Genomic DNA, 72,089 nt, shown 5'->3' with positions numbered 1-72,089 from the left:
GCTGCCAAGGCTATTTCTGGGTCAGGCCTGCTCCCTGCACATGTCCTGTGGGCTCTGACAGGATAAGAGCATGACAACGGCTGGGCCACAGTTTATTGCTACACAAGCCCCAAACACCTGGGTGTCCCCGACTCTCCCTAGCAGCCAAATAACCCCTGGAAGACCTGGTGCAACTGTTACTCTGATTGAGGGGGCAGATGAGCAAATTGAAACCTCAGAAGCAGCACCTGTTCCCAAGGAAATACCCCTCCCCCACCGTTGGCGCTCCTGCTGGCCAAGATTTCATTTTCAGTGTGGGCAGGCTGCTCAGTGCCACGTTTTCCTCCTTCCTCCCCAGGGATGGTGGTAAAAATGCATGATTTCCAGGCTCCCACGTGGCTGCAATGACTCCTTGTGTTTTTTCACTGCATACCCTCATTGTCACAGTTTTGGTGTCCTATAACCTGCACATACTGCCAAAATCCATTCTTGCCTTCCAAAGCTTTTTCAAATTTTGATCAATCAGGTCAAAATTATTAGTGTCACAATCAAAAGAGTATCTGAAAATTTAAAGCTGAAAAAATTTGAAAAGCACAAAACTTGAATTCTATCCTTTTTTTTTGAGACAGAATCTCTAGCTCTGTCACCCAGGCTGGGAGTGCAGTAGCACAATCTCCCTGCTCACTGCAAACTCTGCCTCCCAGGTTTAAGCCATTCTCCTGCCTCATCCTCCTGAGTAGCTGTGATTTCAGGTGTGTACCACTACACCTAGCTAATTTGTGTGTTTTTAATAGAGACAGGGTTTCGCTGTGTTGGCCAGGCTAATCTCAAACTCCTGGCCTCAAGTGATCTGCCTGCCTCAGCCTCCCAAAGTGCTGGGATTACAGGTGTGAGCCAACACGCCCAGCCTCTATCCTTGTTTTTAAAGCTATACTACAACTTTCTGGTCTTTTTATTTCTTGCCGTTTTTGTTGACTTTTTTTTTTTTTTTTTTTTTTTTGAGACGGAGTCTAGCTCTGTTGCCCAGGCTGGAGTGCAATGGCCGGATCTCAGCTCACTGCAAGCCCCACCTCCCGGGTTCACACCATTCTCCTGCCTCAGCCTCCGGAGTAGCTGGGACTACAGGCGCCCGCCACCTCGCCCGGCTAATTTTTTTTTTTTGTATTTTAGTAGAGACGGGGTTTCACCGTGTTAGCCAGGATGGTCTCGATCTCCTGAACTCGTGATCCGCCCGTCTCGGCCTCCCAAAGTGCTGGGATTACAGGCTTGAGCCACCGCGCCCGGCCTGACTTTTTTTTTTTTAAACAAAACAGGATCTCACCCTGTCGTCCAGGCTGGAGTACAGTGGCACAATCATGGCTCACGGCAGCCTCAACCTCTGAGCTCAGGTAGTCCTCCCACCTCAGCCTCCCGAGTAGCTGGAACTATAGGTGTGCACCACCATGGCCCACTACGTTTTTAAAAATTTTTTGTAGAGATGGGGTCTCACTATGTTACCCAGGCTGCTCTTGAACTCCTGGGCTCCCATCTCAGCCTCCCGAAGTGCTGGGATTATTAGGCATGAGCCACTGCACCCAGCCTAAAGCTGTACTCCAACTTTCTATAGTGTGTACTCGAGTTTGAGGCTGAACAGTTCTGAGTTGATATGGTTTGGATCTGTGTCCTCACCAAATCTCATGTCAAATTGTGGTCCCCAGTGTTGAAGGTGAGACCTAGTAGGAGGTGGTCGGATTATAGGAGTGAGTTTCTCATGAATGGGTTGGCACCATCCCCTTGGTGCTGTTCTCCTGACAGTAGGTGAGTTCTCACAAGATCTGGTTGGTTAAAAGTGTGCAGCACCTCTCCTCTCCCTGCCCCCGCACTCCCGCTCTCCCACACCTTGCTCCTGCTCCTGCCATGTTAAGATGTCTGCTCCCTCTTTGCCTTCCACCATGATTGAAGGGCTCCTGAGGCCTCCCCAGAAGCAGAGGCTGCTATGCTTCCTGTACAGCCTGCAGAACTGTGAGTCAATTAAACCTCTTTTCTTTATACATTACTCAGTCTCAGGATTTCTTTCTTTCTTTCTTTCTTTTTTTTTTTTTGTGACAGAGTCTCACTCTGTCACCAGGCTGGAATGCAGTGGCGCAATCTTGGCTCACTGCAACTTCTGCCTCCTAGGTTCACGCGATTCTCCTGCCTCAGCCTCCTGAGATACTGGGACAACAGACGTGCACCACCACGCCCAGCTAATTTTTGTATTTTTAGTAGAGACAGGGTTTCACCATGTTGGCCAGGATGGTATTGATCTCTTGACCTCATGATCTGCCTTCCTCGGCCTCCCAAAGTGCTGGGATTACAGGCGTGAGCCACCGCACCCGGCCCCCAGTCTCAGGTATTTCTTTTTTTTTTTTTTTTTTTTTTGAGACCGAGTCTCGCTCTGTCACCCAGGCTGGAGTGCAGTGGCCGGATCTCAGCTCACTGCAAGCTCCACCTCCCGGGTTTATGCCATTCTCCTGCCTCAGCCTCCCGAGTAGCTGGGACTACAGGCGCCCGCCACCTCGCCTGTCTAGTTTTTTGTATTTTTTAGTAGAGACGGTGTTTCACCGTGTTAGCCAGGATGGTCTCAATCTCCTGACCTCGTGATCCGCCCGTCTCGGCCTCCCAAAGTGCTGGGATTACAGGCTTGAGCCACCGTGCCCGGCCAGGTATTTCTTTATAGCAATGCGAAAATGGACTAATATATATGAGGTTACACATTTATATTGATGGGGGTGTAGGAAATACTACCCCAAAATATGGCACTTTGGCGTACTGAGTATTTGAAGCTGAAAGAAATTGAGAAAATCTCAGAAGCAGAAGTCTTTCTGACCTTTTCTCTCTCTCTCTTTTTTGTTTTTTGAGACAGGGTCTTGCCCTGTCACCCAGGCTGGAGTGCAGTGGCGCTATCTCGGCTCACTGCAAGCTCTGCCTCCCGGGTTCACCTCATTCTCCTGCCTCAGCCTCCACAATACTTGGGACTACAGGCACCTGCCACCGTGCCTGGCTAATTCTTTGTATTTTTAGTAGAGATGAGGTTTCACCTTGTTAGCCAGGATGGTCTCCATCTCCTGACCTCATGATCTGCCCGCCTTGGCCTCCCAGAGTGCTGGGATTACAGGCGTGAGCCACCACACCCGGCCTCTGACCTTTTCTCTTGAAGAGCCTTATTTGACAAGTGTTCTGCCCTACACCTGGAAGAAAGGACTATTACACAGACAGGCCAAGAGAAATCTGAACAAACAGGCCAGTTTGTTACCTTTAGATCATACCCTTTTGACCTCCAATCATATTTCTGCACAACTGTCCATAAAAATACAGTTTTCAACCAGGTGCAGTGGCTCACACCTGTAATCCCAGCACTTTGGGAGGCCAAGATGGGTGTGTCAATTGAAGTCAGGAGTTTGAGACCAGCCTGGTCTCAAAGTGAAACCCCATTTCTACAAAAAATACAAAACTTAGCTGGGTGTGGTGGTGCACACCTGTGGTCCCAGCTACTCGGGAGGCTGAGGCAGGAGAATGGCTTCAACCCTGGAGGTGGAGGTTGCAGTGAGCCAAGATCACGCCACTGCACTCCAGACCGGGCAACAGAGAAACTCCATCTCAAAAATAAAATAAAAAATAATAAAATAAAATAAAAATACAGTTTTCCCTGGGTCTTTGGGTCTTCATTTCTTTCTTTCTTTTTTTTTTTTTTCCTTTTTTTTTTTTTGAGATGGAGTTTCACTCTTGTTGCCCAGGCTGGAGTACAATGGTGCAATCTTGGCTCACTGCAACCTCTACCTCCCAGGTTCAAGTGATTCTCCTGCCTCAGCCTCCTGAGTAGCTGGGACTACAGGCACCCGCCACCACGCCCGGCTAATTTTGTATTTTTAGTAGATACGGGGTTTCTCCATGTTGGTCAGGCTGGTCTCAAACTCCCGACCTCAGGTGATCTGACCACCTCAGCCTCCCGACATGCTGGGATTACAGGCATGAGCCACTGTTCCTGGCCAGGTCTTCATATTTGAATGCTCCTGTGTCACGTAAAACTTGGGTTAAACACATTCGTTGTTTTTCTATTGTTAATCTGTCTTTTGTTATAGGGGTGTTGGCCATAAACCTTGAGATAGGTGAGGAATATATATCTCTTTTCTTTCCTTATTCCTTTTCTTTCCTACAATATTCATTCAAGATACTCAAAATAAGAAAGTCAATTCAAAATAATAAACTTTTTTTTTTTTTTTTTTTTTTTTTTTTTTTTTTTTTTGAGACGGAGTCTCGCTCTGTTACCCAGGCTGGACTGCAGTGGCCGGATCTCAGCTCACTGCAACCTCCGCCTCCCGGGTTTACACCATTCTCCTGCCTCAGTCTCCCAAGTAGCTGGGACTACAGGCGCTCGCCACCTCGCCCAGCTAGATTTTTTTTTGTATTTTTTAGTAGAGATGGGGTTTCACCATGTTAGCCAGGATGGTCTCGATCTCCTGACCTCGTGATCCGCCCGTCTCGGCCTCCCAAAGTGCTGGGATTACAGGCTTGAGCCACCGCGCCCGGCCAATAATAAACTTTTGAAGTTGTGTCTTACCCCAAGATACAAACAGTTAATGTACCCTATTAGTTCTATTTTTTATTGTATGAATTCATACAAAACTATTCTGACAATGATCAAGGATGCTTCCAGGACCTGCTCTCACATGTTCCCTCACCCCCACCAGCTTTTGGCAAAGATAGTTGTCTAAATAACACTAAATAGTGGCTTTTTTTTTTTTTTTTTTACGACGACCTTATTTTATCTTTTAACTTTATCTGAGTCTTATATACAGACCTGCACAACTGGAAAGCTTTTACACATGCTTCAGAATGCGGCAGTATTGCACAATGGTTTGGAGCAGGTTCTGTGGTTAAACATGGGATGGAATCCCAGCTCCACCTGGCTCAGTTGTACGGCCCTGAGCAAGTGACTCAACATTCCTGCACATGGGGATCCCCACTGGAAAATGGAGATGGGAACAGGTACCAGCCTCATACCTGGGAGGCACTCACTTCTTGCTCACTGCTAGGTTTCTTCTGTTTGTCCTGACTTTGCAGCTTTCCCTAATTGCAATTCCCTGCTACAAACATCACAGATGGAGAACACATGGAGGGAACAAATGTTAGGTAGCCTGCTGAAACCTAGGGCCAAGTTCACCAGTAATCCTGCTAGATTTTAGCCTCATAACCCCTCTATCTGGCATGGCCCCACCATCAAGGCCCAGATGACCAAAGACACCCAGGAAGGGAATGAAGACTTCTGTTCTTTAAAGCTGTCCTTCTGTCTGTACTTCACTGCCCTCAGCAAACTGCCACTCCACAGCCATATAATCCTGACCCACTTCCTCTGCTTCCACAGTCAACATCTTCTGAGCACCACAGAGGAACCGAATTTGCCCTTACTCCTGGGGTGCTTTCCATGTTGTCCTCGAGGTGCCTCAGGCATGGGCCACCAGTAAGGATTCACCCAGTGAGGATTCAGCTGTCACATGGAAACTCAAAGTCTTCTCCCCATTGAAATCTGTTGAGCTCACCTGAGCGGGATCAAGCCAGCTGACATCTGCCCTTTCAGCTAAAAACCAGCTTGCTGTAATAATCAAGATATTTCCACAACATAACTTAATGGGGGGAGGGGACATTAATCACAGATCATTAAATTATGGTACAGTCATGTGATGGAATATGACTCAGCCACTTGAAATGATGTGACTAGAGATTATGAAAAAAGATGTTCAAGACAAGTGGAGTCAAACAAAAAGCAGAGTCAAAAGAGTTTGCACAGGTGCTCTGGACTGAATTGTATACCCCCAAATTCATGTGTTGAAGCCCAGGCCCCCTCAACGTGACTGTAATTGGAGACAGGGCCTGTGAGAAGGTGATAAAGGTTAAACAAGCTGGGATCCTAATCCCATAGGGTTAGTGGCCTTATAAGGAGAGGAAGACACATTGGAGCTCTCTCTCTGCCATGTGAGAAGGCCACCATCTGCAAGCCAGGAAGAGAGGCCTCACCAGGAGCCAAATCAGCTGGCCCCTTGATCTTGGACTTCACAACCTACAGAACAGTGAGAAAAGAACTTTCTGTTGCTTAAGGCACCCAGTCTTGGTATTTTGTTACGGCAGCCCAAATTGACTAATGAAACAGTGAAATGCAACTTAAAAGTTAAAAAAAAAAAATGTCCCCTGCATGTGTGTTTATCTGTTTTCTACCTGTATATATATGCAGGCGCTGAAAACAGACTAGAAGTAGATACACCAAAATGTTCACGGGGTAATCAGCGCATGGTGGAGTTAGGGATAATTATTTTATTCTTCATTTTGCCTATCAGTATTTTCAATAATGGCTACACATTACTTTTAGAGATGGGGGAAATTAACTCTAGAAGAACGTTAAGCCTTGCCTCACCCCCCGCATCCTCTTTGGCTTGAGTCACATCTCACAGAGAGAAAGACCAAGGCACGCTGCACCAATGAGCTCCCCCAAGTCATACTTCCCCTCCCATGTTGTGCTGGCATTCTTTCTCCGAGGAAGAGAATGAGTTTCTAGACAGCAGAGCCGGCCCTTCTCAGGGCCAGGATGGTCCTGGCAGGAGTCTTTCTCTAACACGTCACAACATGTGTTTCCAGTAACTCTGTTTGTGGCTGCTTTCTTCTCTTATCACTCCTCCTCCTGTGACCTTTGCTGGTTGCAGACTTACCGACTGGAGCCAGGTGGATTTGTTTGATTTTTGTTGATGGTTATTAGGAAGAGGAAGTGCCAGAAGGGATTACCTCAAGTTTAAACCTATTTCCAGCAGAGTCCCAGGGCCTTTAATTACACATCTTGGGTCTGTTTGGTAAAGAAGTGGTCAAAGATGTGCTTTTTATCTCCCTAGGAATCTCCTGCGACTGGCAGCATTCCATTTGTGCCTGATGTTCCTGTAAACTCCAGCCACAACTCCTGCGGGGAGGAGGGGCTGTTGTGGAGAATGGGATATGAAGTTGAAGCTGGCGAGAGACCTTTTTTTTTTTTTTTTTTTTTTTGAGACGGAGTTTCTCTCTTGTCACTCAGGCTGGAGTGCGTGGCGCAATCTTGGCTCACTGCAACCTCTGCCTCCCGGGTTCAAGCAATTCTCCTGCCTCAGCCTCCCGAGTAGCTGGGATTATAGGCGTGAGCCATCACACCTGACTAATTTTGTATTTTTAGTGGAGATGGGTTTTATCCATGTTGGTCAGGCTGGTCTTGAACTCCCGACCTCAGGTGATCCGCCTGCCTCGGCCTCTCAAAGTGCTGGGATTACAGGCGTGAGCCACCGTGCCTGGCCACATATCTGGGAGTTAAAAGCACCATATCTGGGAGTTCTTGGCCAGGCCATGTCATTTTGGGTACTGACAATAGAGGAAGATTAGAGCTGCACCAGAGAGAGTTGGAATTTTGTTTTCTGGACCACACTATTGCAGTCCCCAGAAGAGTGTCACGGGTCAGACACTGCTGAACACAAGGATGAGGACAGTTGGAATGCTAAATGCCCAGCCCAGCCCACCCAGCCCAGTCCAAAAGCAGACTGTTTTTCCTTTTCCTTTTTTCCATTTTTTTCTTAGTGAAATAGTAACAGACTATAGGGAGGCAATAGCTGTGTCTGGGACTAGCAAGTCACCAGCTCAGCTGTGCAGCAGACAAATGTCACTTTTCTGATACAGGTGGCCCTAATCAGAGAGATCCTACTACAGCTGGTGCTCAAAATAACCTTTTCCACACTCTGATTTACCCAGGCAGGTGAAAGAAGACGGACTCCAGCATTCTGTTCCCCAGAGCCTCATTATGTTGCTCTTCTTTATCTAACTTGCTGGTTAGAGGGATTGCCAAATTATAAAGTTGGTTAAGGTCCAAAATTAAAAAGTTTAACATGTAAAATGCAATTTTATTGGGGAGGATAATGAGGATGCTTTGTTACTGAGGGTCTTAGCCTATTTTGGAATAACAGTGAGGTTAAGAAATTAGGAACGATTCCTCAGCTGCTTTTATTAAAGACATAGCAAGGTAGGTCAAATGCACATACAATTTCAGACAATCAGACTCGAAATTTTCCTTCAGCTTATGCCCCAGAGGGTATGGAATTTAGAGAGGAACACTGAGTTAAAATGGAAATATGAATAAGTGGGCTTTTCGTTAGAGACCTTTTTTATCCTAGGCTGAGGGACCTTACTGCACAATTCTGCCCCTGGAAGGTTATTTCTTCCATAACCCTCAATATCCCAGCAATATCCTTTCAGCAAAAGCACACAGAGCAGATTCTTGCCCCAGTGCCTGGAATCCTTCAACCCCCTCCAGGAGAGCTAAGCAACATTCTTTTTCTTGGCATCATTGCCTCATTAGAGCAACTAAAACAGGTCCTGAAAGATACAGGGCGTGGCCTCCACTGTAAGAGTGCCTTCCCTGGAGTCAAACCCAGCCTCCTCTCCGATGCTCTTAGCACCACTCTTCACGACCCTAGCCCATCCCTGTGCCAGAAGGGCTGCCTGGGGTGGGTGGCATGAGGGGGTATTTTAGTTTACCCACAGGTCTGCTGCAATATAGATATGTAGTCTTTAAATCATACATTAGGGTTTTTTAAAGCATGGCACCAATACACTGATGACACTCTACATGATATGAAGCAGTATTAATACATAGTATTTTTTTTTTTGAGATGGAGTCTCCCTCTGTTGCCCAGCCTGGAGTACAGCAGTGCACTCTTGGCTCACTACAACCTCCACCTTCCGTGTTCAAGCGATTCTTCTCCACAGGCACCCACCACCACACCTGGCTAATGCATTTTTCATTTTAATGGTTACGTAGTTGGTTTAGTGTGGACTTGAGAAAAAAAATAGCACATCAATGGTTATTCCATAGCCATTATTTAGGAATGAGGGTAAGAAATAACATTTAATTAAAAATTTTAAATGGTAGGTAACTTAATAGCATAGGTGATACATAAATAGGGCAAAATTCATGAAGGCTACACTTTGGGGAAAAGATGTGTCCAGTTTGGGAAAAAGAGCCACCCATCCCACTCTGTGCCAGTTAAAGAAATTAACCAATGTATATGAAACACTTGAATAAGTATATTAAAATGCCAAAGGCAGCCTTCCATGGTGCTAACAGATATGGAATCAGAAAGTTGAAGTTCTGATCATAGCTCTATCATTTACTTAGCTCTGTGATCATGGGCAAATTATAACTTTTTTAGAAATAAAAATTCCTATCTTCATAAGATTTTCTGAGAATTAAGTGTGATAATATTTATAAAGTATTTAGCACAGCACCTGGCATATAGAAAGTGATTAGAAAGTAGGAGTGATTATAATTGCAAAGGCCTCATTTCTAAGGTAGGTTACCCATGTATCTGCCCTGAAGATTACCCTCAAAGAAGATGCAGCCCAAATAGTACAAGAATATTTAGTCCTTTGATTCATAGGCCAGCTCCCAGAGAAATAGGAATGTAGAGACATTTGCAAACCTCAAAATTGCATACAATTTTAACACATTAACAGGCCCCCAATTGACACCTCCTTTAACCATAACTATAGACCTGGTAAACTAAGTTGGAGAACCAGGGTAACAAGAGGTATCTCCAACTACTTCCACCATAGGGAGGCCTGGACTCATCCTACCTTCTGGGTGCACTCCTAAGCCGGACTGGTTCTCTCTGGGTGCCTCTTAGTACACAGGCTATCACAGCTTTATTCTCTATGTGGGGCAGAATGCAAATAAGGTCTCGAGGGCCCCTGACACCCTCATCCCCAGTAACTGGCTTGTTCTCCCTGCCCTGGCTCAATGTAGTACAGCCCAGCCTTGCAATTTAACTCAGTGCTGATGGAGTTGGGTAAACTCGAGTGCCTAGCAAATGTACCTGGAAAACCATGGTCCTTGATAAGCTGCTGATATGGTGTGCTTGTGCTTCCGCCAGTTCTATTTAAACACTGATAGACCCTTGGGCAAACAAGACGCCTTTTGTGCTCTGAGCATCCACAGCTGCCATCCTGAGCCCAATCTGGACATGAGCAAGGCTCACAGTGGGTGGAAGTGAAGGTGGGGAAGAGACAAACTTTTCCTGCATTTTATCAAATATATGCACACAGGCAAAACCAAGCTGATCTTCAACCCTGGGGGTCCGAATCTTTCCCCACACTCCCTACCCTACCTCACAGTGATCTCTCAACAATGGAGATTTAGAAAACATTTTCTAGAAAATGCACTGTAGATCAAGATCATTCAAGCAGGACATGTGGGCTAACCAAAGCCATGATCCACCTGTCACACTAGTAGGAGACAGAAGACTCAACTCACAAAGGAAGGGAAAGCTAATGTGTTTTCCTGCATGCACTGATGCCATCAGAAAGGAAGTTAAGATCAAGCCCAAAGAACCTCCAAGAAAATAAGACTGCTTTGGAGCCTGAGGACAAGGTTTTTTTATTTTTATTTTTACATGACAATTTGAGTTTTGGCTTACTCTGTAAGTAGCATTTGTAAAGTTATACTTTTTTTTTTTTGAGATGGAGTCTCACTTTGGAGTGCAGTGGTGTGATCTCTACTCACTGCAACCTCCACCTCCTGGGTTCAAGTTTCTCCTGCCAAAGCCTCCCGAGTAGCTGGGACTACAGGCATGTGCCACCATGCCCAGCTAATTTTTGTATTTTTAGTAGAGATGGGGTTTCACCATGTTGGCCGGGCTGGTTTCAAACTCCTGACCTCAGGTGATCAGCCCACCTCGGCCTCCCAAAGTGCTGGGATTACAGATGTGAGCCATCAGGCCCAGCCTGTAAAGTTGCACTTTTGAATTTAATTTTTTTCTTGAATATTAATGTGGATTAGAGACTTGCTCATGACAATTTAGTTCTGGCCAAGCAGTTTGGTCATCACCTGGGAGGTTGTTACAAACGCAGAATCACAAGCCCCAGCCTAGACCTCCTAAACTAGAACCTGAATTTTATCAAGCTTCCCAGGTAGTTTGTATGCATACTAAAGTGTGAGAAGGACTAGATTCGAGCATTTATCTATAAAGCTACTAGAAAGGTATATTGAATAACAGTAAATGATTATAGCTTCCTTTCAGATTTGCAACAGATTTTGATCTAAATATTGAGTATAAAAAATAAAAGTTCAATTTAAAGGATGAGACTAATAACAATCATGACTTCTCAAATCTAAATGAATATTTCCTACAGATAACTCAATATATATGACCTCAACTGGGTAGCTTTAGTCACTCTTTGCTAACATAAACACATGCTCTTCCCATGAAGGTTCACATCTTTATACATTATAATTGCTGGCATTTTAAGAGGCTAATGAAACGCTCTATTTTGCGCTATTGACAGAAGGCAGATTTCTAAAAATCAGAGTTAAGATGTTCCATAATAAACATGGGTTAACTTTGTAAAATAAAAAGAGGAGGGGGCAGGGGTGATGGTAGGGGGAGAAGTATTGGTTAGTGGTCAAGAGTGCCTTGATTTGTATTCTTGCTCTATCCACCGTGTGACCTGACCCATTACTGCACCTCTCTGGGAGCCAGCTCCTTTAGTGTAAAATAGGGATAATAGCGCTGTTGCTGTTCAATTCTGGAGGGTTAAGAGATTCTGCATGAAAAGGACTGTAGCAGCACTTGAACACAATAAATATTGAATACATGTAAGCTATTAATATGAAATTAGAATTGAAATCCTGTCTCGAGATACATTTTGCTTGAGAGAACTTGCCCTGTCTCTGTCCAGCACTTGATCTGACTCTTAGCTAGAAAGATGAATACTATCAGCTGTGCCTATCTCACTGGCTTAGAGAAAGGATAAAAAAAAACCCTGCAGTACAAGCTGGGAGTGGCGGTGGGGGCACTGAAGCCATGCTCCAGGTGAGGTGGGGAGGCACACTGACGGAGGGGTATGAGCCCACTTCATGGGGAACATGCACAAAGAAGAAAACAACTCAGGCTGCTGTGGGAAGCCAGACGTCCTGTGCCTGCAGTCCAGAATCCCCCCCAATTCCCACCCTCAATAAAGGGAACCCTGTGGGAAGAGAAAGGAATGTGTTAAAGTGTAGATCAAGAAGGGACAGGAGAATAAAAAGAAATGGAAGCAGGTGCACACACAGGAAAGATGATGAGTGTTCTATTGTTAAGAATTCATGCTCTAACAACACAAACCAAATTAATCCCAGCCTCCCCACTTAAGAACGGTAAGGGGCAAGTCAGTTAACATGAGTCTCCATTTTTTTAAAGTATAAAACAAGGATCATAGTTTTATATCCTACCTCAAAGGATTGGGGAGATGATTAAATGTACCTGTGAAGAATAAAGCAGAGTACTTCGCACATGATAAATGCTCAATAAATGGTATTCATTACTGTCCATCTATGATATGCATCTGCAACACAAAAAAATACATGTTTACTGTAGGTTTAATCCCAGGATCAAGGAATTTGATATGAACTTCCAATCAACAGAGAAACCAGGTCTCTTTTGGATGCCCTATGGATGAAAGAAGACCAAGGGTATAGGAAGCCTTTGTCATAATTGTTGCAAAAGTCTAATTAGTCCTCTTAGCAATGAAGCAATGGAAAAAAGAGGTATTAGAAGTTGGCTTTAAAAACACCATCATCGAGACCGGTTGTGGTGGCTCACACCTGTAATCCCAGCATTTTGGGAGGCTGGTGGGGGGGGCGGGGCGGATCACTTGAGGTCAGGAGTTCGAGACCAACCTGGTCAAAATGGTGAAGCTCCATCTCTACTAAAAATACAAAAATTAGCCGAGTGTGGTGACGGGCGCCTATAATCCCATCTACATGGGAGACTGAGGCAGAAGAATCACTTGAACCCAGGAAGTGGAGGTTGCAGTGAGCTGAGAAGGCAGCATAGCATTCCAGCCTGGGTGACAAGAGGGAAACTCTGTCTCAAAAAAAACAAAAACAAAAACATCATGCGGCATTTGTCAGAACGAGCTGAAAAGCAGAAAAAGACAAGATAATCTACAGTGCAACAAAAGACTATTTACAAAATTTAACATCTGACATAAACAGAATGGCTTAAGAGACCTCATCTCACTGGGCTGTGCCAGTATGCTAGTACTACCTATGCAAAAAAAAATTCACAAAAACACGTCTGAAAAAGAACAAACAGTTGATTTTCGGAGATAGTAGGCTTAGAAAGTGACTTTTTAGATGTGCTCGTTACTTTTGCAAAATCAGGGCATTTTGAAACCCCTGTAAGATTGAAGGAGGAAAAAAAATGTATAATGGTCTAACAGTTTTAGGCAAAGTAAGAGATGAGCTGAGTGTTTACCTAGGGCAGTGGTTTTCAAGCCATTTTTTTCAGCTGCAGAACGCTTTTTATAAAACAAAACCTGAGATCCCATATAAAGTACTGTGAGTAAATTCATTTATATATTGTTTTAGTATTTGTTCATGTCTGTAAATGAGAGCACAAATAACCACACAATTGAACACACATTTGAAAATATATTTTATTACATGGTTAAGGCTGTTTTTTAAAGATAAAATTCCAAATAAAAGCTTACAGAATCCTAGTGTTTTGTGGAAGGTAATTCAGAAGCATCAAAAGGATTATGAAATTTGGGACTAGCCAGGTGCTTCTCCATGGAGGCCCGAGGGTTGTCACAGATTCATGCAGATGCCATTGGAAGTGATGTGTGTAGTAAGAGAGAGCAAAGAGCAGAGGATACCCCAATGCTTTCTGTTTAATGGCCAAGCCAAACTAGTACTGAAGGGGCATGAAGTGGTGAGCCTGTGAACACTGTGACAAATGCCACAACTATGAAAAGCTCCCCAGACCCCCCAATAAAGGGGAAAACACGCAGGCCCTATCTGGACAGGCTTGGATTGGCAGGGCTGGGGTGGGGGGCACAGACACAGGCTGGAACCATCTATCCAGGGGCATTCAGGAGCATTCCCTGGAGAGCTTCAGGAAGAGAAAGCAGGTATGTGGTTTTCTTGTTGGATGTGGCTAGATGGGATGCGAAGATAGAAAGTAACTAGGGTTAGGCTGGACGCAGTAGCTCACGCCCGTAATCCTAGCACTTTGGGAGGCAGAGGCGGGCAGATCACCTGAGGTCAGGAGTTAGAGACCAGCCTGACCAACATGGTAAAACCCCGTCTCTACTAAAAATACAAAAGTTAGCCAGGCGTGGTGGCGGGTGCCTGTAATCCCAGCAACTTGGGAGGCTGAGGCAGGAGAATCACTTGAACCCAGGAGGTGGAGGTTGCAGTGAGCCAAGATCGCGCCATTGTACTCCAGCCTGGGTGACAAGAGTGAGATTTCGTCTCAAAACAAACAAAAAAACTAAAACAAAACAAAACAAAAGAAGTAACTAAGGATCAAATGGCCCATGGCAAGATTTGGAGATGAGAAAGGGAAAGTGGCCACTGAGAAAATGACCCTATCTACAGCTGTGTAGGAATTTATGATGGAGAAGTAACAAGAGTGATCTAAGCAGCACTGGAAACAGGGGGATGGGGAGGTGTGGAGAGGCCAGCAAAGAAGACATGGAAAGGGCAAGGAAAGTAGCAGAGAATGTAAGGCCAGTGCAGAAAGAAACAAAGCAAAGGATAAGAAGTTCAAAGGCTGCTTTGAAGACCTAAATCCATACAAAGATAGTATATGGCAAGTCTTGTAATGTAATACAAATGGACTAAGCAAAAAAGAGGCCAGAGTTTCAGCCTATAGAACTCAGGAAAGGAAATGAGAATCAAAGTTTATTGAATCTATAGAGTGTTTTGATGTTGCTGAGTGTTGAAAAATTATTTGCCAGGGGAGGGAGGCTTTGGTTGCTTGGTGGTAAAGAACGCAAAATAATCCCTTTTATAGTAATCTGTGAAGACGAAATGAACATGTATGTAAGTTCCTACATAAACATATGATAGTATTACCAGAAAAGCAAGAGTAAACTGCATTCTCATCTGGGCTGCAGGAATTTAGGAGGATAAAGAACGGTCTGATTTATCAGAGATGGCCTAATGACATTTAGGAAAGAAGGAATGAGGAAAGGCAGGGTTTATGACAGCTATATGGTCCTGAGAAGGAAATGAATTCCCTTGATTTGAATTATAGGTTTGGGCTTTTCATGTCCTGCCCTTAGACCCAATACTCTAGCTGATCAGCTGTGAAGAGCTGTTAGCTAGATGCTGGGCACTTTACCTCCCTAAAAATGGCCCTGTGAGAAAATATTCCAGCACATGGATTAGAAAATCAAAGCTTGGATGCGGCATGCAAATGACCCAAGATTACACAGCCAGTAAATGGGGAGCGAGGGCTCAAGCCCTAGGCTAACAGTCGCAAGTCCCCTTGGCAGCTGGTTTTCTAGGTCCTGGCCGCATAGAACCCTGAGATGTTCCCCCTCCATCCTTTTGGCCCTTTTGGGGGTGGCCTCTTCAAGTGGTAGTAGTCTCTCCTTTGAGGGCATTTGGTCTTGCAAACATCTTCAAAAGTGCCCTTCTGGTGAAAATTAAGTTAGCAGCAAGCTTGAAAAGTGTAAAAAGCTTCTTCCATCACTATGCAAACAAAGCAGAAAAACATTACATATTAAGATTTCTTGGACAGGAAAGAACTTTGTCTCCTACCAGTCTCCTCCCAGACTAGAACCTCCTTGTGTTCAGGGGTTGTCTTGTACAAACCTTTGTATATACTACATCCAGCATAAGGTCATGTATGTCATAACTGGCTAATAAGATAGTTTTTATCAAACAAAGGCCCAAAACAACTATATGCAAGAAGGCAGAGCACAATTATTTATAATATATAGAAACTATATTTTTCAAAGTAGAGCATCACTTCTAACACAGGTGATTATACAAATTCTAACTGCAATTCTTTCTGAGGGGAATAAATACTATGGATGGAGGCAAAGCCAAGGATACATAGAATTTGAAGATGTAGGGAACGTTTCTTGGCTTCTCTTCAGCTGTCTGATGTCACCAAAGAAGTGGGCTGGCTTGGATAAACTAATGACCTCTGTTTGGCCCTGTGTTCCTAAAAATTTTATGGGAAGGTCACTAATAAACTAAGTGTGTAAATGCTCCACCATCTAGTTAAAAAATAACTGCTACTGGAGCTTATACTACACATTTTCTGCAAAACACATTTACTTACCTTTCCTTCTAATAAAATACACCCAGCAATAAATAAAAGGCAGTAAAAAGTATCCATGGCTTGCTATTAAACTTGAAATATTTTTAATGACAGGTTTTAGTATACTGTTTTTGGAAGGATCAGGTATTTGAAAATAAGCACCCAATGAGGACATGATTAAGATTGGCACCAAGGTACAAATATAATAATTTGTCCCAAGTACAGTGTCTGTACTCAGAGAATTTAAATGTCTACCCATGAGAGATCAGATTGCACTTTAAAATGGTCAATACACTTCTAGCAATGAGTCACTTGTATAAAAATGCCACTATAAAGCATATTATAGTCTTTTTGGGTTTTTTGGTTTTTGTTTTTTCAAGTTTAAACTACAGTCTAGGCCGGGCGCTGGCTCAAGCCTGTAATCCCAGCACTTTGGGAGGCCGAGACGGGCGGATCACGAGGTCAGGAGATCGAGACCATCCTGGCTAACACGATGAAACCCCGTCTCTACTAAAAAAATACAAAAAACTAGCCGGGTGAGGTGGCGGGCGCCTGTAGTCCCAGCTACTCGGGAGGCTGAGGCAGGAGAATGGCATAAACCCGGGAGGTGGAGCTTGCAGTGAGCTGAGATCCGGCCACTGCACTCCAGCCTGGGCGACAGAGCGAGACTCCGTCTCAAAAATTAAATAAATAAATAAATAAATAAATAAATAAACAAACTACAGTCTAGTGGATTTAGTTCTTCATGTTTTTGCCTAAGTGCTACAATGGCAGGGAAAGGGGCTTTGGAATTTCAGAATTTTTTTTTTCTTTTTTGTAAAGAAAACCTCTCAAGAGGGTATCCAACCACTTTCTGGAGACATAAACATAGGTAAAGCAAAGTGACCCAAATAAAGGAAGAATGAATATATATATATAGGCCTATATATATATATAGGCCAATTCTCTTTTACGGGCTCCTTGCAATTAGCTGGCAATCTTATCCTGTGGGTCTGAAGGATTAAAGCAGGAGCAAAGAACAAAAGGAACTGATCTGCTCCACTCCTCCATCGGTCCTTTCTGAACAAATCAGACTTCATCTCCTCCAGCGCCTCCTTACCACCTCATCTTCTTTCCCCTACCCATAGTCCCTTAGGGGAAGGACTGTTAACATGAGAAAATGCTACATAAATGAAATTCCTTCAGAATCAACATAGGTTTGAAAATGGTTCCAGAAACTAGAGGTGTTTTTTTTTTTTTTTTTTGAGACGGAGTCTCGCTCTGTCACCCAGGCTGGAGTGCAGTGGCCGGATCTCAGCTCACTGCAAGCTCCACCTTCCGGGTTTACGCCATTCTCCTGCCTCAGCCTCCCGAGTACCTGGGACTACAGGCACCCGCCACCTCTCCCGGCTAGTTTTTTGTATTTTTTAGTAGAGACGGGGTTTCACCGTGTTAGCCAGGATGGTCTCGATCTCCTGACCTCGTGATCCGCCCATCTCAGCCTCCCAAAATGCTGGGATTACAGGCTTGAGCCACCGCACCCAGCCCTAGAGGTGGTTTTTATGGTTTTCTCATTTTGGAATTCTGGGCAAAGCACAGCTTTTTTGGATCACTGAATCTTTAAAAAAATATGTAGCAGTAGGTAATAAGCCACCCAAATTAAGTTTACAAGAAGTTTAGATGTACTCCTTTCCCTCTTGCAGACAATTGAGGACAATGCTCCCAGTAGGTCACTACATTAAAGGAAGCATAGCCTGGGAATGGCACACATGACATCTATTGAACTTACTGTTCCATCTGTCACTGACATGGGCCACATACAAATCTCCAGAGCTCTTGGGGTCTTTAAGGGGCCTGGTAATCCATTGCTTTTCCTTTACCCTTAAGTCATTCCAAATAGGAGGATCTATTCTGTGTTTAAAGACTTCCGAGGAAGAGTCCACAATCACTTAACCAAATACTTAGAAATTAATTTCCCTGTGGCCTTTCCCTATTGCTCTGAATGCACATTCCTTCCTATAGTCCTGCCGTTCTAAAGAGGAACATATTGTGGCCATGAGCTTTGAGACCTATATAAGGACAAAATAATTCTCAATCTCACCCAACCATCAATTCCATGATTTTTTTTTTTTTTTTAAGATGGAGTCTCACTCTGTTGCCCAGGCTGGAGTGCAGAGGCACAATCTTGGCTCACTGCAACCTCCGCCTCTGGGTTCAAGCGATTCTTCTGTCTCAGCCTCCCAAGTAGCTGGGGACTATAGGTGGGCACCACCACATCCGGCTAATTTCTGTATTTTTAGCAGAGACAAGGTTTTGCCATGTTGGCCAGGTCTCAAACTCCTGACTTCAGGTGATCCTCTCGCCTTGGCCTCCTAAAGTATTGGGATTACAGGCGAGAGCCACCGCACTCAGCATTCATCAAATTTTTTTTTTTGAGACGGAGTCTCACTCTGTCGCCGAGGCTGGAGTGCCGTGGCACGATCTTGGCTCACTGCAAGCTCCGCCTCCTGGGTTCACGCCATTCTCCTGCCTCAGCCTCCCGAGTAGCTGGGACTACAGGTGCCCGCCACCATGCCTGGCTAATTTTTTTTGTATCTTTAGTAGAGACAGGGTTTCACCATGTTAGCCAGGATGGTCTCAATCTCCTGATCTTGTGATCCACCAGCCTCGGCCTCCCAAAGTGCTGGGATTACAGGCATGAGCCACCGTGCCCGGCAAAATTTTTTAATGAAAAATTACTTCATAATTTATAAAGTGTAGATACAAATGTACTGCACTCAACCTTCTATGGAAGTGAAGATGAGAGATAAGTACTTACTTACCCATTATCCTTGCCCTCATTTGGAAGCTCTGTGGAACTGCTATAGAAATTAAGTCTATCTATAATTCAATAAGGTGGACATTGGAGAAGAAGAAAAAAAAAAAAAAAATATATATATATATATGTAATTCCAATACCTAAATCTAGAGAACTGCTAAATCAGAGAAGAGCTTACAGACAAAAACAGGTTATACAGATTCAACTCACTTCACACACAGTCTCAGGGACAAAATATATAATTAACCAAAAAGAGGAAAAAAAGATGATTTTTGTCCTACAGACAACCATGCGTATACAGATCTAGGGCTTGAGAGTCACTGAGTCAAACCTAGAAAAATATGTACTACTAATTTTGCTTCTTCAGGTCACCAGTGCCCACTATTTTCATCAACTATACAGTATCAAAGCATACTAGTAATAAATAAAAATACATAAAAAGTAATAAATAGTTGGTGAAAATGTTGATCCATCTGATTTCTCTGCAATCACTGATTTATCTGCAATCTGTTAAAATATAAACTGGAAATAAATCAAATACATGAAAATCTTCAGTGTTGATAATCAGAGAAAAAAGCAACATATTAAAATGACATCCAAACAGAGGAACTGCCAAATACGGCCTATGAAATGTTCTGTCAAAATAAAGATGTGGAATCAGGAAGCAGATGGCAAAATTCTTTCTAAAACCCCACTTAAGTAGCATTTTAGGCATTTCTGACGGTTCTGCAAATGAAAAGAGGGAAGTTTCATCAAGAATAACTCTAGCCCAGTTATGATGATAGGTTGCTCCAATCCTCTCCAACTTGGCACAGGAAGTAGCTGGCTTAAATGGGGGAGGGGAAGTGAGAGGCAAAGCAGCTCTCAGCACGGGACACGAATGCAAACCCAGCTATGCAAGGTGAAAATCACTCTAGCTTTGGCATTTTGGATGAATTTCATTAGAATCAGGCTGGGTTTCATAACCAGAAGGCAGAACTTCCTTAGTTTTATGCTTTTTCTAATAATGCTTTGTCAGGGAAATCTTCTTCTCTATTTTAGAGATTTCTTTTAGATTTTTGACCTATTTTCTTGTTTCCCAGGCTGCGTATATCACTCGTGAACCTTCCAGACAACTGAAGAATGACAATGAATACTGCCATCTTCCCAGAGCTCCAGCACTAATCTCCAGCACTAAACTAACCACTTTTCTCAGTTTTGATGTCTATGAATCTGCAATCACTATTGAATGGGGAAAAGTCTGTGAAACATTTCCTACATAAATGATTAAAATTAGCTGCTTTTAGAGCAGAATGAACAACATACAAAGCAGGTTGGACGACTTCTATTTCACACAATTGCATCTCAGTTTCTGACCTAGGTAAAATCCTGCATAAATGCAAGAGAATCCTCTATATTCATATGTTCTGTATTCAGGTTTAAGAGATGTGAATTTACATTTACATTTTATTAATTCATCAATTGATAAACTTAAGAATTAAAACTCTCAAAATCAGAAGACAATGCTTTTTGGTAAAGAAAAAAAGAAACAGGCTTTAGTAAAAACAGGTATAAAAATTAACCCAAAACCTTTGAGTAACGTATTTATCCTACAAGTAGAAAATTCCGAGAATAACTGGAGGACTGAGGGGATTAAAATGCCATGCAGTAGATGGACTATTTCAGATTTTATAGTCAGGGAAACTGGCCTTGGGAGGACAGCTCTCAATTCATATACTTTACATAAGAGCAGTTCTTTCCATAGGCCATAAAGTTGTAGGTGATACAATAAACTGGGTTATAAAATAGCTTCTTTTTAGAATGGAGATGATACAAAATCAATTTCTACAACCATCATTTCCTCCTGAAAACCTCTTTTACATTCAACCTAAACTTACTCTCCCTTTTGGGAATTCCCAGTGTATTTCTATGAGATGTCTTCTACGTTAATAGCAGGGCCTACAAAGAACCAACGTGCAGACGCTACTTGTCAAAGAGCGCTTTCTGTAGGTAGTCTAAAAGAACACAACTATACGCATACACAAACGTGTACAGGTAAATGCAAAAGGAAAAAGGAGATGCAAGAGTACTGTACTACTGCTTTAACAAATGCTCTCACCCAATCCACCTTATCCATCTTATAGGCTAGAAATACTATTTAGGCTTTAAAATATGCAAAAAAAAATTTTTTTTAATCTACAAACCATCTGTGGAAGCATATTTTGCCTTCTGCTATGACCCTCATCATCCCTCAAATCATATTCTAAAAGCCTGAGAGGTGAAAATCTTCTAAATAGCTGAACCACCCACAGAACCTGAAAATTATTATACATTTTGCACATGATTAACCTATATTCACCACTGAGGTTTAACCAAGAACCAGATTCAGGTAGGTAATAGGGGTCACAATTACTTTTTCATAAAATATACCCTCCTACTGGCCAAGTGAGGTGGCTCACGCCTGTAATTCCAGCAGGCCGAGTCAGGCGGATTCCTTGAGCCCAGGAGTTCAAGACCAGTCTGGGCAACACGGCAAAACCCTGTCTCTACTAAAAATACAAAAATTAGCCGGGTGTGGTGGCACATGCCTGTAGTCCCAGCTACTTGGGAGGCTGAGGTGGGATGACTTGAGCCTGGAAGGTGGAGGTTGCAGTGAGCTGAGATCACGACACTGTACTTAAGCCTGGGCTACAGAGTGAGACCCTGTCTCAAAAAAAAAAAAAAAAAAAAAAAATCTATTTATCCATCTCTGCAAACACACATACACACACCCTCCTACTTTACATAAATGTACAATTCTATGTCTATTCTTAGCATGTTTTAAGTTAAAATTAGATTACTGATGTTTACAAGCATGGCCAAATGATCTTTTTCATTTTATGTCAATGTTTACACACCAACCCTTCAGAAGGTTGGGACAATGGGAAGAGGGCATTGGACTGGATGTAAAGCCTGAGGCCAGGGGTTTAGTTTTGCTGGGGTCTAGTTTTGTCGATTCTCACCTCAGAATCTTGCCCCCTCAGGCAATCACTCAAATTGAAGTATCACTTCTATTGGTCCTGATACTCCACTTCAGTAATTTATTTCTTCCTTTGAATGTAAACCATTTATAGCTAAGTAGAGTATATTTTAGTAAAAGAACACAGTGAAGACCAAGCAAAACTTCATCTGTACTAATAATGACACGGTGGGCCAGAGCTCAAGTCAGATTTGTAGTAAGAAAGCAAAGGGGAAAAAAAATCATTTACTTCACTAAAAATTTTGTTGTTTCTTTAAAACTCTAAACAAAATCAATCCTATTAGTAAAGATATTCATTCTTATTGTTTTTTTAACAAGCAAATTTTAATAATGCCTTTTATTTATATACAAAGCAATGTAACTTTCTGAAAAAAAAAAAATGACTATACAGAACCCTTTAAACATAGGAGTACAGAGTTTCAAATGGCAACAAGAAGTTAAGAAACACAGGCCACTGTGTCGTTACGGGTGAATCCTAGTTGTCCTGTAGCCCAAGGTCCAAGCTAGTTTACTCCATAAACTCAATAACCACGGTTCCTATGAATACCTTTCTAAAACCATTTATTATAAAATCTCACCCTTTATCCATTATCAGTATTAACGTATCCAAGTGAGAAAGAAAATGGGAGAGAAAAATGAGAATCAACAATGCAGCATGAACATTTTCATCCTGAATACCAGTAAGGACTCCAGATGATATATGGTGCCAACTTTATGTGCCTCAAAAGATTTTAACTTTCAGAACATTTAAACGATTAAAGAGAAATCATCCTCTTGACTAGGTATTTTAAAGCACATCAAACTGTAGGTTTACATTTGACAAAGTCTTATGGACTACCAAATATGTAGAAATAGGAATTCCAAATATTTCAGTTCGTTGAATATACAAAACCAAATAAGGCACAAGGACCTGAAGAATAAACACAAAGCTAGTCTACAATGTTTGAGTTAATGTGATTTAGGACCCTTCTATTTCGTTCTGCAAGATAATGTACATAGTTCTCTCCGCTATATGTGTCCACATCTATTCAGATTGTTACGGACCTTTTCATTCTGGAACTTAAAACATTATAGGCCATACAAAATTCCAAACTCCATTGTTGATATAATCTGATTTAAAATGGAAAAAAAAAAAAAATCTTCAAAGAAGCTTTCATAAAACTCCCTCCTCTATTATCAAATATAACTTCTGAACAAGAACACACTATACTATTATTCATAATAATCCATAAACTGGTTGGAAGGATCATTGAAATGTCAATCCAGGAGGCTCCTAATTTTCCTGTTTGGCTTTCAAACAACCCACAATTCTGTGCATTATATACTGACATCCTAAATGACTTCCTATGCTGATTCTAGATATTCACACACAGCAGATGAATGGACATTTGCAGCTATCAGACTGTGCTGGTGCTGATTTGTGTAGTAATTTGACCATCTTGGTGTATTTTTTCTTTATATTTCTTAAATAGAAAATTAAAAAAATCAAATGGCTGATATCATAAAAACCACTGGTCTCTAAATGTAACATGGAGACAAGAATAGAAATCAGGAGAAATGAGGAATCTTTAATTTCAACTGACTGAATGCTCACAGGACTCAAACCAGTTGGTGCATTCAACTGAGAAAAAGAACAAATGAGAACATGCAGAAAACACTGGAAATAAATCATCTAAAATTATGTCTAAAAATTGAAGCATAATTAGGAATTCCAGAATGATTTAAGATCTCTACAACTCTTCTCTACTTTTTTAGTCCATTATCTTTTACAGAACCAATGTTCATATACATTTTTAGGAATGTATTTAGTAGGATATGAAAGAAGAGGACTTCTTGTGCTGAAAATGAAGAAAAAAAACCTGATCCAACATTAGCTTTTTAATCACATCTACTGAATTATTCCCTAAGATTAGAAAAAATTGCCTTAGCAATCAACAAATGCAAGCCAAGAAATTAAGCACTAATCTACAGTAAAAGGTGCTACACAAGAGATATTTATTAATGTTCTGTTGTATTTACAGTTTTAACATAGCAAACCAAGATGAATTACCACTTGGGCAGAAAGCACATCATTCTACATTATAACCCACTGGTTTCTGCTAACACATTGTAAAAGCAAGTAGTACAGTATGTTAGGGATCATCTCAAAAGTTCCAAGCTACTTCTTTGCTCCTAAGTACCTAATCCTCTCCTTACTCCCAGCCTTTGGCCTAATCATCAGGAGATAAAAGGAAAATAAGGGGGGGTGGGGGTGGGGATGGGGGTGAGGGACTCTAATTATAGAAAGAGTGTCAAGAATTACATTTTAGTAATTAAGTTTCATTTGTATCCTAGTCCTTTCTATTTTATACAGTGACAACACCTTTAGAATCCCTTAGGTACAATAAAGTATTGCAAAATTGTGAATACAGGCTATAAAAAATTAACGCTTATTATTTACCAATTAAAGACATATTTTTGACCACACCTTAAATGTATTTTTGCACTATGATTTTGCTTCCAGGTGTTCACACAGAATTGAATAAATTTCTAGATTAATTTGAACAGCAAATATGGATTATGTGCAAAAACATAGTAACAAAAGTTTAACTTTTGAGAAAACCCCTTTAAAATGGCCAGCATTATACATATCTTACAATAAAATATTTAATTCCAAGTTCACTTTGAGATGGAGGATGAATAAAGCAAGACTGCCCCCTACTGACTACAGGGACATGGCTCATGCTACTTAAAATGACTACAAACAATATATAAGGCATTATTAATACATCACAGACTTGATTGCAAGAGCTTTTTCAAACATTAACCACTAATGATTCAATGATTACAGAATTCTGCATTAACTATTAAAATTTTACACCTAGGAACAAATAGAGAGAAATGATCTTTTCAACAGTACTTTATTTTTTTAAAGCAGGTGATTATTCCTCTGTGTTCTGCATCTTGATTCACTTCCTGCAGGTGTTCTCTTGCTTCTTGAGAGAGAATTCATAAATGCAGGAAGGCCTTTGCCAGAAAACATCTGCCAGAGAAGGATATTGAATATTGAAACTCTAGTTAGCTTGTTATTTTGGCTAAGAGAAGGATGTAGTCACAAAAGAAGGCAGGATGTTTGGAGACACAAGTGCATTTTAACATAGTTTTAAGATTACTGTATACTGACATCATGGTATTCAATAAACATTAAAATTTCAGTTCTTAAAGTTATCAAGGCCTCTAGAACTAGAAAAAACTGGAATGCTTTTTCTAAAAACTCCTGAAGTCAGGAGTCTCTCTTTCCAAACCTCTTAACAAAAGAATAGAATGGAAGCAGTGCTACTGCATCCCACACTTAACCCTGTCAGCAGTGACTGTAACTTGGGACAGAGAGCATAATCCAAGTGCACAGGTAATTTTCCTAATATATCTGAAGCTACTGTTTACCCTAACAATTCCACTAGATATTGCACAAGGAAGATTTCCAGTAAGGATGTCAACGATGTCATGCTATACCTCAATTGAGCATGGCAAAATTAGAAAACAAGGATAAACTCACAGGTACCACAAATACTTTTAAAAAACAAGTTTTCCAAAAAAGTCATTGTATTTTGGGGACATGTTTCTCTTAAAATAATATATGTAGTTTCAAACTGATTTTAAGAAAGGAATGTATCCGACTGAAATAAATGCTCTCAAAATAATGCCTATGCATTTTACTAAATGCAGTTTTCATCTAATACTTTGAGGCATTTCTGTACTAGTACATTGTTTTGGTTCTCATGAAAACAACTTGCGAAAAACTACAAGTAATTCCCTATATTAACAATAAAAGAAGAAATATTAACAACAAAAGAAACACTAAAGAGATACACTTACTGCTTAATAAATATTTATTGAGAAACTATTTTGTGGTACTCAGCAACAAGTAAGAGTTGGATGGGCTCACATATAGGTCCATAACTTACTTTTCTATCCCCCAGATTACTGTAAAAGCCACAAGAAACTCTTCTGTGTCTTTTCTTTCTTTTCTTTCTTTTTTTTTTCTTTTGGAGACAAGAGTCTGTCACTCAGGCTGGAGTGCAGTGGCGCGAGCTTGGCTCACTGCAACCTACACCTCCGGGGCTCAAGCCATACTTCTGCCTCAGCCCCCCAAGTAACTGGGACTAACAGGTGTGCGCTACTATGCCTGACATCTTCTGTATCTTTTCTGATTAATTACTGCATAAATATTTAAAAGGCTGCCAAAATGGAGAGACACTACAAACACACTGGAGGAAATTAACATATTTTAATATTATCAACATTTTTCCAAACTATAAATTCACTGGTATTGTGATTTGAAGTAAACCACTGAAACTGATACAAGGACATCTTTTCTTTAGATTGAGATATAAGAGACTGAAAGACCTCGGAAAGCACAGAGACAGAGACACAAGAATATAAGGAATTCTAAAGCCAAGTAGAAGCAAAAAGAAAATTGGCAAATGAATATTAAATGAACATTTTTGCAATGAGGCCAGACTCATTATAAACATAAGTAATTTCTGTTTTATCAGTTTAATAGATGAAAACTGATGAAACAGTGACTAGTAGGTCAAAACAGAGTTTGCAAGAATATGCAATATGGTACAATTACCTGGTTACTACCTTAGTTTATGATGCTTTAGCATAGGTAAACAGCTTTAATAGATTCCTCAAAGTCAAAGCCTGCCACCCAACAAAAAAATCCCTTTGCTCGTTCAGTAAGAAAAGCAAAAATTAAATTAAATTAAAATCTCTCAAGAGGACCTAGATAGGTGACCAGTGGGTAATCTCAATCACCACACAATTTCCAAATGAAAGACTGCTAGCAGGCACTGCTGTCTGAGACTTGGAGGCTTGAATGGCAGTGTTACAGAAATGCTGGCAGTACGCAAACTGAAGGACAAACAGATCTTAGGGACTCTGGACCACATTACTAAATTGTAGATCAGATCACTTTGTAAAAAAAAGGAATCCAATAGCCTACAGATCATTTAATTCCAACAGGAAGACAACCAGTTCTTCTTGGAGATATTATGTAAATTTTGTTTAGCAAAAATTCTACTGGAAACACCATTTCTACTATCTTGCTATCTTATAACACAGTCCAATAAGTAAACCTTTACCTTGAGATGAATTTCCTTTAATAAAAGAGATATTAAGGAATAGGAGAAAAATTACAGAAAAGGAGAAATGAAAGTGTCTGTTATCACATGGAAAAAAATTAAAATATTTGATGCCTAATAGGTACAGGTCACTAGGTCACTTTTTAAATATGAAGGCCCTAGTTAATTAATGCTAGGGCTCAAAAACCTCCTCTTTTTCCTTCTATTTCAGATGTAGTTAAAATAAATAATTTTAAAATACATTATGCTTCGTATGTACAAGTGCTTTTGGTACCACACAAATAGTGTTATAAGACACTATTATAACCAATATATAACCAATCAACTGTGTTACCACGTTATTACTGTAGCTAACTCCTCATTCACCTGGCAGCATCAGAGGATGTGGTAATCCATAAAAATGTATTTTCCAGTGAACTGGTAAATAGGAACAAGTATAAACACTTTACATTTTTTACCATTTCAGGTACAGATGTTTATAACAGGTTATCTGTTTCTTCTGCTTCCTCGGTCACATACTTTTTTTTTTTTTTTTTTTTTTTTTGAGACAGAGTCTTGCTCAGTTGCCCAGGCTGGAGTGTAGTGGCATGATCTTGGCTCAATGCAACCTCCACCTCCTGGGTTCAAGTTATTCTTCTGCCTCAGCCTCCCAAGTAGCTGGGATTAGAGGTGCACACCACCACGCCCAGCTAATTTTTGCATTTTTAGTAGAGATGGGGTTTCATCATGTTGGCCAGGCTGGTCTCAAACTTCTTTTTTTTTTTTTTTTTTTTTTTTGAGACGGAGTCTTGCTCTGTCGCCCAGGCTGGGGTGCAGTGGCCGGATCTCAGCTCACTGCAAGCTCCACCTCCCGGGTTTACGCCATTCTCCTGCCTCAGCCTCCTGAGTAGCTGGGACTACAGGCGCCCGCCACCTCGCCCGGCTAGTTTTTTGTATTTTTTAGTAGAGATGGGGTTTCACCGTGTTAGCCAGGATGGTCTCAGGTGACCTGCCCACCTCGGCCTCCCAAAGTGCTGGGATTACAGTCAAGAGCCACTGCGCCCTGCCCAGTCACATACTTCTTGATGGCCACTGTGCACACCTTTAGCAGTTCCTTCTGGCATTTTGTTATGAAGTAGGAAAACAGATAACAGCTTATTAATACATTTTCCCTCCCTTAAGCTTAAACGGACTCTGAAAGAGAACCTGAGAGCTGCCCCTATTATAGCAGTACATGAGCTCTAATGTTTAGCTTTTGTAACATCTACTTGGCTGATTAGAAAGAGGTGTTTCGGGATCACTTCAAGATTGGTTTATTTGTACTATATTTTAGGTAGCCTGACTATAAAAGTCACTATTCTTACACCCTTTTGTAGTAAATTGCCAAATCCTAGTACAATATGGAAAGTATTATTTTTCTGTTATGGTGAAGTTATTTTAAAAATTCTGTATCTGTATCTTTCCAGCAAAGTTATTTTAAAAATTCCCTACCTGTGTCTTTCTTCAGCTATCTTTTAACTGGTGACATCTCCATCAAAGAAGTAGAAGTCCATAAAAGAAAATAAAGCTTTTGGGAACACTGACCCCATCTTCTAAAGTTTGTGTTCTTTGATTGGCCATTCCCAGCTTTCTACTTGCATAAACTCTGTATTCTGATCCTTTTGATGACTTCAGGTTGACAATGTCAAGACAGGCAATTTAGCAGAGGAGTCACTAATTTACCAGTGATTTTCCTCAGCAGGAGTTAGCCTAGGTTTTTTTAAACTACATTTTCCCTCTCCCCTACCCCTATCTCCCTAGAAGAATCACTGTACATGACAGTTAGAAATAAGATCAAAGTTATCCTTTAGTAATCTGACTGCCTGCTAGGCAAAAACTCAACAACCTTCTGACAAAATTCAGAGCTCACAATCTCTACAACATGATAACTGACAATGCTGCAACAAAGAAACGACTGGCCAGGTATGTAAAAACAGGAAAATGTAACCCAGAATCAAGAGAAAAAATCCATCAATACAAATAGACTTATCTATCTTGATGTTGGAATTAGCAGATAATGACTTTTTAAAAACTGTGATAAACATAATAAAGAATCCATAGGGAGGAAAAAAAATAAAGCTTTCATACTTCACATGACAGTTTCCTAGTATGTCTTCTAACAAAATTAAACTAAATGTCCTCTGAACTAGAGAAAGAAAGGATTCTACATCTGGATCTGGACATAGTTCTTACCCTTTCAATGGACAAAGGGAACTCAGTCCCATAGGATATTATGGCTTTTCAGGTTCCCTCTGGGGATCCCTGGAAAATTAGTGAAGTCATTAGAATTCTAAAGTCTGCTGTAAGTTCCTCAAACCCTTAATTTAGAGCTCTGAATTCTCTGGGTGTGTCAGGAATGATTTCAAATAAACCAAGGTATCACAGTTAAACAGAAAAGCAAATAAACTCTATTATGCCCTCCAATGGAGTGCATTCATTTACCTGAGTACGTTTCTGACAACTCTTAATGTATACTCCTGAAGCACCCGCAAGTTCATCACTTCAATCTCCCTTAGCAGCTCCTACAACATTATTATTACTAAGGACTGCCTACTTCAAATCACAACCCCACATGCATAGTTTTAAATTTAGAACATCAAAAAACATTTCAGAAATTTTAGAAAATCCAAACAATAACAACAAAATTTTCAGTAAAGTACCAAACAACACAGGAAAACCGAGACGTTCAGGCTTTCTGTCAACTGGACTGCTATTTCTTATGCTTAGAACCAAGATGAAGAAGGTATGCAATCCCCTAATAAAGATCCAAATTTCCTTCTAACTGAAGGATGAAGAGAATAGGCAGAGGTGTGATCTCAGTCCATTTAGAAATTCAGAGCTAACATTAAACTACACCTACAGAATCGATGACTTTTTTTTTAAAGAGAAAGAAATCTGTCCCCTCAGTATATTTTGGGTGTCAATGTATCGGGGGAAAATATTAGGTGATTTCAGCATCCTTCATAAGGAGGACTTGTAGCAATCCAATAGTACTAACGTTTGAATCCTTGATAGGTAAAAGTTAAACCTAAGGCTAACTATAAATTCCAATCAGATATATAGATGAAAGATGACAATGGTAACTAAATAAAACTGCAAAGAATATCTAATAAGCCTCTTATGTTCCAGACATAAACAAAGACACATCGTAAGCATTAAGGCCCAGGCCAGTGGTGTGAATGTTCATCTACATCCAGACTGTGTGGCTGAATTCAAATTCATGACATGCTACACATTTTTAAATACGCGAAGATTCCTGTTTTTTAGTAACGAATACTAGTATATATTTCTTTGAAGAAACTAACTTTAAAAGCAGTTTAAGCCTTCTTTACTTACATACATTTAATTATCCATGTAAAATGCTTATTATCTGACACATGGAAAACTCCATGAATGTTAATTTTAGTTTACTATATATACAATGCTTGAAAAAATGTTTGTTATATTCAAGATGGTCTCATTATATTATTCTGTTGCCTAAAGTTTTCAATGCTGTTCTATCACTTGGAAAATGAACTATCGTAGATGCTTTATTTTCTTGAAACATACCTCCTGAGACCACCACAAATCTTCAAAATTGAGAATCTGATTATTAGCGTATGATTGCCTATATAAACTGATACTCTGAGAGTACAGAACACATTCGTGTTCCACGTGGACTTAGTCTTGCATTGACCCAACATGTCACGGGTTCTATCAATTTGATGGTTCTACTAAATGGACTTGGTGCTCAAGGTTATTTCAGAAACCTGTTTCAACCTGACTTTTTAGCCTTGACCCTCAATACTCCTTTATGCCCCAAATCAAACTACTGTCCTTTGAACAAGCTCCATACTTCCCTATTTTTGCTCTTCACTCTGCCTCAGATGATTCTGAAATTCTTCCCCACACTCTCCACTATCATGTAAAGTTATCTGAACTACTACACCTACCCTTTACAATGCTTTGCCTAAGACCTTCAACTGGACTGGCCTCTAGGTGGTGCTCAAGGTTCTACTCTATGATCAACACAGTCCCCAAAAGTCCCAAGGAACAAACAGCCAAGTCCAAGAAAGTCTATTAGAACTTGTTACCAAAGAGAGCTCTCTCTGGTGTACTCTTTCTCAAGATTCTCTACCTCTTCCTTTAGGCAGCCACTGATGTAAGATGGAATGTCAGCCTCTGGGGAAAATCATGTGTGAGTCAAAGAGCCTTGCCAGGGCTTAGTCCTCCTGTTCTAGGCAAGGGAAAAGGTCCTTTCTCTTGTTTTCTTGGGTTTGACCTTCCTTACATTAGAGTGGTATCAGAATGTCAACCTGAAGAAAGCCATCAGGAAAGCCTCAATGACAATTTTAAGAGATGGAAGACTTGGTGGGCTTGTCAGCAGCCCAGATAAACGGAGTTCTTAAAGGATTACACAGTCTCTCCAGGTTCTGGGATTTAGGGGCAAAGACAAGTGATTAGGCCTGAAGGTTTCCTTCTGAATGTCATCCTCTGGAACTGGTACAACAGTAAGCAGGGGATTCAGGATGCTGGATTCAGTCAAGCAGCCAAATATCCTAGCTTTCTGATGACTGCTAAGACCCCTGCCTCTTTCACACTGTCAAAGCACAAAGTAACAATTTCTCCTATGGCAAGTTTTCTAATTTGACTTTGTCAATAGCTTTTTGTAAAAATCCCTGTTACTAGACAAGAAACTGCTAAAAGGCAGGGACTGTGCCTTCCTTCCCTTCTCTATATCCCCCTACCACAGATACTTACTCTAAAACTGAACAGAAATCTACAACGTAGCACATGGTTACACTGGGACTAGAATAAATTTTTTTTCTTTAATACCTTTAATAAATAAAGAGAACTCTGGTCCTGGGGAGATTTGAGAAAGTTTCTGGCATCTTCCGAACTTTTGCATAATTGATAAATCCTCTGAGAAACAGGAGAAAGCCTAATTTAAAAAAGAAAAGTATGAATGAATTTATAATTTCCATGGCAAGTCCCCTCCCCAGAAATCCCTCTCCTGATAGCAATACATTGTTATTTTTCTGCTAAAGGTAATCAAAGCATGAGCAATTTCCTCCAGAATCTGCAAAGGATTTTCATACCAAATTATTCATCCTTCAATGAGAAGGTATAATGCAAGAATCAATAGTGTCTTTTGCACATTCAGAATTGAACTGGTCTAAAAAGGAAATAAAAGATGCGGCCAAACATTTACATACGAAAGTCTCATTGAGAAACACATTAAAATCTACCTACTGAGCTCCAAAAAAGCATGCCAATATAATTAACTCCAAACAACAACAACAAAAGAGATCATAACTGTGATTTTCTCAAGTAAAAAGAAAAAATGTAACCTTCCTTGTCATGAGCTGTTTTTTCTGTGGACAGTATATAATGTTGTCCACTAGATGTCAGGATCCCCTTATCTATTACAGCAATTCTCATCGTCTCAACTTGAAACTCTAGTTCTCTATTTTTTTTTTTTTTTTTCCCGACAGGGTCTTGCTCTGTTGCCCAGGCTGGAGTGCAGTTATACGATCACAGCTCTGTAAGCTTGAACTCCTGGGCCCAGATGATCCTCCTGCCTCTGCCTCCCAAGTTGCTAGGATAACAGGTTCATACCACCATTAGCTGGGCATCAGCTAATTTTAAAATTTTCTGTAGAGACAGGCGTCTCGCTATGTTGCCCAGGCTGGCCTTGAACTCCTAGGCTCAATTGATTCTCCTGTCTCAGCCTCCCAAAGAATTGGGATTATAGGTGTGAACCACTGCACCCAGCCTATTTTTCTCTTCTTAGTAAGACTCTTTTTTGTGTGACGACACCAGAATCTATAACATTCACAAAACTTTGTACCTCTTAAAACTGTCAGCAGAGAGGTGATATGCACCTCCAGTGGAAACTTGGATACTCTTCTTGGCCTCCTTCTTTCAGAGATGGTCTCTGAGCCCTTAGCACATTTTTTTAAAAAACACTTTTACTGGGATACTCAGTGGCAGAAAACTGTACTTGGACAGTTGAACTGATTTTTAGTAGTTACCAAGAGCTGTCAGCTCTGAGCTTGGGGAACATCATTCTGTTTGGCACCCAAAGCAACAAGTGAGTATCGAGCAGGGGGTTACCCCTTCAAATACTAAGCTGGGGTATGGTGGTGGGATCTTACTGAACTGGAAGGCACATGACCTATATGGAGGAGACAGCAACAACTCAGCTTTAGTCAAAGGGTGCCATGGGGAATGTAGGCTAGCTTTGCTTGATATTCCAACTTGTAAGAAAAGTAAAAACATTCAGATGTTTTATGTGAAATAATTTTGATTTTTAAAATGTTGGCAACCAATTAAGAAAAACTTTAAAAGTAACTGTGGAACAAACAAACTATAGGCTAACTATAGCTCATGAGCGGCCAGCTTAGGAGCTCTGCATACAGCTCTGCAAGAGCCATGAAACTGGTTCTCTTCAAAAGGGAAGTTCCCAAAATGACCCGAATATTGGGTATAAATGCTCATAAGTGTATCTAAACCCTTATTACTACATATATGTATTTTGAGACGGAATCTTGCTCTGTTGCCCAGGCTGGAGTGCAGTGGCACGATCTCAGCTCACTGCAACCTCCGTCTCTCAGGTTCAAGCCATTCTCCTCCCGAGTAGCTGGGATCACAGGCACGAGCAACTGCACCCAGCTAATTTTTGTAGTTTTAGTAGAGACGGGGTTTCACCATGGTGGCCATGCTGGTCTCGAACTCCTGACCTCAAGTGATCTGCCTGCCTCAGCCTCCCAAAGTGCTGGGATTACACGCATGAGCCACCATGCCCGGCCAAACTCTTATTTTTCGCATACAAGCAAATGGTACATAGCAAGAATGATCAATGATAAAGTATTATAAAACCACCTCCCATGAAACTTTAATATAGAAAGAGAATCAATCCATTAAATTTCCTTAAATCATTTATGCCATAAGCAATCAATCTGAACATATGCTTAAGGGCTCTTCTTTGGTCCATTCAGGATTTGACCTGGGGAAACAGGGGTGGTCAGCCCTTCTCTTAAAGGTACAGTTTAGAAAACAAGCAAGCCAAGGAACTATTTCTTCTAAATTATTCTCCTGTTGGTCATTTTTATTATTAAAGTTCTCAATAATCAAGAGAGGAAAAAAAATTACTATTTCTCTTTCCTTAGAATTCTAATGACCAATCAATCATAGAGTAGATTATGCTGTTGAGGAGGTGGTAGACGGTGTGATGAATGATTTATATTTTCTAAGTAAAATGTAGGGTCAGCAATGCAAGGCTCTGTTAGTCTTGGCAAAACAGGTCCTGAACTGTTTTGTTTTTAGAGACACACTGTCTTGCTGTCACCCAAGCTGAAGTGCAGTGGTGCCATCATAGTTCATTGCAGGCTCCAACTCCTGGGTTCAAGGGGTCCTCCTGTCTCAGTCTCCCGAGTAGCTAGGACTACAAGCACAAACCACCATGCTTGGCTAATTTAAAAAAATTTTTTGTAGAGATGAGGTCTTGCTATGTTGCCCAGGCTGGTCTTGAAATCCTGGCCTCAAGGTGAAATCCTCCTGACTCAGACTCCCAAAATGCTGGAATTACAGGTGTAAGCCACCATGCCTGGCCCAGGTCCTCAATTTATTAAGCACCTGTCAGGCGTGGGTGCCAGGATGTGCTAGCCAGACCCATTAGCAGCACCACCAACAAGAATCTTAATTAAGGAGGCAACAAGCAGCAAAACAGGAGATAGGAGAAACTGATGTCACAGAAACACAGTGAGGCAATCGCATCGTCTTTAACAGCCACAAGATGGCCCTGTTATTCTTTTGTAGAAATGACAGAAGTGATGGTGGTCTCTCTTACTGTATCATATATATTTTCTTTACAAATAATCAAGAAGCCAACATTGAAATACTTTACTCCAATGTTCATCTCTTTGTTTTAATGTCTAGGAAAAAAATATTTAAAAATAAATGTTTAGAGTAAAAAAAATAATCCAAAGACCAGAAACCTGAAATACCTGGTATATATATTTTTAAAAAAAATTCCGGTCGGACATGGTGGCTCACACCTGTAACCCCAGCACTTTGGGAGGCTGAGGCGGGTGGATCACCTGAGGTCAGAAGTTCGAGACCAGCCTGGCCAACATGGCGAAACACCGTCTCTACTAAAAATACAAAAAATTAGCTAGGTGTGGTTGCGGACACCTATGATCCCAGCTACTTGGGAGGCTGGGGAAGGAAAATTGCTTGAACCCGGGAGGTGGAGATTGCAGTGAGCCGAAATCGTGCCATTACACTCCAGCCTGTGCGACAAAGCAAGACTCTGTCAAAAAAAAGAGTCCGCTTGCCTATTGTAAAATAATTCTTATTCCCACCAATGGTAAACTAAAGAATTCTAGAAATCCAGTGGTGGTTCTTTCAGAAGTTATGTCTAGTGAGGTTATATATTTTCTGTTTTCTACTGATAGACCCACCAAAGATGGGCCACCTGCACTTACAAGTTAGTTCAACTGGCTGCAGTAAGCCTATAAGCAATTCTGGTTTGAGTTTGTGAATGCTGTGTGGCAATAGCTCACAAGGGGAAAAAACTGACAGACTACAGAGTCATCAGTATACCCCACTGATCACATGGAGGAGAAGAATGTATGTATAGGTTAGGAAAAACCTACAACCACAAAGAAACTGTTTATTACTCTGCATGTTACTCTGACGGTAACGAAAGACTATTCTTTAAGAAAGCAACATTTTAAAAATGTTTATTAACAATTATTAACATATTACTATACAGTAATCAAGATGAACATTTACTAAAAGTAATTTTACTTATAAAATTTAATGTAATATTTTCTTGCCTTTTCTTACATTAAAAACACTTACCTAAAACCAGGAACACCCACCAGAGCCAGTACTGACCATCAAAATATCCAGGGAAATAGGTGGAAAACTAAAAAATAAGGCAAAACACTTTATAGCAGCTTAACAGACACAATTTCTCATTTTAACTTAAGGGTACACAAAATCACAAAATGCAAGACTGATTCTTTTTTTTTTCTTTTTTTGAGACAGAATTTCCCTCTTGTTGCCCAGGCTAGAGTGCAATGGCACGATCTCGGCTCACTGCAACCTCTGCCTCCCGGGTTCAAGCGATTCTCCTGTCTTAGCCTCCTGTGTAGCTGGGATTACAGGTATGCATCACCATGCCTGGCTAATTTTGTATTTTTGGTAGAGATGGAGTTTCTCCATGTTGGTCAGGTTGGTCTCAAACTCCCTACCTCAGGTGATCCACCTACCTTGGCCTCCGAAAGTGCTGGGATTACAGGCATGAGCTACTGTGCCCGGCAAAACTTATTTGTTCTACCAATGCCATCGCTTAGCCTTTAGAATAATTTTAAAATATAAGTGAAAGTATTTTACATATTACTGGCTTGAAATGGTTACAATAAATGCAAATCTATTTCCTTTCAGAGAAAAGCAATTGTTAAATATGATAGCTTTTAGCTTTATGAACTCCTTATTTTGAAAGTACACAAAAATTTGTGGTTTTTTTTGTTTTTTTTTTGTTTTTTTTTTTTTTTTTGAGACGGAGTCTCGCTCTGTCACCCAGGCTGGAGTGCAGTGGCCGGATCTCAGCTCACTGCAAGCTCCACCTCCCGGGTTCACGCCATTCTCCTGCCTCAGCCTCCGGAGTAGCTGGGACTACAGGCGCCTGCCACCTCACCCGGCTAAGTTTTTGTATTTTTAGTAGAGACGGGGTTTCACTGTGTTAGCCAGGATGGTCTCGATCTCCTGACCTCGTGATCCGCCCGTCTCGGCCTCCCAAAGTGCTGGGATTACAGGCTTGAGCCACCGCGCCCGGCCTCAAAAATTTGTTTTTTAGAAAACATTTTTTCCCCACATAATATTTGCTCTTCTAGAAATGTGTTTCAATAATGATCGTTTTACTTTGCTTATTCAGTGCCAAAAGCAATTATTATTATTATTAATTTTAAGAGACAGGATCTCACTATGTTGTCCAGGCTGGATTTGAACTCCTGAGCTCAAGCAATCCTCCCACCTCAGCCTCCTGAGTAGCTGATATCATTGCCTTCTTTCTAAGGAGGCCTGACTTTGTTCCTACTCCTCCGGCCTTGTCTTGACTTTGGAAGCTTTATCATGTATACCAGGGTAATCCCCTTCCTTTGCTGGCAACTGGTTTAGGAATGGGCACAGGATGCCATTCTGACCAATGGAAGTTGAGGGCTTCTGAGAAGCTTTCCTGGCTCTTAGAGAAAAAACAGTTCTTTCTAAAGGTGGTAGAAAAAAATTTTTTTAAATAGTTCTTTTTCTTCTCTTGAGCACTGCTGTGTTTCAATGTAATACTGATACATGAAACTGCCATCTTTTAACCCTGAGGGCATGGGGGGATCTGTGCCAATATGCTGATAGGTCAGCTGACCTTGATGATGTCCAATAGCCACTGACTTAACTAACCTCCTTGTCAGGGACTTGTTTTCAGGGGAAATAAACTTTCCCCATTTAAAATAACAATTAAAAATTTTTTTCTAGGCCATTTTGAGCTAGGTTTTTGTTACTCACAGTCAAAAGCATCCTAACTGATACAAGTTAATTCATTTGATTAATTGTTTTTTTTTTGAGACGGAGTCTTACTCTGTCACCCAGACTGGAGTGCAGTGGCACAATCTCGGCTCACTGCAAGCTCCCCCTCCTGGGTTCACGCCATTCTCCTTCCTCAGCCTCACGAGCACCTGGGACTACAGGCCCCCGCCACCACGTCCCGCTATTTTTTTTGTATTTTTTTAGTAGAGACAGGGTTTCACCGTGTTAGCCAGGATGGTCTCGATCTCCTGACCTTGTGATCTGTCCGCCTCAGCCTCCCAAAGTGCTGGGATTACAGGCGTGAGCCACCGCGCGCAGCCCATTTAATCCACTTTGTAAATGCAGTTGAAAATTTAGTTACAAAAAAAAAAAAAAAAAGACTGGAATTAATTTTATTTCTCTTTTCCTTGGAGGCTTTGGTGTCCAAGAGTTTAATGTAGTTTGAAAATTAAAATATAGCATTTTATTTGTTAATAAAGTAACCATTAAGATTTAGGGAAGGGGCTGGGCGCGGTGGCTCAAGCCTGTAATCCCAGCACTTTGGGAGGCCGAGACGGGTGGATCACGAGGTCAGGAGATCGAGACCATCCTGGATAACACGGTGAAACCCCGTCTCTACTAAGAAATACAAAAAACTAGCCGGGCGAGGTGGCGGGCGCCTGTAGTCCCAGCTACTCGGGAGGCTGAGGCCGGAGAATGGCGTGAACCCGGGAGGCGGAGCTTGCAGTGAGCTGAGATCCGGCCACTGCACTCCAGCCTGGGCTACAGAGCGAGACTCCGTCTCAAAAAAAAAAAAAAAAAAAAAAAAAAAAAGATTTAGGGAAGGAATGAAAACCTCTTTAGGGCTTGAGTTCTTAACCTAAAGTCCATTATTATAGATGAGTACATATTAGCTATGTGGGGGAAAAGCTTATAACTTTCATCAGATTCTCAAAGGATTCTAGAACCCTAAAAACGTTAACAAATGTTTTATAATAAATAAGGTGGCACTACTTAGAAAAACTACAGTGGTCAAGCAACACCCATTAGTTAAGTATGCCAATTTATGATGGATAAATTGTTTTTGTTTATAAGGTTGATGATAGCAATAAATGTATCTGAAATCAGGGGATACTTTAAAAGCCTAGATCTTTTACAACTTTAAATTACTTCATGCAGGCCGGGCGCGGTGGCTCAAGCCTGTAATCCCAGCACTTTGGGAGGCCGAGACGGGCGGATCACGAGGTCAGGAGATCGAGACCATCCTGGCTAACACGGTGAAACCCCGTCTCTACTAAAAAATACAAAAAACTAGCCGGGCGAGGTGGGGCGCCTGTAGTCCCAGCTACTCGGGAGGCTGAGGCAGGAGAATGGCGTAAACCTGGGAGGCGGAGCTTGCAGTGAGCTGAGATTCGGCCACTGCACTCCAGCCCAGTCGACAGAGCAAGACTCCGTCTCAAAAAAAAAAAAAAAAAAAAAAAATTACTTCATGCAAATTTAACTAACTGGCAACTCTTAAGTCACTAAAGACATACATCTCTATAATTTACTTCAGAGGTAGGCTCCTAATGGAGCAATACTTGTTAAACAGTTTTGGCTCCCCAAACATTTTGCCATAAGCAATCCTGGAGGGGAGAGGGGACGAGAAGGAGAAAAGAAAAGAAGGAAGAAGAGAGAGAGCTAGATTAAAACTGTAACAGAAATGAGAGGAATGGCTGCTTTTGATGAGACATCAAAGGGGTAAATATCCTTCCTTTTATTATAAAAACAACGAATTTCAGAACATATACATTATCATATTATAAACATCAGAAACAAAGAAAGCAGATGGTGAACAATATTAATACTAGACCAGTATTCAATAGCTTTGACAACAAAACTTGTGTGCATGAACCATTTGCAAATGATTTTGGTTCGGCTTCATCATTTTTTAGACAAACTAAAAATCATTTAACACGTTGAAATAACTTTTAAAAAAGCAAATGAAAAATCAAATATTCAAAAATATTCTAATTATTGTCCCTCTGTAGAGCCCATCTTTTCTGTTGTACAACTTACCCTGACAATCAGGATCCACTTAATTAGAGAGAGACCAAATCCTGAAATGGCCCCATACCTTCCTGCAGCTGAAGTGGTCAGGCAAAAAGACAGGAAAAACCCAATCCAGTTAAAGAGGAATGCCACTGCAAAAGCAGAGGAGGGGAAAGATGTTAGACATGTCCTGTTACCCAAGAACAAGAGTGCCTTACACCTGCCTCTGTTTTAATGACTTTCCAAAGGATAAAAGCCTGTCCTCCACAACCCTCACCATACCTCCTCTAAAACAACCATTCTTCTCTGTCTTTCCCCAAAAAGCAAACAAGAAAAATTCCTCCCTATCAGGTTTTACACAATTATGTCTACTGTTAGTTACTTTCAAAAACGCCTTAACAGGCTGAGCACAGTAGCTCATACCTGTAATCCTAGCACTTTGGGAGGCCAATGTGGGAGGATCCCCTGAGCCCAGCAGTTTGAGACCAGCCTGAGCACCACAGTAAGACCCATCTCTACAAAACTGAAAGAAAAAAAATTAGCTGGGCACAGTGGTGCACAGTGGTGCACACCTGCAGTCCCAGCTACTTGGGAGGCTGAGGTGGGGGGAGCACTTGAGCCCAGGAGGTCAAGGGTACAGTGAGAAGTGACCACACCACTGCACTCCAAATTTAGTCTGGGCAACAGAGCAAGACCTTGTCTCAAAAGGAAAAAAAACAAAAAACAAAAAACAGCAAAAAACAAAAAGCAAACCTTAACAGTCTTCAAACTATATACTTACAACCTCTGCTTCCTTTTTTTTTTTTTCTCTTGAGACCGAGTCTCACTCTGTCACCCAAGTTGGAGTGCAGTAGCATGATCTTGGCTCACTGCAACCTCTGCCTCCCAGGTTCAAGCGATTCTCCTGCCTCAGCCTCCCGAGTGGCTGGGACTACAGGTGTGCACAGCCATGCCCGGCTAATTTTTGTTTTTAGTAGAGACGGGGTTTCTCCGTGTTGGCCAGGCTGGTCTTGAACTCCTAGCCTCAGGTGATGCGCCCACCTCAGCCTTCCAAATTGCTGGGATTACAGGCATGAGCCACTGTGCCCTGGCTTTGACCTCTGCTTTTTTTTTTTTGAGACGAAGTCTCGCTCTTGTCATCCAGGCTGGAGTGCAATGGCACGATCTCAGTTCACTGCAACCTCCGCCTTCCGGATTCAATCGATTCTCCTGCCTCAGCCTCCTGAGTAGCTGGGATTACAGGCACCTGCCACCACACCCAGCTAATTTTTGTATTTTTAGTAGAGATGGGGTTTCACCATGGTGGCCAGTCTGGTCTCAAATTCCTGACCTCAGGTGATCCGCCCACCTCAGCCTCCCAAAGTGCTGGGATTATAGGCGTGAGCCCCCATGCCCAGCCTGACCTCTGCTTTTTACTGTGTGTGTTATATATATAGTCCAGTAAATAAAATAAATGCATTCAACATTAAATAAGTGCCCCCAAATAATCTGATTCAAGTCACTCATCCTCCTGTTCTCTGAATTTTGACAACTTATATAACATCACCTCTAAAAGCAATGCATTTTCTTATCTTTCTAATACAACAAATAAAGGAAATGGTTGCTCACTTATATGTGAGGCACACAAAAAGATAAATGCAAAATAACACGAAGGGAGAAAATCAGGCTGACTTTGATCTGTCAGAAAAAAGAAGCTTTCAGAGCAAAATTCATCAAAGGCATTTAATTCCTATTCTACAGATTAAGGATGAGTAGCAGCAATGCAAAAGGGCCCCGTGGACCTGGAAGATGAGGCTTAGCTCATGTAAAAATGCAGCATCCTCATAACTGCTTTAATTATATTTTCCACAGATATTCATGAAAACAGAAGGCAAAGAGAAGGGATATTAGAACAAAGGTATATTAAGCTTTGAACATTCCAGTAAAAGGCACCAAATAAATATAATGTATTAATACATTAGCTCAACTAGTTATTTTAATTCAGTCAGATTCACCCATAATCCAAAGCACTCTGGTTTGGAGGGGGTGGTTCTGCTATGCATACATACTTACTGAAAAAAGTTAACATGAAAATCCCATCATTTCCTATCCTCAGCTGGTCAGCATCATCAAAATCATCCCGACCCACAAAATCCTCATCCTAAATGAAAAGAAAAAGAATTATTTCTAGGCAAAGGGAAGATATAAAGAAAAATGAAGATGTAAATTTGAGTAGCAAGGAAAAAAGTTATTGCTTTGGCTCAGTTCAAAATTATGAGCATTAAAGGCTCAATGTGTGTTTAAAATTCCATTTTGCATTATTAATATATAATTAGAAAAGCAGCAAATCTTTTTTCTATCCCCAGTGTTCAAAATGAAATTTTCATCTGATAACCTAAGTTCTTTAACAATACACTTCAAACATTTAAAAGTTCACAAAGAACTATTTACTCTTCCTTTAAAAAAATATACCTCAAAAAAAACAAAAGACAAAATTTACTTACACATTTGGTTTAAATTCTAGAATATCAGTAATCAAGGACCTGTTTAGGACCTAAAATATTAGTAATCCAGGGACTATTAAAGAGATAAAATCAGCCAAGTGCAGTGGTGGCTCATGCCTGTAATCCCAGCACTTTGGGAGGCGGAGGCGGACGGATCATGAGGTCAGGAGATCAAAACCATCCTGGCTAACATGGTGAAACCCCGTCTCTACTAAAAATACAAAAAAACTAGCTGGGAGTGGTGGCGGGCACCTACAGTCCCAGCTACTCAGGAGGCTGAAGCAGTAGAATGGCATGAACCCGGGAGACGCAACTTGCAGTGAGCCGATATCATACCACTGCACTCCAGCCTGGGCAACAGAGTGAGACTCCGTCTCAAAAAATAAAAAAAAATTAAAAAAATTAAAAAAATAAATGCTTTACGAGGCTGATATAGGGGAAAAAAGAATAGTATGATCATACACGAATAGTCCACAGAACTGCCCACTGCTCAACTCCATAATCATGTATTTGTATTGGCATACAGATCTAAAACAATCTCACTTCTAACCTTATCAGCAGATAAGACCTCTTCCATCCTAACTTGATAACATAATATTGCAGATCTAGAAATAACATGATCCTGAACAATACCAACACATGTAGGCTATCTTTTTAACTGATGTAGGTATGTGTTGAGATATTTAAAAATAATTGAATATATACTTAAAAGTGATAGATCTGTACACAGTTCAATGAGGGCTCCTCAAATGAAAAACATTTTAGGGAATATCAAAACTTGTTGTACACAGAAAAGAGTCTCGAAGACCCAAATTGTTAACAGTGGTTTCCCTGGGAAGTGGGAACTAGAGAAAGGGAGGTCGGTGGCAATGGCAGCTTCCTTTTCTAACTTAACGTACTTCCTCTATTGTGTGAAATTTCTATTAAAATGAATTGTTTTATAATTAATTTTTTAAAACATTAAATATCTAGTATTCTTACTTCATATTAGCAGAATAAGGTTTTGCCAAAATTAAAAGCTAACTCTGTTTTTTGCATAACTACTCAAAGATATACTCCAAAAAACACATGGAAGTAACATCTAATAATATTACAAATGCCTTCTTCCTGTGCTCTTGGTATCTCTTCTACCATGATTCCTCCTAGAAATTGTTGCCAAGTTAATGTTTCCAGAACACCACACAAGTCCTCTCATACTCCTGCTCAAAAACTCTGAAGGATTCTCTAAAAGTTGCATATAGAAGTTTAAATACCCCCGTCTAACATTCCAAGGATTCTATAAACAGTTCTAGTCACAACTTTATATCTCCCTTCACAAACTCTGTGCTCATACAAAGCCAATTACTACATACATAGAACTGCCCTCACCTGGCTGGATTCACACCTGCTTTCTGTGCTTTTTCCCTCTGGAATGTTCTTACCCATCAAAACTCCGGGCCCACATCTAATCACATCTTCCCCTATGATCACCCAGTAAAAAGTTTCAGTTCGTGATGCCCACTGCTCTTAAGTGTCTTAGTTATCAGTATTTGTGGGCCCCTTACCCTAGTTGGATTTTAGGCTTTTGAGTAACAATGAGGAACAGTGCCTTATACAAAGCTTTTTGCCTATCCACTGTAAAATACACTGCATCTTAGATTTTAAAAGTGCTTTATACATGTCTGCTGAATACTAGAGGCCTTTAAGAAGTTCCTAAATATATACCTGTATCAAATGAAAGTATTCTGAAGAGTTCTGTGATTTATCAGACTAATTTCCATACTGATCTATTTACCATATATTGCAACAGGTCTGCAGAGTACAGTGAAACAAACAAGGACTTTGGATTCTAGAATATCTGGGTTTGGCTTTCACTTCTGCCACTTATCAGTCGTATGACTTTGGGAAAATTACTTTATCTCTCTGGACCTAAATTTTCACATCTGTAAAATGGTGGTAATATAATCTCTACCTTTCAAGGTTACTATGAAGACTGGAAACAATATACAAAATACATAAAAGCATCAAGCACAGTACCAAGCATGTTGTTTGCTTCCAATATACGGCAGTTACATTATGATTGTCTTGCCCTTAGACACTAGGGTTCTTAGTTTCTCCCTGGCACCTATAAGAACTGAACACATATCATCACCATTTAGGATCATCCTAGACTGCGCTCATAAACTATTTCTGCCAAGCAATGATTTTAGGAGCTCTGCTCCTCACAGTAGGTGTGGTCTGTAAACAGTCTACTATCTTCAAGCCAAGAGGGGAACTTCTGGGCCTATGCCATCACACTGCCTAGACTAGGTTTCTGTTCTTGCTCATTACTCACCCCAGTTTTTTGCTAGAATAGAGCCTAGAGGCTTGATGGTCCCCACATTTCTGGGGACTTATCCTGCTTCCATTCTCCCAACATCTGATCCAATGCCCTACCTGCATCAACCTCAATCTGGATAAATATTTACAAAATGACAAATACAGCACTTACATATCTGACATCAAGAACCAAGAGTGCCCAATAATCTCCACTGGTTTATATGGCATCCCAATCTCCTCCTCCATGAATCTATGTCAAGCTAGATGGAATCTGAACTCACTATGTCCCCACAAATGACATGATCTGGACTGCTGTTAAGAATGGAGTTCATCTAAATCAATGTGAAGATCTCTTTTATGAGTTTAATTCTATAAATTTGAACATATTTATTATCTTCCTAGACCTCCTTAGCAGCTATCCACCCAACAGCAAAATATTAAGTGTGCAGAATCAAGGAAACGTTACTGTGCTCCTGCTTCAAGATACTTCAGCCATCCCAGGAGACTTGAAAAAGTAGTGGCAATAGGAGAGATAAAGGAAAAATGAGCAGGTTTGACTAGTAATTTACCTTGTCATTTTTAGGAAGAGATGAGTTTATTATCCCAAAAGCAAATATACCTGATTTTTTAAATTAGCTCTACTTTCACTAATCAATACAATCATAAGTAATGAATCAAAATTGGACAATGAAAATAACTTAATTCCCATAGAGCAGCCATCAAGTAACATGGCAAATTATACTCACTCTCCCAGGAACCAAAGGGATAGTAGCTTCGGCCTTGGTCCGCTCCGCTTCATCATAACTGGGCAGTGTTGTAGCTACATTGTAAGATGGGGGCTTTGGAAACCCAGACTCATCCTTGTAGTCAAAATATGCTGCAGAATTTTAACAGTCACAATTTTTTGATAATTAGCTGAATTGAAATAAAAGGAGTTCCACTAACTCTAGCAGACAAAACCCAGCCATTCCCTTAAGAGTACATATATAACAATTGAACCAAAAGACATTTCTAGATGAATGTCTAAGAGACTGGGGGTGATTTTTAAATGTATCCACTTCTCAATTATTTAAAATCCAGACTCGCTTTGTAACCTTTCTTCCGACTGGTTCTGAAACGTTTTTTTTTTTAAACTGTAATGTCAAAGCGCAGAGTGTTTTTAAGGATTCCGTAATCACTTTGCCCTGTTACCTACCTGCGCTCTCTGCAGAAATGCTGCTGTAAGGTGGAGGAGCATCACCGGCAGCCTGTTCAGGTTCTCCAGACTCTTCTTCATTCTGTAACTAAATAAAAATTTCATATTTTAATGCAAGCATAAAGCCAATTAGAAAGATAAGAACCCAAAAACTGAAATAAATAGCCTTTCTAGAAAGCTATTTAGCAATGTATTTTGAAAGCCTTGATACACAAATCCTTTAAGAATTCTACTCCCAGGAAGTTATTCTATGAAAATATTCAAAGAGGCAAAAAGGGTACATGTAAGTGCTGTGTCAGCAAAAATTAGAAACAACCTAAATTCCAATCATAGGAGACAAATAAATTATAGTACATCTCACAAAAGACTACTAAACGGCCATTAAAAATTAAATTTCGCCATCCTGGCCAACATGGCAAAACCCCATCTCTACTAAAAATACAAAAATTAGCCAGGCATGGTGGCACACTCCTGTAGTCCCAGCTGCTCAGGAGGCGGAGGCACAAGAATCATTTTAACCCGGGAGGCGGAGGTTGCAGTGAGCTGAGATGGTACCACTACACTCCAGCCTGGGCAACAGAGCGAAACTCTGTGTCAAAAAAATACACATTAAATTTCAGCCAGGCATGGTGGCTCACACCTGTAATACTAGCACTCTGCAAGGCCTAGGCAGGTGGGATCACTTGAGATTAGGGGAGCTTAGGAGTCAAGACTAGCCTGGGCAACATGGCAAAACCCTGTTTCTAAAAAAAAAACAAAATTACCTGGGAGTGGTGGCATGCACCTGTGGTCCTAGCTACTCAGGAGGCTGAGGCAGCAGGACGGCTCGAGCCCAGGAGGTCGTGGCTGCAGTGAGCCGAGATTGTGCCACTGCCCTCCAGCCTAGGTGACAGAGTGAGACCATGTCTTTAAAAAAAAAAATTAAACTTCATTACTCAAATAGGTATTTATGGTGTACTATTATTACATGAAAATAGCTAAATTTGCCAAACAATATGCATCATATATTCCTTTTTAAAAAGGCAGACATATAATGGAAAAGAAGCCTAGAATGAGACATTTACAGTTCAACACTGTTATTTCTAGGTAATAGGAGTACAGGGGAATTTTTCCTTTTTGTTGTGTATCTGCATGTTCAAATATTTTGTACTGAATATTTATCACTTGTATACTTTTTTTTAGAGAGACAGGATCTCATTCTTGCTGCCCAGGCAGGAGTGCGGTGGCACAATTATACCCTGGCTTTTTTTAAATTTATTTTTTGTAGAGATGGGGTCTCCCTGTGTTGCCCAGGCTGGTTTCCAACTCCTGGCCTCAAACGACGTATACTTTTTTAAAGTTAGAAAAATAATCTGTTAAGACAAAAGACAAATCACAGACAAACCATGTTATCATTATATTTAGCATGCACACCAAATTAAATCTTAAATAATTGAGACATTTATGAAAACATAAAATTCTCCCTAATTCTACATATATCTGTCAATTGATGTCCCTTTTCCCTATCTCAGCAACTTTTCTGCCAGTCAAATCTTCAATTTATTTATTTATTTTTTATATTTTTGAGACGGAGTCTTGCTCTCTCGCCCAGGCTGGAGTGCAGTGGCGCAATCTTGGCTCACTGCAAGCTCCGCCTCGCAGGTTCACGCCATTCTCCTGCCTCAGCCTCCCCAGTAGCTGGGACTACAGGCGCCCGCCACCACGCCTGGCTAATTTTTTTTGTATTTTTTAATAGAGACGGGGTTTCACTGAGTTAGCCAGGATGGTCTCAATCTCCTGACCTTGTGATCCGCCTGCCCCAGCCTCCCAAAGTGCTGGGATTACAGGAGTTAGCCACCGCGCCCAGCCTTCCTCAATTTTTTTAAATAACTCACACCGAAAGTGTCTGCTGTTGCTAGTCTGTATAGCCTACACAAGTCATCTTCACAGAATAAAGACATTTCATTTGGTTTTTCGAGTCCAGTGCGACAATGAACTATATTAATTTAAAAGATGAGCTGACTGGGACTAGGAGTCAATCTGGAAATTAATAACAGAATATTTAGTGATATAACTGATGTAGGGGTCTAGTCCTGGCTTCAGTATCATCAGGATATACAGAGCCAACTGACATACTTGTAAAATACATACCACCTCTAAACCATACTGCTATAAAGAACTCTATCTTGAATTAAGACAGAAAAACAGGCTGAGGTGTACTAACATGAAGTAAGGCTCCATAATCCATTAAAATTTTTTTTTTTTTTTTTTTTTTGAGATGGAGTTTCACTTTTGTTGCCCAGGCTGGAGAGCAATGGCGGGATCTCGGCTCACTGAAACCTCCACCTCCCAGGTTCAAGTGATTCTGTTACCTCAGCCTCCGAGTGGCCGGGACTACAGGTGTGTGCCACCAGGCCTGGCTAATTTTTGTATTTTTAGTAGATGTTGGCCAGGCTGGTCTCAAACTCCCAACCTCAGGTGATCCGCCTGCCTTGGCCTGCCAAAGTGCTGGAATTACAGGTGTGAGCCATTGTGCCCGGCCATAATCCATTAAATTTTAAGTGATCATCTCAATCTCAAATACTATTCAAAAACAGATGTCAATAAATTTTTGACTAATACTACAAAAGCTTCAATTTCAAATGAATTCCTGTGTCAAATTCTCATCAGCATCTACCATCTGGGTACATTTTTTCGAATCCTAGTAATCTAATGTTAAACTTAAGGTACACCCAAAATAACTGTATTGTAACCTAAGATAATTTTTCCTTTTAAACAAATACATGTGGTCAAAATAGCTGCAGTAAAGCCAAATGCTCCTGGGACACTGAACTAGTGAATTATTTAAAGAGAGTTCTTGGGACAACAGTTCACCTAAAATACTGGTTTTAACATTATTTGAAGCTCTTGGCAAGGTATTCTTAGCCTCCTCATACCTAACCACTCTTGTGCTGTGGGAAGGTCACCAAAAGAAGCAGAAGAGTCAGCAGCAAGAACAGAGGCAAATACGGACTTTTCGAAAATGTTCCCTTAATATACTGTAGCCAGTAATGAACTTCATTTAAATCTAGCTTGGTTTATATCTAACTCGTTTTATATTTCCTGAGCTTGGTGTCAAAGTAATCACATTACCTCTGCATAATTTAGGTCTCAGAAAGGAACCATGACAATTCTAAGAAATACAGAAATCCAAAGAAGAGGTTAAGAGGTCTTCTATGACAATATTTATAAGATAGGCTGCCTGTCTCCTGGCAACTTGGAAACATTCCATTTGATCATCCCCCACCACAGTAAAAGATGACAGTGCAAATAAATTCCAGCCTTCTTAGAAACGCCAATTTTCACTTTGATAAGGAAAAAAGAAACACTTCTATGTGAAGAGTTTGCTCCATTAAAATTCACTACTTTAGAGTAGTGTACTTTTTTCAATTAAAAAAAAGAAAAAGAAAAACAATTTAAAACACCATTATGACTATGGTACAATCCCAAGACCCCACTATACAGGCTTCCCACTCTGGCTTATTTCTATAATGCTGGTGTTAAGATTAGGCTCCATCAAGAAAGCTGTTTAAAACAAAACACTGCAAGGTAGGGGGATTGGGGGGAGAGGAAATCACCTTCAAAAAGAGGTATTTAGTGACCGCCATCTGCATGAATAATAACTTGCTGAACCATGGAATTCTTTTTTTTTTTTTTTTTTTTTTTTTTTTTTTGAGACGGAGTCTGGCTCTGTCGCCCAGGCTGGAGTGCTGTGGCCGGATCTCAGCTCACTGCAAGCTCTGCCTCCCGGGTTCCCGCCATTCTCCTGCCTCAGCCTCCCGAGTAGCTGGCACTACAGGCACCCGCCACCTCGCCCGGCTAGTTTTTTGTATTTTTTTTAGTAGAGACGGGGTTTCACCGTGTTAGCCAGGATGGTCTCGATCTCCTGACCTTGTGATCCGCCCGTCTCGGCCTCCCAAAGTGCTGGGATTACAGGCTTGAGCCACCGCGCCCAGCCTGGAATTCTTAAATATACATCTTTTTACACTTCGGGGGCAACAAATCAGGCATTCACTAACAAGTGGAGGAACACGTGCTCTAGAACTAGAGTGTACTATAAAATTCATTACTTGGTTCCAAAACTTATTTTTAAGATTCCCCTTTTCTGTCCCTGGGAACTCTTCTGTGCAGCCTCCCTGCCATGTCCCTGGAGTTCAGGGATCTTCGGGCTTTTTCCTGACACTTTCTGAAAGAATACGTAGCATTGTCACTTTGGGGTTAGAGTTAGAAAGATGCTCAGTCTCTTCTATCAACTGGCCAGTGGAAGCCTGAGTCCCATTTAACTGTCATAGAATCTGGGTTGTAGGGGATACTCAGAGAGACAGATCTGGGAACTTCTGCTCTCAGTACACGGAGATGTTGGGCAAGGATAGGAGGGATATCCTTTGAGTGACCATGATAGATAATAAATAGCTGTTGGACACTAGATTTTTTTTTCCTGTCATATAATTTCTGTTAAAATTCTCATCAATTTTACTAACCTTCAAATATGATTTTATTTTTAATTTTTTTAATTTTTATTTTTTTGAGACAGAGTTTCACTCTGTCACCCAGGCTGGAGTGCAGTGGTATGATCTCGCTCACTGCAACCTCTGCCTCCTGGGTTCGAGTGATTCTTCTGCCTTAGCCTCTCAAGTAGTTGGGATCACAGGCATGTGCCACCATACCTGGCTAATTTTTGTATTTTTAGTAGAGATGGGGTTGTGCCACGTTGGCCAGGATGGTATCAAACTCCTGATCTCAAGTGATCCACCTGCCTCCACCTCCCAAAGTGATAGGATTACAGGCATGAGCCACCACACTCGGCTGAAATATGATTTAAATGGCATTTTTTCCAAATAGAGCTATACAATTACCTACACAGGCCATATAAAGTAGAATTTAATACACAACTACCTATAACTACCTATGCCTCCATCACTAAGAAATAAATAATCCAATCACCTGAGAATTCAGATGACCTTTCACTTTCTCACACCCAGAGTGTGCCCTTACTCTTGTCCTGATTACCTTTGCTCCTCTCTATGTGCTGAGCAGACTAGAATGGCTCCCCAGAAGAACCCTAAAACTGTTCCATTGTTCCCACTTCAGATATATCACAATCTGCCATGGTACCTTTGGCCTTGATGACCTTCAATTTTAAAAAAACATTTATTTACAAATAGGTGCTACTAAGGTTTTGTTCTCAAGTCACACCTGTAATCCCAGCACTGTGGGAGGCCAAGTGGGCGGATCACTTGAGGTCAGCAGTTTGAGACCAGCCTGGCCAACATGGTAAAACCTCATCTCTACTAAAAATACAAAAATCAATCAGGTGTGGTGGCGTACACCTGTAGTCCCAACTACTCGGGAGGCTTATGCACCAGAATCGCTTGATCCTGGGAGGTTGAGGTTACAGTAAGCCAAGAGCAAGCCACTGCACTCCAGCCTGGGCGACAGAGCGAGATTCTGTCTCAAAAATAAATAAATAAATAAATAAATAAATAAATAAAATAAGAGGGTTGTTTCCCCTCCTTATCACCTTCCTCTGTATCTAGGTACTATTGGTATTAAAAATAAATATGACATTTTTATGAATCTCCAACACAGAAATCATATATAGTTCTAATTCTAATAGAAACAAACTTGAATTTAACAAGTTTAAGACATTATACCCTACAGATTTAAACTATTATTTGAGTCCAAGAAAGCTTCATCACTGCCCTCCTCGCTAAGTAGTTCTAAAATGAGTTGTTTTTCAGCAATAGCAGAACTGGGGCTAGGATTAGGGATAAGCAAGGGGCAACATTTATAACTGTAGCAAATGGCAGGACCTAAAGGCACTTAAAAGTCATTCTTGGATTCTCTATATTTACTAAGAATGGGAGAACAACAAAAAACCCTACACTAAACAAAACCCATAAATCCTTATGTATAAGAAAAGGTATCAACATATACCTCAGAATTCATATAAACAAACAAAGCACATGAAAAATAATGCTGAACTATCCAGTAAATCTATAAAGTTGCAAGTATTTTCATTACTTCATTTTTTTTGGTTTGGTCCTACTCAAACAGCAAGAAAATTCTTATAAGTTTCAAGTCCCTTCTTTAAGTTATTAAAAATAAATATCAGAAAGTTCTGGGTCAATGCCTGAACTCTAGCTTTAAACGTTATTTACCAATTCTATCTTAGAGTTAATTTCTAAAACTTTTACCTTAAAATCTAATTTTTAAAGCTCTCATTACCAGCCCACAACTGCATCGTCCCTAAATCCTACCAAAACAAGACGGTATAATTACAAAGCACATTTCTTTTGGTAAACAGCTGAGTATGCTATTTTACTGTTGTTCAGAAATAATCATTAAGTTTGTGTGGCCTGTACATTTACTTTATATATTGTAAATATAAACTCTGTCATTCTAACATCACCAAATTATTTACATTCAAGAAAAATTCTCTATTTAATTATTAATTAGGAGAAGATATTTTAAGTAATTCTGACAAGAGAAACTAAACAATAAAAAGGCAACCCAATTATAAAATGGGCAAATGATTTGAATAGACATTTCTCCAAAGAAGATATACAAAAGGCCAGCAGACACAAAATGCTCAGTATCATTAAGTCAGCAGGAAAACATAAATCAAAACCAAGACTCAATACCACTTCATGCTTACTAGGATGGCTATAATCAAAAAGACAGACAATAGCAAGTGCTGAGTATGTGGAGAAACGGCAACTCTAATACACTGCTGGTGGGAATGCAAAATGGTGCAGCTGCTGTGGAAAAGTTTGGCAGTTCCTCAAAATAAGTTAAACACAGGCTGAAAACACACTGGCTCAGCCTGCAATCCCAGCACTTTCAAGAGGCTGAGGCAGGAGGATCACTTGAGGCCAGGAGTTTGAGACCAGCCTGGGAAACACAGCAAGATCCTGTCTCTACTAAAAATGTAAAAATTAGCCGGGCATGGTGGCACACCTGTGATCCACCTACTCAAGAGGCTGAGACAGGAGGATCACTTAAGCTGAAGAGTTCAACGCTTCAGTGAGTCCAGTCCAGTCTGTTGCTCAATCTGAGCAACAGAGTGAGATCCTGTCTCAAATAAAAACAACAACATAAATTTATATTAACATCAAGCAATTCCACTCCAAGGTATATACCAAGAGAACTGAAAACAAGTTCATACAAAAACTTGTACATGAATCTTCACAGTAGCATTATCCATAATTGCCAACAATGTTCATCAACTTACTAATAGATCAACAAAATGTGGCATACCTGTACAATGAAATATTATTCATCCAAAAAAAATGAGGTACTGACACATGCTGAAACATGAATGAACCTTAAAAACATTACAATACAAGAGGCCAGGCGGAAGTAAACCCAGCATTTTGGGAGGTCGAGGCAGGCGGATCATGAGGTTAGGAGATTGAGACCATCCTGGTTAACACGGTGAAACCCTGTCTTTACTGAAAATACAAAAAAATTAGCCGGGTGTGGTGGGGGGCACCGGTAGTCCCAGCTACTTGGGAAGCTGAGGCAGGAGAATGGTGTGAACCCAGGAGGCAGAGCTTGCAGTGAGCTGAGATTGCACCACTGCACTCCAGCCTGGGCGACAGAGTGACACTCCATCTCAAAAAAAAGAAAAAAAAAATTATAGTACAACAAAGAAGCCAGTCACAAAAGGCCATATAGTGAATGCTTCCATTTATTATAAAATGTCCAGAAAAGGCAAAATCCATAGAGACAAAGTATATCAGTGGTTGCCAGGGGCTAGAGAAGGGGGAGCAACTGACTGCAAATGGGTCCAGGTTTCTTTTTGGGGTGATAAAAAAATGTTTTAGAATTAGGCAGTGATAATGGTTTCACACCTTGTGAATATAATAAAAACTACTGAATCGGATGGGCATGGTGGCTCACACCTGTAATCCCAGCACTTTGGGAGGCAGAGGTGGGTGGATCACGAGGTCGGAAGTTAGAGACCAGACTGGCCAAGATGGTGAAACTGCGTCTCTACTAAAAATACAAAAAAAAATTAGCTGGGCGTGGTGGCACGCACCTGTAATCCCAGCTATTTGGGAGGCTGAAGCAGAGAATTTCTTAAACCTGGGAGGTGGAGGTTGCAGTGAGCTAAGATCGTGCCACTGCACTCCAGTCTGGGTGAAAAGCAAGACTCCATCTCAAAAAAAAAACACCAAAAAAACAAAAAAAAAAAACACTGAATCATACACTTTAAAAGTATTTTCTAATTTTTAAAAGCAAACCTATATAAACATAAATTTTATTTAAAACAAAACATTCCTCCAAGTATTATTCTCTGGCTAAATAAATGTCCATGCCCCTCAATGGGAAGGAATGGGTCCTGATCATACCAATAAACCCAGAACTTAACACAGAACACACATTTGTGAATGAATGAAAACAAAAAAGAGGAAGAGCACACTGAATTATAAACTACTTATAGTTAAAAAAAAAAAAAAAATCCTTAATGTTCTCTTTTCCTGAAGAGAAGAATTATTAGGATCAAGAGGAAAAATATCACTTTTTTCCTACTTCAAGAGTTTGAAAAAGATGACTTTTTTTGTTGCTCTTGTTTTTTATGAGATGAAGTCTCGCTTTGTCACCGAGGCTAGGGTACAGTAGCATGATCTTGGCTCACTACAACCTCCACCTCCCAGATTCAAGCGATTCTCTTGCCTAGCCTCCTGAGTAGCTGGGATTATAGGCCCCTGCCACCACACCTGGCTAATTTTTGTATTTTTAGTAGAGACAGGGTTTCGCCATGTTGGTCAGGCTGGTCTTGAACTCCTGACCTCAAGCTATCCACCCGCATTTGCCTCCCAAAGTGCTAGGATTACAGGCGTGAGCCACTGCACCCAGCCAAGATATCTTTTAAAAACCAAATCTTCGGCCAGGTGCGGTGGCTCACGCCTGTAATCCCAGCACTTTGGGAGGCCAAGGCAGGCAGATCACGAGGTCAGGGGATTGAGACCATCCTGGCTAATACGGTGAAACCTCATCTCTACTAAAAGTACAAAAAATTAGCCAGGCGTGGTGGGGTACCTGTAGTCCCAGCTACTCGGAAGGCTGAGGCAGGAGAATGGCGTGAACCCGGGAGGTGGAGCTTGCAGTGCCACTGCACTCCAGCCTGGGCGACAGAGCAAGACTCCATCTCAAAATAAAGAAAAACAAAAAACAAAAAAACTTCAAGTTGCTCATGCAGAACCAAAAAAAAAAAAAAAAAAAAAAAAAGGAAAAAACCCACCAAAGCAATCACCAGATTCAGACTATCCTCAATATCTCTCACAGAAAAGATAAATGCAAATCCTCTTAATAGCAAAATGAAAACACATTTAAAAATCAAAATTTGCCAAAGTGAAGTAATCAGAATAATGCTTTAAAAAGTCAATACAATAACAGATGAAAAGAATACCCTAATTTTGCAGTAAATCCCCTCAGAAAGGCTAACCGTTTGTAAAGCTTTCTATTTAAAATTTTTGTGGTTATCATCACTGTTAATATGTATCAATATAACTGATGAATACAACTTGGTTTGGAAAGAGAAAATGATTTATGTTAGAATGAGTCCTTAGAAACGAAAGCACAAATACTGTGACCTACGATCATCAATTTTGTGGGGGTTTTTTCTGATCTTTCTATTCTTTACGTAGGTCCAAGTAACAAGTAAAGGCATGCCATCCAAAGAGTAAGGCAAGGAACTAGGAGAAATCAACCCTCATCCCTGAAGGCACTAATTAGCCAACCACGGCTATGGTAGTAGCGAGCACCAGAAAATTATCATCAACCTGCCAACCCCTGGGATCTGTGTCTGACATCCAAGTATTTCTAGGACTGAGGGTTCCACCAATATATCGCCAAGCAAATAATCCTCAGTGTTTTCTGACACCCAGCTTGAGAAAAACCTACAGCCAAGAGCCTTTGAGGTTAACGGCAGGCCCCCGATGGGTCATGATCTTACAAAGACTAGGGAAATAAGGAGGGACAATTGTTCAATATTTCCAAATAGCATTTTAATAGCAAGTCTCTCTGCTCATGAACATATAGGATTTTAAATTAAGAAGTAGCATCTACACAATTTATAACCAGTTCATATCCTCAGTAATGTGAGTTCTTCCTTTTCTCCACTTCTTGGTTCCATAAGAAAATTCAGGCTTAGTTCAGAGCTCCAGGGCCCATTCGAGAAGGATTTAAAGCCCTAGAGAAAGACAAGTTGAAAAGGAGACTAAGCACCTGGCTCCCTGACTTTGACAGAATAGCAGGAACCGGTCATCTTTTGTTTACAGAGTAAACAATACTAAAAATAGTGGCTGTATCAGACTCATTTTAAAATAATTTATATAAAATCTAGTCCATAATTTAAACGCAAAGGTGGTAAATACATTGTTTTAACCCCCCACCACCCCATATGTAGATTTTATCTAAGATATGTTAAAGCTCTAAAATAGAAACATAGAAGCAGAAACAAGCTCCTAATTATTTGTCATTTAAAATGATACATTAAGTAGCCCCTTCCAAAGGGGAAAAAAAAGTCACAACAGACCATGGACTACAACTGGCATCTATTCGAGAATTATTTTATGGCTGGACGTGGTAGATCACACCTGTAATCCCAGCATTTTGGGAGGCTGGGGTGGAAGGACTGCTTGAGCCCAGTTCAAGACCAGCCTGGGCAACGTAGCAAGACCCTGCCTCTTTAAAAAAAAAAAAAAAAAAAGAATTCTAGATTTCAAGAACAATTTTTAAAAATCATTTGTTTGGGCCAGGCACAGTGGCTCATGCCTGTGATACCAGCACTTTGGGAGGCCAAAGTGGGAGGATTACTTGAGGTCAGGAGTTTGAGACCAGCCTGGCCAACATGGTGAAACCCCATCTCTACTAAAAATAGAAAAATTAGCTGGGTGTGGTGGCACGCCCCTGTAGTCCCAGCTACTTGGGAGGCTGAGGCACGAGAATCACTTGAACCTGGGAGGTAGAGATTGCAGTGACCTGAGATAACCCCCACTGCACTCTAGCCTGGGCAACAGACAAGACTCTGCCTAAAAAACAAAACAAAACCAAAACACACACACAAGAACTCTACTATTCATTCAGAAGACACCATCAGGAAAATTAAAAGAAAATCCGAAGAGCGGGAGGATATGTTTTTCAGAAAATGGACTTATATCCAAAATACATAAAGAACTTCTTAAAATCGGGCCGGGCGCGGTGGCTCAAGCCTGTAATCCCAGCACTTTGGGAGGCCGAGACGGGCGGATCACGAGGTCAGGAGATCGAGACCATCCTGGCTAACCCGGTGAAACCCCGTCTCTACTAAAAAAATACAAAAAACTAGCCGGGTGAGGTGGCGGGCACCTGTAGTCCCAGCTACTCGGGAGGCTGAGGCGGGAGAATGGCGTAAACCCGGGAGGCAGAGCTTGGAGTGAGCTGAGATCCAGCCACTGCACTCCAGCCTGGGCAACAGAGCGAGACTGTCTCAAAAAAAAAAAAAAAAGAACTTCTTAAAATCAATAAGGAAGCCATTCAATAAAAAAAGGGACAAGACTTGAATAGACATTTCACAAAAAAAGATATCTAAATGGCCAATAAACTTACAAAACGGTGCTCTATTTCACTAGTCATTATAGAAATGAAAATTAAAACCACAGATGACGACCGAAATAAAAAGCAGAAAATACCAAATGTTATCGAGGATATATAATAAACAGAACTCTCACACTACACTACTGATGGGAGTATAAACCTGTACAAGTACTTTAGAAAACTGTTTGCCAATATCAACAAAAGATGAATTTACACATATCCAGCAATTCCACTCCTAGTTATATGTCCAACAGAAACATTTACATATGATACCAAAAGACATATAAGGAGGGGCAAAGCAACAGTATTCATAAAACTGGAAATTACTGAAATGCCTATCTACAGTAGAAGAGGTAACTAAATTGTGGTATTTTCTTTTTTTTTTTTTTTTTTTTTTTTTTTTTTGAGACGGAGTCTCGCTCTGCCGCCCAGGCTGGAGTGCAGTGGCCGGATCTCAGCTCACTGCAAGCTCCGCCTCCCGGGTTCACGCCATTCTCCTGCCTCAGCCTCCCGAGTAGCTGGGATTACAGGCGCCCGCCACCTCGCCCGGCTAGTTTTTTGTATTTTTTAGTAGAGACGGGGTTTCACCGTGTCAGCCAGGATGGTCTCGATCTCCTGACCTCGTGATCCTCCCATCTCGGCCTCCCAAAGTGCTGGGATTACAGGCTTGAGCCACCGCGCCCGGCCAATTGTGGTATCTTCACAAAATGAGACAGCAGTGTGCATGAATAAACTGTAACCCACATGGGTAAATTTTGCAAAATCATGTTGAGCAAAAGAAGCCAGACTCAAAACAGTATTTACTGTATGATCAGGTTCATATAAAGACTTTTTTAAAGAACAGACAAACTAAACATACCAGTGAGTATGCTCTGGGAGGAGAGTGACTGGAAAGGCCCTGAAGGGACCTTTTGGAGTGTTGGTAATTCTGTTTCTGGATTTAGTATGCTAGAGTAGAGCATACTAGTTAGCTGTGCAAGTTCAGTTTGTGAAAATTCATTGAGCTGCACATTTATGATTGTACATGTTTTTATACATATATCATACTTCGCTAACAATTCAGAAATGGGAATAGAAAAACACTGTATGAGGAATAGTGATGATGCAGACTGTGAGCCCTCTGTGGACTGAGACCTTTGCATGGTTTATCAATGCATTCACCCCAGCACTTACCAGTGAGTGGCACAGCATGGATACATTAGTGAGTGTTGGCCAAAATAGGCATGGAGGTGGATTTCTAACAGAAACTTACCTGAAGAAATAGCAGCTATTCTTAATACCATCTTAACTTACCAGTTCACATCTATGAAAAGTATTCATATTACTTTACAAATCTCCAAATAAATTCACAGGCTATGCATGTAGCCATACACAGATGACTGCTATAACTGTAGAGAGGACAGTGATGATGGTTTCAGGAATGGAGAGTGGCAGTTATGGTATCCCCATCACTACTTAGCACAAGGAGTGCATTTTAAACATGGAAGAATTGAGGAGAAACGTGGCCTTACAAAGCAACTAAGGCAAAAGCAGCTCTCTCCTACTGACTGGTCTAAAAGAATACGTGTGAAACAAACAAACTTTCAAAAAAGATTGCTATGATTTGGATGGTAGTCACAGGTCTCTGATTTATTATTATTTTGCATAAGGTACATATATACTCTGTATCCTTTCATATGCATCCATAATTTCACAATAAAAATGAAAAGAATAGTATGGCTCTATAGTTACCAATTTTAAAAAGAAGTAACAGAAAAGAAACACCAAGGGAGAAACAGACATCTCCAACCTTTATCGCTTTAGAAATGAGCAGTGTTTAACATTTAGTATTCAATCTACAGCACTTAGCAATAAGTGCTCAGATGTTCAATTAAAGTTTACATATGAAGGAAAACTTATCTTGATCACAATGTAATTCCTACAATATTGTTTCTTCTAAAAATAACCAATTGGCATATCCCAAAAATGGAATATTCCACATTGAAAAGGCAGTGAAATCAAATGTAGACACTGAAAGACAGTGACAGAGCCATGCCTAGAACCCAGGCTTGCATGTTGACTGCAGCCTGCTCAGCTCTGATAGTGAGAAGTTCCAAAAGTTATGCTTGCTTATTAGCCTAGAGTAGAGCATACTCAGGCAGACATTATGGGTGGGAAAAGGTATTCTATTCAGGAGAGTCCACCTTGATTCAGGCCTGGTCATGAGATCCTCTCTTCCTGCAAGAACAATGAGAGCCAAAAAGTAGGTACATCGAGCATTTAATACCTTTCCTATTAAACTATCATCACAGAATGTTTCGTTCTACAAGTATTCAACTGCTAGGTTAATTTAACAACACTCATTAAATGTGTCAGGCCACAACTGATGTGGGGTCTGGGGACAGAACAGTGACTTGGCTGGTGTTTTTGGCCTCACTAAGTCTGCAAGTTTAGCAAATGAAACACAAATAAGTAATTACAATTACTGTATAATGTCCAATTAAAGATTAGACACTTGAGTCTTATTCCTCCTGAAACCCTCTTAAATATAAATGTGAGTAAAATGTTGCTTGTTTAAAGACAAAAAACTTACAAGCAACAGAAAAGGAAGCAGCAATTAATTTCTGAAAGCTAGAAGCGGGATGACAAGTGGTAACTGACTCAGCAGACCCAAGAAAGCTAAATCCTAAACCAGAAAGCCAAAAAACAACTGTTTTGTATCCCCCAAAAGCTCAAGAACGGTGGCACCAGGTACTGCTAGAAGTAGAAGTGAAAACGAGATTTATAAACAGAAGAAATTGGGCACGTTCAGGGTGGTATGGCTGTAGATGAGATTTATAAACATAAAGTTAGTTTGGGCCGGGTGCAGTGGCTCATGCCTATAATCCCAGCACTTTGGGAGGTCAAGGCGGGCAGATCGCCTGAGGTCAGGAGTTTGAGACCAGCCTGACCAACATAGTGAAACCCCATCTCTACTAAAAATACAAGAATTAGCAGGGCATGATGGTGCATGACTGTAATCCCAATTACTAGGGAGGCTGAGGCAGGAGAATTGCTTCAACCCCGGAGGCAGAGATTGCAGTGAGCTGAGATCGCACCACTGCACTCTAGCCTGGGCAACAGAGCGAGATTCCATCTCAAAAATAATAATAATTATTATTATTTGATAACAAATAGCTAAACAAACACTGAATTCTATAGAGAAAGGACTGTGATGATTAAAGGAACCTGGGTTTTATCTGTAGTGCTTTCAATTTTTATAGGATTGTATTTCATAGTTAATCAAAATTTAACAATGAGTCTAAGATGAATTCGGTAATAGATAATGAGCGTTATACTATTCTTGCAACCTTCTCTAAGTTTAAAATTATTTCTAAAAAAAATTTTCTTTAAAGGTACTTTAAAAAGAAAGCAAACATGATCATTAGAAAATTTGGAAAATAAAGAGAAATCAGTCCTACCATTTTTCGTAAAATGCGTTGTTTAAAAGGAAAAAATAAGACAGTATGCATTTGTGAAAATTTGTAGAACTTGATAGCACAAATAAAGAATCTTAAGGCATGCAAATTTTTAAAATCCACTTAGGTGGCTGGAGGATGTATGCAAAATGTGACAAAACAAGATAACTGTATTATAAATGTTTGAAACAACCTCACTCAAGTGGGTGGAGGAACAGGTGGTGACCTAAGGAACATTTGGAAATAAGTAGAGTTTTTAAGACTAAAGGCAAAAGGAACTGTACATACGCTTTGTCCTGCAGTGGTTATAACACTATTTCCCACAGGGGTGTGGGTTAACAATTCTGATACAACTTACACATGTATATCAGAACTGAAGAATTATGTAAATGGATGGTGGAAGTGAGCCAGGTTTCTCAATGTTGGAGTGGGAGTTTATAGGTAAGGGGAGTAGGCTAGAGCGACCCATATGGTAATGAATTAGAGGTGGAGATACTAGTATGAACTTATGTTCAGCTTAATATAGATAGATGGTACACACAGAAATAGTTCCAGATGTGCGTACCCACAGATTAATATACAGACATATATAGTTCCTTGCTCTGTCAGCTTAGAAGGCCTAAAAGTAGGGCGGGCGCGGTGGCTCAAGCCTGTAATCCCAGCACTTTGGGAGGCCGAGACGGGCGGATCACGAGGTCAGGAGATCGAGACCATCCTGGCTAACACCGTGAAACCCCGTCTCTACTAAAAATACAAAAAACTAGCCGGGCGAGGTGGCGGGCGCCTGTAGTCCCAGCTACTCGGGAGGCTGAGGCAGGAGAATGGCCTAAAGCCGGGAGGCGGAGCTTGCAGTGAGCTGAGATCCGGCCACTGCACTCCAGCCTGGGCTACAGAGCAAGACTCCGTCTCAAAAAAAAAAAAAAAAAAAAGAAGGCCTAAAAGTAATGACACCCTAGTAGCAAGGAGCACAGATCTTGGTCTGTAGTATTATTTTTCAATAAAAGGAACCTCGGCTCCTTGGAAAAATGCCTGATTCTAGAATAGTGCAGGAAATATATAAGATGAGCCTAGTGCCAAAATGTATGGAAGTGGTTTAAAAAAAAATCCACAATGATGGAGGTATGCAATTTAAGCAATAAAATAAAGCAGTTACTGGATTATAATTAGAAGAATAAAATATTTATGAGTCTATACAGATATAAACACTAAACAAATTATCAGAGAAGAGACAAATGTCCCATGCAGGAAAATTCCAAATAATTCATGTCAATGCTTTGCCCTCAGCGAGGTGTTACATAACTCCCCACTCCTTATGTGTGGACTATGTATAGTGACTTCCTTCCCAAGAGTAAGTATGGAAAGAGGGGTAACAAGTATCTTTACAGAAGAGAAAACTGACAAACATTACCTCAGCCAGGTGATCAAGGTCAATGTCAACAATGATAAGTCATGCTGACAGTGTACATTCTTGATATGATGTGATGAGAACAGCACTTTACTTGTGGTCTGCCCCCAAATCCACAACCCCAGTCTAATCATGAGAAAAACATTAGACAAACCCCAATTGAGGAACATTATACAAAGACCTGACCAGTACTCCTCAAAACTGCCAAGCTCATCAAAAACAAGGAAAGTTTGAGAAACTCACAGCCAAGAGGAGCCTAAGGAGACAGGAAGACTAAATGTAACGTTACCACATTATATCATCCTGGATCCTGGATGGGATGCTGGAACAGAAAAAGGACATTAGGTAAAAACTTAGAAAACCTGAATAAAGTACAGACTTTAGTTGATAACAATGTACTAATATTTGTTCAATAATTGTGAAAAATGTACCACACTGATACAAGATGCTAATAGGGAAAGGTGGGCATAGGGCATATAGAAACTCTCTACTGTCTTCTGTGTTTCTGAAAAATTCAAAATGTTTCAGCTGGGCGTAGTGGTGTATGCCTGTGGTCCCCGCTACTCAGGAGGCTGGGGGGGAAGGATCACTTGAGGCAAGGAGCTTGAGGCCAGCCTGGGTAGCAACATAGCAGGAACCCATCTTAGGGGAAAAAAGTTCCAAAAAGTAAAGTCAAGGCCAATGTCAACAATGATAAGTCATGTTGACAGTGTGCATTCTTGATATGATGTGATGAGAGCAGCACTTGTGGTCTATTTGAAAGTACAGATTTATTTAAAAAACATTTAAAGCGAAGGAAAGGTTAAGAAGAAAGCCTGAAGATGCAGGGCTGCAGTGAGTCGAGATTGCGCCGCTGCACTCCAGCCCGGGTGACAGAGTGAGGCCCTGTCTCAAAAAAAAAAAAAAAAAGCCTGTAGAACGCACACCAAATTTGAGGAGCAGTTACAGCTCTGGGAAGAGATAGGAAGGAAAGGGAAATCAAGTTTTTCTTTAGAAAGTTACTGTCTGAATCTAGCACATGAAGAATGTATTACTGTATAATACAAAATGTTTAATTCTAAACACATTTAAGCATTGAATGATAAAGAAAATGAAATCATTATTAAACAGGCACCATTCCCTAAGCCCTTATATCTCTATTCATAAACTGTCCAGTCTCCAGACAGACCTCCAACTTGTATTCAAGCCTCTGATTATGGTAACTACTAATTGATATGGCTGAGATAAACTAATTTAAAAGACAAAAACAGAAAAACTGTCAAAGATTATGCTAAATTGCTCAGGGATAAGAAATATATTACACATATGGGCTGGGCACGGTGGCTCATGCCTGTAATCCCAGCATTTTGGGAGGCAGAGATAGGCAGATCACTTAAAGCCAGGAGTTTGAGACCAGCCTGGACAACATGGTGAAATCCCGTCTCTACTAAAAATACAAAAATTAGCTGGGCATGGTGGAATACATCTGTAATACCAGCTACTCAGGAAGCTGAGGCACAAGAACCTCTTGAACCCGAGAGGCGGAGATTGCATTGAGCCGAGATCTCACTACTGCACTACAGCCTAGGTGACAGAGCCAGACCTGTCTGAGAAAAAAAAAAGAAGAGGAGAAAAGAAAAGAAAAGAAAAATACATATGAAGGTAGGCTGGGCATGGTGGTTCACACCTGTAATCCCAGCACTTTGGGAGGCCGAGGTGGGCAGATCATTTGAGATCAGGAGTTTAAGTCTAGACTGGCCAACATGGTGAAACCCCACGCCTACTAAAAAAACAAAAATTAGCCGGGCATGGTGGCAAGTGCCTATAGTCCCAGCTAATCAGGAGGCTGAGGCAGGAGAATTGCTTCAACCTGGAAGGCAGAGGTTGCAGTGTGCTGAGACTGCACCACTGCACTCCAGCCTGGGTAACAGAGGAAGACTCCGCCTCAAAAAAAAAAAAAAAAAAAAAAAGGAAGAGAAAGAAAGAAAAGAAATATACATATGAAGGGAACCGCATTAATCAATAAGAAAATATTTCACTAGGAATGTTCTTAAACTTGATCAGTGCTAGTATTTAGGACATTTAATATAAATTATGTTATTCAGAAAAATAATGAGTAAGCCTTATTGTAAGAGCAGGATGTGCTAAGTGTTATCAGGTTATACTTGCTTTACTACCGTACTTGATCAAGTTAATAAGACATATCACACAGTCATCCATCAGTATTTGGTGGGAACTATTTCCAGGACTCCCCACAGATACCAAAATCTGAGGATGCACAAGCCTCTGACATAAAATGGTATAGTATTTACATATAACCTACCTCATGTACTTTAAATCACCTTATAACACTTAATACAATGTAAATGCTATGTAAAATAGCTGTTATAGTGTATATTTTACTTGTATTATTATTTATTATTGTATTGTTATTTTCCCCATTTTCAATCCACAGTTGGTTGAATCTGCAAATGTGCAACCTGTGGATACCCAGAGCCTACTCTGACTCATACCCCCACCTAGTCAACCACTAGAAGCAATTACCACTGGAAAGTATGTCAAACCCAAAAAATTTCATACATGATATTTGCCAGTTGCCTAGCTTATTGGCAACAATGACTTGAGAAAAAGATAAACCATCAAGCCAATTTTCAGTACGAATGGAACAGAAGTATTAAAGTTGCTTTATCTAAATTGTCCATTATTATAAGAATATAGGCTGGGCGCAGTGGCTCACACATGTAATCCCAGCACTTTGGGAAACCGAGGCAGGCTGATCACTTGAGGTCAGGAGTTCAAGACCAGCCTGGCATATGGCGAAACCCTATCTCTACTAAAAATACAAAAAATCAGCTGGGCGTGGTGGCAGGCACCTGTAATCCCAGCTACTCAGGAGGCTGAGGCAGGAGAATCGCTTGAACCTGGGAGGCAGAGGTTGCAGTTAGCCAAGATCGTGCCACTGCCCTCCAGCCTGGGCAAGAAGAGCGAAACTCTGTCTCAAAAAAAAAAAAAGAAAAGAAAAAAGAATATAATTCTTCTAAGCTATTGTACTTGCTCAAAGATAAAATAAGAACATTTTAAGAAACCAAAATAATTATTTTAAAGCCCTAAAAACAAATAAATCTGAGGATGTCACTTGAATCTCTTTGAGCCTTTTTTTCTTTCTTAATAAAAATAGGAAGTTACTCTCATGGTAGGATTTACTTTATACCCTAGCATAAAATAATGAAATATAATTGATGTCTAGCATAAAACAATTTGAAGTTATGTGCAGTCAAACTACTGGTGGCATCAGCTTAGAGCAACATTCCCTAGAGCAGTTCAACTGGGCCTTGGTTTCTGCCTAAACCAGGAAGCGCTGCCCTGTTTTCAGGACACAGTATGATTAAGCCAAACAAATCTTGCCTAACAAGTGGTCACCCATGGGATCAGGTAAGAAAACAAGGATAGATTAACAGGAATCTATCACTGCTACAAAAAAAAAGGATGAGGCTTGGTAAGATTGAGACCAATCAATACAAACAACAGTTAGTTATGGATCCACAGCCCGACACTGACAAATCCTGTTTCCATACTCCTCACAGATTACAAGAGAGCTCTCATGATATATTCCTCAAGTGATATCTTCTTGAAGTATCACACCATTTGTTTTCTTTTAAGAGTTACACATATAAACATTTATCAATATATGATTTCTAGGATTCGTTTCAAAATAATGTGGTGAGTATAAATGAAATAATATTGGCCATTCATTCACAATTGCTGAAGCTAGGTGATGGTGCAGAACCTTTCTTATACTACTCTATTATTGTATGTGTTTGAAATTTCCATAGTAAAAGTTGAAAACGTAAACATCATGAAGAAATTACTCCTACAACTCAACAATGAAACAAAAAACTCAATTCGAAAATAAGCAAAGAACTTGAATACTCATTTTCTCTAAAGAAAATATTAATGGCCAATAAGCACATGAAAAGATGCTCAACATCACTAACTATTAGGGAAATAGGGATTAATACTGCAATGAGATACCACTTCACACCCATTAGATGGCTACTATCAAAAAAACAAAAACGAGAACAAGTATGTTGAGGATATGGAGAAATTGGAATCCTTATACATTGCTGGTGGGAATATAAAATGGTGAAGCTGCTATGGAAAACAGTATGGGAGTTCCTCGAAAACTTAAAAGTAGAATTGCTATATAACCCAGCAATTCCATTTCTGGGTATATCCAAAAGAACTGAAAGCAGGGACTTGAAAGATATCTGTAGACTCATGTTTTTTATAGCAGCATTACTCACAATGACCAAAAGGTAGAAGCAAACCAAGCATCCATCAACAAATGAATGCATAAACAAAATGTGGTACATATATAAAATGGACTATTACTCAGCCTTAAAGAGGCAGGAAATTCTGACACATGCTACAACATGGATGAACTCTGAAGATACTATGCTAAGTGACATATGCCAGTCACAAAAGGACAAATGCTATCTAATTCCACTTATGAGAAGTACCTAGAGTAGTCAAATTCACAGAAAGCAGAATGGCGGTTTCCAGGGGCTGGAGGAGGGGGGAAAGGAGAGTTAATGTTTAATGAATATGGAGTTTCAGTTTTGCAAGGTGAAAAAGTTCTGGAGACGGACTGGTTCCACAACAATGTGAATATACTTAATGCCACTAAACTATATACTTAAAAACGGTTAACATGGTAAATTTTATATGTATTTTACCACAATTAAAAGTTTTCAAAGGAATAATTTATCCGTCTTCCTAATATTTTTATAAATTTTCTTTGATCACTGACCATGTAGACCACAAATACAGCATATAACTTAAGAAACTTTGACATAACCTAAGAGGCATTCTGTGATATAATTATAACTTCTTTTGAAACTGAAAAATGCCGGGCGCGGTGGCTCACGCCTGTAATCCCAGCACTTTGGGAGGCCGAGGCGGGCGGATCACAAGGTCAGGAGATCGAGACCACGGTGAAACCCCGTCTCTACTAAAAATACAAAAAATTAGCCGGGCGCGGTTGTGGGCGCCTGTAGTCCCAGCTACTCGGGAGGCTGAGGCAGGAGAATGGTGTGAACCCGGGAGGCGGAGCTTGCAGTGAGCCGAGATCGCGCCACTGCACTCCAGCCTGGGCGACAGAGCCAGACTCCGTCTCAAAAAAAAAAAAAAAAAGAAACTGAAAAATAAGCAAAAAAGCCACATGAGCACTATTCACTCCTTCCTCCAGGATCATTACTTCATCTAATAATTTAACATGAATATGATTTGACCTATCAGAGATGAAATTCTTACGCTCATCAAAATATTCCTCCATAATCCTGAGAGAATTTATCCAAAACTATACCATTTCAAAAGCTGCTCTACAATGTCATCAAACTATAATACAGAGTATTGGTGACGCTTACAAATGGGCAACTTCTTTAGCAGGTAATGAGGCAAGTCCAGAACTAAGCATTCTGTAATCTGTTTGAACCTACATGGCAGTGTCATCATCACCCACTTACACTGAATTGAAATCCAAGTATCCTAAAATACTTGGAATGAACTGGCAAAATTCATGCACAGATCTACTGCAGAAGATCTGCATTCATCTACGGATGAACGGGAGTTAACGTCCTCAGAGAGAGAAACACGCAACAGGTTTCTCAGCACTCAGTATGGGCCTACTTAGGTCTTTCTAAAATAGTGCTTCCATACTGTCTGAGACACAGTCTCAGTTTCAAAATGAAAAAAAAAAAACAAAAAAAAAAAAACAAAATAATGCCACAGGGAACCTATAAACCAAGCCTCTTTTTTTGGGGGGGGGGGGGGCGGGTGGGCAGAGTCGCGGGTGGGCAGAGTCTCGCTCTGTCGCCTAGCCTGGAGTGCAGTGGTGCAATCCTGGCTCACTGCAACCTTTGCCTCCCAGGTTTCTCCTGCCGCAGCCTCCCGAGTAGCTGGGACTACAGGCACCCGCCACCACACCCAGCTAATTTTTTGTATTTTTAGTAGAGACAGGGTTTCACCATGTTAACCAGGATGGTCTTGATCTCCTGACCTCATGATCCACCCACCTTGGCGCCTTTGTTTTTTTTAAGACAGAGTCTTGCTCACCCAAGCTGGAGTACAGTGGTGCGATCCCGACTCACTGCAACCTCTGCCTCCTGAGTTCAAGTGATTTTCCTGCCTCAGCCTTCCAAGTAGCTGGGATTACAGGTGCACACCACGCCGTGCTTTTTTTTTTTAGACAGAGTCTTGCTCTGTCGTCAGGCTGGAGTGCACTGGCACGACCTTAGTCCACTGCAACATCTGCCTCCTGGGTTCAAGTGATTCTCCTGCCTCAGCCTCCTAAGAAGCTAGGACTACCGGTGCACGCCACCACTCCCAGCTAATTTTTGTATTTTTAATAGAGATGGGGTTTCACCATGTTGGCCACGATGGTCTCAATCTCTTGACCTCGTGATCTTCGTGATCTGCCCACCTCGGCCTCCCAAAAAGTGCTGGGATTACAAGCATGAGTCACTTTGCCTGGCCGTTTTTCGTTTTGTTTTGTTTTGCTTTTTTGAGACAAAGTCTCACTGTGTCGCCCAGGCTGGAGTGCAGTGCACAATCTCGGCTCACTGCAACCTCTGCCTCCCAGGTTCAAGCAATTCTCCTGCCTCAGCCTCCCAAGTAGCTGGGATTACAGGCGAGTGCCACCACACCTGGCTAGTTCTTATATTTTTAGTAGAGACAGGGTTTTGCCATGTTGGCCAGGCTGGTCTCGAACTCCTGACTTCAAGTGATCTGCCTGCTTTAGCCTCCCAAAGTGCTGTGACTACAGGTGTGAGCCACTGCACCTGGCTGAGCCTAGCCTTTCTGCATAGTCTGTCACTACTATGCTAAATTCAAGTTGTCCACATATTACGCTACCAATAAAAAGACTATAAAGACAAAACTGTGTTTGCATTTATGAATCATACAGTTTTCCATTACATTTACTTGGTGAGAAAAGTAGCTCAATTTGATTAACCAGATCAAATAGAAGTCAGAACAGCCCTGTGTGACAACCAGAGTATCATGTTCCTATCAAGTTGCCTGGACAATTCACCATCATTCTATAATTCAAAAGCCTTTTAAATATGTATATTCTCTGACCAGGCATTTCCATGTCTAGTAATTTATGCTAAGGAAACGGCTGAAGATGTATGTAAAATAAGTTTCAGTCAATGAAAAAAACTATAAACATTCTTAGTGACCAAAGATAGGCAATTAGTTAAATTACGATTCATCCATACAATTACATGCCATACAGACATTAAAAATATTTTATATAGAAAATGTTAATAACATTGTGTGAAGAACATTACAAAATAGAAATATGAACCCATTTCATTATTTATCTAGTATGCCTTTGTAGATACATGTGAATGATACACATATGCAAATGTATGAATGCACATGTCTGAGAACAAGATACACATGAACACGTGCAAAAGTATGTGCAAGTATGATCAGGGGCTCATAAAACTGCACACGAATGTACAAAGATATGTCTGTACATGTATATATGGGTACATAAGAGAATACATACGCATGTGCATATATCTGCTAATGCATACACCTATATTTGGACTGTGAGCCTGTGTTTTAAGTAGGTGAGTGTGTGTATATCCTTGTAATCACTACTTAGCAGCTTGTGACCTTGAGGCAAGTTACTGAGCCACTTTCAGTCTTTGACAATGAGAACAAACCCTGGTTCATAAGGGTTTGGTATGGATTAAATTTTTTTTAAAAATGGACGTAAATTACTTAGTACTGTGATTGTTGCATAAAAAAATCAATATTAGCCTTCCTGCATTCCTTATCTGTACACACATACACTGATCTATAACATAGCTATAAACCCACAAGAATGCACATTAAAATATTACCTTCGGTTATCTAGTTGGTTTTTGTTTAGGGAAGGTATTACAGTTTTTTGGGCTTTCATCTTCTACAATTTTTCTAGGAAGATTTTCTTTTTTTCGTTTTTTTGATACTTCAATTCTGCATAACTAAAAAATATTAAATGCCACACTAAGGAATACATGATTTTGACACTCCAGCAATTTTTTTGTATTCTAGCAGTATATCGGCATTACCTAATAGCTCAAGAAGATGGCAGTACAAAGAAAAACCACAGTTCTTCTGCTTGTTCGCCTTATCCAAGTCAGGATGAAAAGGATGAAATCAGATGACAGTATACAGTATGGGTGATTTGCAAACACTGTTTGCAAGTCACTTTGCAAAGATGTCACAGTTAAGTGACATCTGTTATTCCCATTATTAAAGCAGTAAGGAACCCACAGGCTGCCCAAGGTCATACAAAAAAAAAAAAACATGTGCTAGATCCATGTGCTCTGAAAAGATCTAAGGATTAACTGCATTGCCACAATTTGGGCCGTGTTTATAAAACCAAGAAGCGAAATTCTTAACTAGTCATTTTAGGAGTCCAATCCTGAGTGGGGGCGGACTGCAACACATGGCTGATGATAGCAAAACAAACCAGTAACCAGCCGCACCAGGGTTAATCTACGTTTTCATCGTACTGGCTTTCCTTATTTCTAAAATATAAAATTGTAGCTCGTCTAAGATAGGACATTTTATTTGATAAAAGCAGGATTGACATCTGTATGCACCGAAACCATGTGAAACATGACAAACACAAGCCGTTATTTGCGGTTCCAGGCAACATCAGTTTACCACCTGGCTCAATTCCCACAATTACGATATGTTAGATTAACATTTCTAAAAATCCTGCAGAAGGTCTCTAAATTTCCTGGGGGAACTTAGCTACAGACGGGGAGTGAAACAAGCAGCTCTTTTCCCTGGGGCCTCAATTTATAAATCAGACCCGAGAAAATGATCCAATCATTCCCTATACATTTCCTCCTCAGCTATGCCATCAAATCTCTTCAAACGTCACTTCCAAGCATTTAAAATACACCCGGCACACGCCCTGCAGACTTCATCGTAGCCCTCCCTTTTGGGGCATCACCACAGCCAAACATCGCCTCTTCCAAATCTACTGCAAACTGCGGGTTTGTCTCTTGCTTCATTTTTTACTTTTGTCTTAAAACGGAGGCGAGGGGGAAGGGTTTCGACAAACTAGGCTCTGAAACCCTGAGCAATAGCATCTTGTGGGGAGCTATCGGCAGCAGCAGAGATTTTAATCTTTTCTCACCACCCAGTTTCCGTTTCTTGCTTTTTTCTTTCTTTCTTTTCCAATGACATCAAACCAAAGGTGGAAAAACGAAAAACGAATGCCTCAGATCGATGCCGCCTGTGGGTCTCGGGTTCTGACTCAGGGACCCGCCCGCCCTGGGAAATGCGGGAAACGAGGCCGGGAGGAGGGCTTTCCACCGCCGGAGTCCCACCCGGGGTCGCAGAGGGGCAGGCCGGGCCCGCGGCAGCCTCGAATCCGAGCCCGGGGCCCGACCCGCCCCTCCAGGCCCAGCGCGGCCTGCCAAGCCCCGGCGTCGAGTTGGCCGCGGGCCGGCCCGAGAGGCCTGAGGCGGCCAGCGGACACGGCAGAGCCGGGGGACGGAGTCCGGGGCGGGACTTGGGCGCCGCTTACCTGCTGGTACCGGCTGCCACAGGCCGGCTCGACCGCCGCCAGCGCCGCCAACGCCAACGCCATGGCGCAGCCGGCAGCAGGGAAGGAGAGCGAGCGAGCAAGCTAGCTAAATGGGCGCGGCCGCTACGGCCTGGGAGCGCTGGGAGGCCGAGGGGGACGCTCCTTGGGTGGGTCTCGATGGCCGCCGCTGCTCCCGGGCGAGACGCTCCTCTCAAGGTGTAAGCGCCGCCGCCGCCGAGGCTCCGACGCGGCCCCTGGGGAAGAGGCGGGGACTACGACGGCGACGCTACGCCGCCGCCCCGCCCCCGACTCGCGCCGCCCTGCCCGGCCCGGCCCGGCCCGGCCTAACCTAGCCCTGAGCCGCCGCCCCGAGGTCCCCCGGCCCGGGTGTAGTCGCTCCGACGACCTGAGCCTCCGAGGCTCAAGTGTTGTATTCGATTCCACTAAAAACGAATTACTAACAGGCCAGCCCAAAGAAAGG

General features: G+C 41.0%; 1 protein-coding gene and 1 long non-coding RNA gene across 2 annotated transcripts; both read right to left on the bottom strand.

Moving 5' to 3' along the window:
• Window positions 1–23,867: 23,867 nt before the first annotated feature.
• NDFIP1 (Nedd4 family interacting protein 1) lies at window positions 23,868–71,864 on the bottom strand. The gene is made up of 8 exons (XM_005558094.5): window positions 71,609–71,864; window positions 45,586–45,673; window positions 45,137–45,267; window positions 41,662–41,749; window positions 39,637–39,761; window positions 35,881–35,947; window positions 31,849–31,954; window positions 23,868–24,911 (listed from the first exon to the last, which is right to left on the bottom strand). Exons 1-7 carry the CDS (start codon window positions 71,669–71,671, stop codon window positions 31,851–31,853), a joined length of 666 nt encoding a protein of 221 aa, XP_005558151.1. The 5' UTR covers window positions 71,672–71,864; the 3' UTR covers window positions 23,868–24,911; window positions 31,849–31,850.
• On the bottom strand, window positions 32,792–34,434 carry LOC135971440 (uncharacterized). The gene is made up of 2 exons (XR_010587652.2): window positions 34,074–34,434; window positions 32,792–34,021 (listed from the first exon to the last, which is right to left on the bottom strand). It is a non-coding gene; the product is annotated as an uncharacterized lncRNA (long non-coding RNA).
• Window positions 71,865–72,089: the final 225 nt, after the last annotated feature.

The sequence above is a fragment of the Macaca fascicularis genome, chromosome 6 (assembly GCF_037993035.2).
Source record: "Macaca fascicularis isolate 582-1 chromosome 6, T2T-MFA8v1.1".
Lineage (NCBI taxonomy): Eukaryota > Metazoa > Chordata > Mammalia > Primates > Cercopithecidae > Macaca > Macaca fascicularis.
Note: the sequence above shows the minus strand (reverse complement) of the source record. Positions and strands in the feature narration are given on the sequence as shown.

What these genes read in the sequence shown, in the direction of transcription:
- NDFIP1 (XM_005558094.5), bottom strand. Translation starts at nt 71,671, where the DNA reads ATGGCGTTGGCGTTGGCGGCGCTGGCGGCGGTCGAGCCGGCCTGTGGC. An exon ending in TCCCTTTGGTTCCTGGGAGA is followed by an intron (nt 41,750 to 45,136) that starts GTGAGTATAATT and finishes CTTTTCATTTAG; the next exon opens with GATGAGGATTTTGTGGGTCG. An exon ending in AGTGGATCCTGATTGTCAGG is followed by an intron (nt 35,948 to 39,636) that starts GTAAGTTGTACA and finishes CTTATTTTTTAG; the next exon opens with TTTTCCACCTATTTCCCTGG.